Raw genomic sequence first — 72,089 nt, forward strand, 5'->3', positions numbered from 1 at the left:
TTAGGGTTTCCCCTGCCCCTAGGGCTATTCACACCCATCTACCCTTATACTCCCTTGCTTACAGTGGGTTTCTATGCCCATCTTCTAACACTCACTTGAGCTCTACTCTAGTTCGTGAGATAGCTAGGTAGAGACTATTGTAACAGGCACAAGATCAAAGAAGTGGGTGATAGGGAGAAGAACAAGGGGGGAAAGAGAGCGAGAGTGGTGCACAAATCGGATGTTGAATGCGTACTACATAACGAGCGCCAGAAGGTCCCCAAGAACAAAAGAACTCTATTTAAGCTCAAAAAGCAAGAGATAGACTTGTACGACATGAAGAAAAGAGACCAATTGGGTACAATCTCCCCCCATGCCTTGTGTGAGCGCTTGACAAGGAATGTATTTATAAATTTATTCATCTCAAAGCTCAAAAATAGCCCAAGTTTACTTTAGCTTGTATCCAAATAAAGAATAAAGCGGTTGGGCGGCCCAAAAGTCGAGCTATGTCCAAATACAATGTCCAATAATGAAATATTTAAACTGTGCGCTCATGCCCATACAAAATAATAAATATTTTTCAATTGCTTCAATAAATAAGCGTGCCTAAATAAATATTAGCACCATGCCTTTAATGATAAGATGCGCACCCATCAAAAATGATAATTTCTTTTAGATAATTTGAATATATGCTATCGCCCAGTGCTTCCCAATGCCACCACCACTTGCTCTACACATCAACTAAAGCATTCACAATTGTTAGAAAATAATAAAATTAAACCGACAAAAGTGAATACTTAATAGTCTTCAGCTACAAAATAAATAAGTTGGAACTCTGTCCTAACCTTAATTTAATACGAGTGTACTCTAAACTCATAAACGCCCATTAGTTTAAATATGTATTTTGTGGAATCACTCACATTGGAATCACCCACATGCACATTAATTAACATGACGCCCAAAAAGGACAAGCGTCCCCATCAACTTCTCGCACAAGGAATCCACCTTGTGTACAAGCCCCGACAAATAAATATAATTTTACGGAATCCACCGTGGTCTCACGGGATCCACCATGGAATATGCCTCCTTGCATCATACCTACGGGATGGGATAGCAATTGACCTCAATTGCTATTAGCTCAATGTGGAGTGAGCAGTGAGTGATAAGCACTTAGGTCACGGGAGTGCATCCATTGGGCCTCTTCAACATGATGATTTTTAAACTTAACCAAATATGTAAAGTATTTACGACTAGTTCTAGTGGTCAGAAAGTCAGTGTCTAGAATAGTTTCAGTTTGAAGGATTTCAGTTTCTTTTTCTAACAAAGGAGGGTTTTCATAGGCAGGGTGGACATATAATTGGCATCTAAAAGGTCGTAACAAACTGATATGAAAATTATTATGGATTTTCTAGTGTTGGGGTAGTTCTAATTTAAATGCATTGTCATTGATTTTGTGAATAATATTGAAAGGTCCATAAAATCTAGGGGCTAACTTAACGATAGGATGTTTTTCAACACTTTGTAATCTTCGCTTTTCAATGCGTAACCAAACATAATCATCAACTTTGAAACTCATAGCTTTTCTTTTCTTGTTAGCTTGTTTTGTGTATGATTGCTGGGCTTTTGCAATCATGTCTTTGACTTCAACAAAAGTAATAGCATGCATAGTGGCAATATCATCATCAGCTTTAACTTTGTTTGACAACGATGTAACAAGTGTAGGCAATCTATGTCCATAAATGATTTTGAAATGTACTTTTTGTGTAGCTGTGTGTGGTGTATTATTGTATGCAAATTGAAGTAAATGCAGGTGTGTATCCTAGATGTGGTTTTGAAATTGTGTATGCATGCAAAAGATCTAAAATTGTAATGTTAATAGCTTCTGTTTGCCCATTTGTTTCAGGATGAAATGTAGATGAAAAATCAATCTTTGTACCTAAATTAGCAAAGAAAGTAGTCCAAAATTTATTGCAAAATCTAGAATTATGATCTAAAATAATAACTTTTGGCAAACCATGGTTAGTGAAAATAATTCTAAAAAACAATTGTGCATCTTGAGATGGAGTTAATGTTTTTTTGCATGAAATGAAATATGCTTGTTTGCTAAATCGATCTACAATGGTCTAAATCATATCATGATTAGCTTGAGTATTAGGCAAACCACTTATAAAATCCATTGAAATATGTTCCCATGGTTATTCAGGAATTGGTAAAGGCGTTAACAAACCATATTTCTTACCATGGTGTCACTTAACTCTTTGACAAATTAAGCATTCAGATACAAAGTTAGAAACATCAAATTCCATCTATGGCCAATAAAACTTTTCAACCAATGTAGGCAAAGTAGAAATAATATCTCTATGGCTTTGATATGGGGGAGAATGTATTTCATGCAACACAAATGATCTAAATGGAATAGTTACACACAACCTTTTCTCATTAAACATAAATCCATCATAATAAGACAATGAATCATTGGAATCCAATTATTTGCAACTAATTTATTCCAATCAGCTTGAAAACTGGGGTCTTGGTCATAAGTATCTTTCATAGGGATAAGGGAATCAAAAGATATAGCGGAGATATTATGAATACTTGGTCTTCTACTTAAGGCATTGGCAACAACATTCTCTTTTCTAGGTTGATATTGGATGGATGAAAAGTTTGAATAAAAGTAGTCCATTTAATATGACAGTCAGAGATTTGTGACTGACTAAGTATATGTTTGATACTTTGTTGGCCAGTTTTGATCATGAATTCAAATCCCATTAAATAGTGTTTCCATTGACATAAAGCTTGTACTACAGCTAGCAATTCCTTATCATAAGTATAATACTTGAGTTCAAAGGGTTTAGGTTTGCAGCTAGAGTAGGCTATGGGATGTGAATCTTGCATAAAGACAGCTCCTATTCCAGATCCACTAGCATCAGTGTGACTACTAGGAAGAATGGTCTATTAAAGTCAGGTAATTGCAAAACAGAGGCATGGGTTAAAGCATGTTTCAATTAATCAAAAGACTTTTGCTGATTATCAGACCAATGATATACGATACCTTTAACAATTTTGTCAAAGGCAATACAAGTAATGAAAAATTTCTCACAAATTTTCTGTAAAAGCTAGCAAGACCTAAGAAAGAACATAATTCATGCACATTTTTAGGTATTGGCCAATTTAAAATTGCTTCTATCTTTTTAGGATCAACTTTAATTCTGTCAGATGAAATTTACTCTTTTCACAATTAGCATATAATCAATTCTCTTTCAACAATTTGAAAACCAAAGATACATGTTCATAATGCTCATTCTCATTCTTACTAAAAACCAATATGCCATCAAAGAAAACAATTACACAATGCTGATGCTTCAAAAATATATGATTCATCATACGACTGAATGTGGCTAGTACATTAGTTAAACCAAAAGGCATAACCATGAATTCATAATGACCAAATTGAGTTCTAATAAATGCAATATCAGGTGTATCCAGTCGTACTTGATGATATTCAGATTTGAGATCTATCTTGCTAAATATTATGGCCCCTTGTAGTTTATCCATGAGGTCGTCTACCCTAGGAATTGGATATCTATTCTTGACAGTAATCTTATTTAGGGCACAATAATCAATGCACATCCTATAGGTGTTATTTTTGTTCTTGACTAACAGGACAGGTGCACCAAAAGGAGAACTACTGGGCCTAGTAAGTTCTCGGGTTAACAATTCTTCAACTTGGGTTTGAATTTCTTTCTGTTCAATTTGGTTATGTCTATAAGGTGCTTTACATGGTGGTTGTGATCTAGGAATTAAGTCTATTTTATGATCTTCAGGACGTATAGGTGGTAAGGCAGCAGCAAAGCAATCTTTTAATTGTGAAAGAAATTGTGTGTGCCTAGGATGCATCTGATTTTCCTTAGCTTCAATTTCATTCACCCATACTAAGTATGATTTGCTACATTTTCTTAATGCACGTTTAGCATGTGTGTGACTAAGCAATGGTAAATTATCTAAAGTGTGCGTACCATGTAATGTGATTTGTTTCCCATTAGAATGAATATTCATTGAATGCGTAGAATAATCTATATCGAGATTATATTTATGACGCCAAGGCATTCCTAAAATAATGTCACTAGATTGCAAAGGCACAACTAAGAAATTTCTGTGCTCAACATAATCTCCAATTTTAATTTCTAAATTATGAACTTCTTATGTACCATTGTATCTAGTGCCTAAGAATGCAGCCTTGATGCGATAATGAGTTGAAACAATATGTAAATTCAATTCTTTGACCAATTTTGCAGAAATAAAATTGTATGTGCTCCCATCATCATATAAAACAATGTTTTCTTTACCATGCACAAGATATTTCATCGTTAATAAAGAATGAGGATTTGGCATACCTGGTAAAGTATCTGAAGTAGTATCAATATCGTCATTGTCTACTATGAAATTTGGCATTTCTTCATGGTCTTCATCTTCAATCGCTCCCAAGTAGTTGATGTGAATAGTTGGCTTTTTGGATTGACAATTCACCGCTAGATGTCTAGGTTGATGGCACTTGTAGCTGACTATGGGTTTGGCTTTGGAAACATTATTGGTAATGGCTGGGAGTTTAGGTATGTTGGGATTTGGCTGTAAAGATGGCTTAGGATTCGGATTTGTGTTCGATGGTAAAGTAGGGAGTCGTGTCCAGGATTTACAGAAAGAAGATGAAACAAAGTGATTTTGATTGAATCTTCAAAAGTTAGAATTGAATTGCTTTGTACCGAAGTTACCATTAGTTGGAAATTGTTGTAGTCGCTTCCCTCGTCCTTGAATTTTGTCTTCGGTATCATGGGCCAAAGAAATTGCATCCTCGAGAGTCATTGGCTTGAACATGTTCACCTCCGCATAGAAGTGACCAAGCAAACTAGATATAAACTTGCGCTTGTGGATCGCCTCAAGTACATCTTCAAGCATTCGAAGTTGTAATAAGGAGTTCTAGAAACGCTCAGTATATTGTAAAATAGGTTCATGATCTCTTTGTTACAGAAGATCCCACTGTTTGATTGCTTTTTCATGGAATTGAGGTGGAAGAAAATTCTGCAAAAATTTCTTTTGAAAAGCCTCCCAAGTAGTAGGATAATCAATACTTTTGTGGACAACAATCCATCATAACGATGCTCTATCCACTAAATGGTTAGTGACACACTTGAGTTTGTCTTTTTCGGCATACTGTTCTTCATGGAAATAATCATCAAACTAACTGATATAAGCGAGAATAGTTTTTCCGTCACATAGCCCATTAAAAATACAAAATTTGAAATTTCTTTTACTTATCTTGGTCTTTCCTAATAGATTGTGCTTCGAGTGTTGCATCGATCGTATGTCATATAACATCTTCGGGGTTGTGGTCCATCTTAATTGACAGTAGATCATTGAAGAGTAGCCAGTGATGTTTTGCAACAGTTGGTGCAAAATATGAATATGCTTATGCAAGTACAACAACAAAATAACAACAGGCGATGCAAGCTTTTGCTTAAACAAAAAGTGTTGTGATGAATGCTTTGAAAGCAGTTGAGCGTGAGATGAAGTTATTCAATGGCAGGAATGTATCTGCATATGTACATACCTATGCTCAGAAGATGGAATTCTTTGGGGTGGCTAAATCTGTATGGAGCCGATATTTTGTACGTGTTACTGTACATGAACTAAAAGCACGGATTACTGAATTATACTTGCAGGATGCTGACTAGGTAGCTTTCAAGAAGACACTCAATGAAGAATTTTATATTGAAGATACCAGTTTGATTACGCGCAAGACTTTTATATTCAAGAAGACACTCATGGAAGAATTTTATATGGAAGATACCAGTTTGTTTACGTGCAAAACTTTTCAGGAGTGGGTTTTATAACCCAATAAGGGTCTTGTGGCTACAGAATTGTTAAGAGAATTCGAAAGTCGATTTGAGCAGTTGGATCTTATAGAACAGCAAGCCCTTGCAAGTTAGAAAATTGAATTATTTCTACAGGTAGCTGATCCCGAGCTTTAAGAGAAGCTTGATGATTTGCTGGAGGATCTGACTATAGAGAGGTTTGAAAATAGAGTGGAGACATGTCAAGGAAGCTGTTACTACACTTGTGAAGAAGCATAGAATAATAGAAAGATTGCATGTCTCTAGCTTGCCCATTGTTATGGGCAAGACAGTTGATGTATCCAGTAAGCCACCTACTTCTGTGGCTAACCCCATGGTTGTACCTGCTATTGTTCCCTTTGTTAGGGAAGATGTCTTAGATGAATTGGTCAAAGGCATGCAGGATCTTCAATTAAAGGTTGCAAAATTGGATGAAAAAGGACAAGAGGAAAGGGGACAGGCAGCAGCCCCTAAGCCAGGAAAACAAATGTATGTGGTGTGATAGTTTGCAGCATGAGAGAAAGGATTGTGCTGCCTATCAAGAGGCCTTGGCACAACAGCTCATCTTTTAGAAAGATGGCAAGATCCATGCACAAGAAACGGGATTGCCTCTTGCTTTGAATTTCGGAAAGAGAGGTATGCAGAAGTTGTTGGAAGACTTGGCTGTTCAAAATGCTTATGCAGTACATGCTTCTACTTTTGGTCTTCAGTTGGATAGAATGCATGACCAAGTGATGGTTGGTCCAAAGGCTGAAATATGGATACATGCTTTACATGCAGCTGAAAAGAGAAAGGTCACTAATAGTGAAATGTCTCATACAGGGCAAGACATTCGTGGCATTACTGGTTGGGAATCACTAGTAGATGCATATTCAATGTATGCATATTTAGCAAAGGTACAGAACACGGATGTACTTGTGGAAGAAAAACGAAAAAGAGATGAAGATAATGCATAGACATCTAAAAGAATGACAAGAAGAAGTGTGGATCAGCCTAAAGCTGCAAATCAGCCACCTCCCGAGCATGTTATGGAAAAGGTCAGTCAGGAGCAAAAACAGGACAACAAACAAGAGGGCAAAAAGAAGGGCAAGCAGTCAAGATATAAGTTGCCATTTGACATTGAGACAGCTACAGATCTTAAGAAGGTTCTTGAAGAGCAGATCTTAAACAATCGAGTGGAATTCACGTTGGGAGAGGTGCTTGGTATCTCCAAGCAAGAATTTCATGATGAGATCATTGACATAATTAAGAGGAAGCGTCAGTTTCTTGGTGATACCACTAGTGCATTGCTGCAATTTGAAGAGGAAACCAGTTTGTTGGGTATTCGAGCTGAATATGAGCATGAAGTAAGTACTGGATTATCTATTCAGAATGCTACTAATCAGCGGACAACATGTGGAAAAGAGAAGAAAGTTGCTGAAAATGCATTATCTTGTAGCAATATACATGGTGGAGTAAGGCTGATGCAACAATATGGGGAAGAGACTCTAGGATTTATTCCTCAAAGTCACTACACAAGAAATCATTGGGCTAGGGCTACCACTGAAACGGTATGAAAATAGGGGAACATGAAACTCCTTGTGTTGCTTTACTTGACCATGGGTCTGAGATAAATGTCGGCCTGTGGACACTGATCATGGTTGGCGTATGAGGGCTACAAATAATTCTTTGGGAGAGCTTTAGGCTGCATGTCCTAATGTGAAAGTGACGATTGGTGATATACAAGAAGAGCAACACTTCTTTGTGTAAGATAATTCTCCATATGCAGTGATTTTGGGATAGCCCTATATTACAAGAGTACGTATGGAAACAAAGGTGCTTGATGATGGTTTTGCTTATGCAAGAGTCAGAAGCAAGGATGGGAAGAAAGCAATCCAATTTCTTACTGTTTGTGTTAATCATCCTAGAAATCGGGATACACTTCGAGAGTCTCCTTTGGCTCCAAATGCAAGGGAATTCAAAGACCTGGATTTTCATTAAGCATTGCTGTAATGCGGGGCTACAATAGTGTTGTTCAGAGGGTGTACTCGCCTCTTGATGAAATGAAGCATGTATTTACTATTGGTTATTCTCAGTTTATAGCAAATAGTTCATGTTGGTTTAAGCCTATGGAAGCTATGTGCAAGGCTGAACGCATATCTATGAAACAAGCTACTAAGGAACTGAGAGCATTGGGATTGTTAGCTGAAAATGAAGCCATTTCAAGCATCTTTTATGGGCTAAATATTAATGACACTATAGCTGAAATTTCAGCAACTATACATGCAGAAAATGAGATTGAAAACAGAGTGTTGTCAGTATGTTCTTTGGATATGTATGATGTTATAGCATTGTTTGCTCATCAGGAAGGATTACAATGGGCTAAAGCACTTGTGGAGACAAAGTATTAGACAGTTGACAAAAAGGTGAAACCAATTGCTTTGCCACTTCCACCAGAGAGTGAGGGTTTGTATGAAAAAGTGTCAAGGAAACCAAGCTTACGGGATCCTAAAGATATAGGTCATCAGTTTACATCTAAAACATTACAGGAATTGAAAGTTGGTGTAAAAGGGTTTCTTTTGCCTGATAAGAGAGACTATTTTATGCAAATGTTGGCTAGGCATGGAAAGGCATTTGCATTTCAGCCAAGTGAAGTAAGTTGTATGGATCCAAATGTTGTCTCTCCTATGGTAATATTTATTGTACCACATGTACCATGGAACTTGAGGCCTATTCCAATGTCTAAAGCTTACTTGCCAAACCTGATGGATTTGCTAAATGAAAAGATTCGCATGAAGATCTTGGAGCCCTCTTCAGCCCTGTACTCAAATCATTGCTTTACTATGCCCAAAAAGAATGGTGCTTTGAGATTTATTCAAGTCATGCAACCGATTAATAAAGTGACCATAAGAAATGTGAGTGCAGGTCATGTGGGTTGATGAATTTGTAGAGGCTTTTGCAGGTAGAGCAATCTATTATTTGGGTGATCTTTACTCGGGGTATAATCAGTTTCAGCTTGCAATTGAAAGCAGGGATATCACAACCATGAAGAATCCTTTGGGGTTAGTACAGATGTGTACTCTCCCACAGGGTGCAACAAACTTGGTGGCACATATGACAAATGCTATGAACAGGGTACTCAGGGATTTTATACCACAATTGACAATGCCCTTCTTAGATCATGTTCCAATCAAAGGGTGTGTAGTGGATGAAAAGAATGAAGAGATGGATGCTCATGGGTGTAGACAATTTGTTGCAGACCATATTGTGGATTGTGAGAGGATTTTGATGTGCCTAGAAGAGGTGCATTTAACCCTTTCTGGACAAAAGTATGTCTTTGGAGTTGAAGAGGTTTTGATTGTTGGCCATATGTGTGGGCCCTATGGGTGAAGACCATCACCAGCAAAAATAGATGGGATTGATAGAATACAAGATGTATGCACGAATGTATCAAAGGTGCCTAGATTCTTGGGATCATGTGTGTTCTATTTGATATGGATTCCTCACTTTGCACATGTAGCCGATGCTCTATATCAACTTCTGAGGAAAGGTAAGAGATTTCATTGGGAAAGGAAGCTTTAGAAAGCAATGAAGAAATTGAACCAACTCTTAAAATATGCTCCTACATTGAAGAAGGCTGACTATTCACATGGAAAGCCTATCATTATTATTGTTGATACAAGCCCAATCGGGATTGGATGGGCAATTGGGCAAGATGATGAGGAAGGGCAAAGATATGCAATATGCTTTGGTGCTAAAGTATTGGCTGAACAACAGAGAAGGTATCCATAGGTTAAAAGAGAATTATGGAGAATTGTGATAGCCCTTAAATGTGATAAGGAGTATTTTATGGGTGCTCATGTAGTCATTGAGACTGATTGTTTGCCGGTATTGGGTATGATTACTAGTTGTGCTAACCCGAACATTGCTATGCTCCAGTGGATTGCATACATTTAATCTTTGAACCCTAAATTTCAATATATTGTAGGAAGAGATAACTGAGTGGCAGACATGTTATCTCGAGCCTGCTATGAGAATGAAGATGGGATGATGGATGAGGAGGAAGAAGATGACTTTCTTGCGACTGAAAATGATGTTGTAAGAGTGAAATTAGCAATGCAAGGTGTTGCTACAACATTAATAAAAGCTTGGACAACAAAGAGAAGACACTTTAGATGTTTTGCATCTTGTGTAGAAATGTTTTTGGAAGACAAATATGTAGGAGAGTGGCTGAGAATTGGTCAATACCTCAGTACATTAACAAAGAGAGATGAATGGTCAGATGAGGAGTTTAAGAAGATCAAGAGAAAAGCCTATGGGTTTTTCTTAAAAGATGGATACTTATGGAAACATGCTAAAAAGAAATAGGATATGCCATTGCGAGTTTTGGATGATAGAGCTTCACAAGTAAATGTTATGCAAGAATTTCATGAAAGCTTGTGGGTTGGCCATAGAGGTGTTTGGGGTACTTTTGAAAAGATCAAAGAAAGATATTGGTGGCAAGGTATGTATAAGGATGTTGCTCACTTTGTGGAAACATGTACGACATGTCAAATGTATTCATTTGTGAGACATCGGGATGGATTGCAACCCACATATACATTGTCTCTTCATTTTAAGTGGGTGGTGGATTTGGTCACAATGCTTATAGGTCTTTAGCAAATGAGGTATCTTGTGCTTGCCCATGAAGACTTGACTAGTCAAGTGGAAGGGAGAGCTTTACGTACTAAGACAACAAATTTTGTGTGTACTTTTCTTTTAGAAGAGATCTTTTATAAGTATGGGTGTGTGGGCAAAATTACAACAGATAGGGGTGAGTTGGATGTTAATAAAGCTCATGATTTCTTTGCACAGTTGGAGATAAAGCTTGCTTTAACTTCAGCCTATAACCCTGAAGGAAATGGAAAAAGTGAAAGAGGTCATCCACCTATTGTGAAGGTATTGGCAAAAACATGTGGAGAGAAGGTAAAAGAGTGGCCACGATTGCTCCCTTATGCTTTGTGGGCTGATAGAACAACTCATACTGCCATTACAGGATATATGCCTGCAGAATTGATGTATGGTCAAAAACCTATCATGCCAATAGAAGAGATGACAGTCACATGGAGTGTGCTACCTTGGGAGGAGGAGTTGAATCGAGAGGAGTTATTGGCCTTACGCATTAGACAATTGGAAAGAAAGTCAGAAGACATGGAGGCAGCAATTGCAAAGTTAAGGGCAGCAAGGATATAGAACAAGAAATGGTTTGACAAAAGATATAGATTGAGACCAAGAACCATACAAGATGGGGATTGGGTATTGGTTTATGATAGTAGTTTAGATAACTAGCATAGTGCCATGCGTAAAGTTTCCAAAAGATGGTTTGGACCCTATGTGGTAAGACAAGTATTTGATAATGCTACTTATGCATTAAATGAGCTGGATGGGACAGCCATAAAACTTTCGGTATCAGGGAAAATAATCAAATTATTCAAGAGGCGGGAATCTACTGCCTATGAGTTGCCAAAATTGGAAGAAAATGGTGGCCATGATACAAGGGGGTAACCAGGAAGATATGGAAGACGAAGAAGCAAAGGATATGGTTACAAAGGATGAGAAGGACTCAGAATCTGGTGACAACTAGGATTTTGACACATACTGGAGGATGTGCGGGTTCAAAGGGGTGGATGCCGTGATGCTATGCGGACACAGTGTGAAAAAGCATGGAATTCATCATCATCCAACTTCTTTATTGATCTAGAGAGTCAATGTGATCTGAGTCATTAGTATTAGTGTGAGCTGTATGGATTATTCAAAAATACTAGATTTTTGAATAATTTTAGCCCATTTTTTATATTATTTATTGTAAAAATTTGAAAAAGTTAGAAAAGCTTCTAGATTAGGATGGCATGCAAAAAGCAAGTTACTTTTTCAGCTAGTTATGAGATTTTTCACAAAAAAAGACAGTCGAAAGGTCGAATCCACCGGGGATTTGAGGTAGAAGGAAGTAGAGATAGGAGATGGAAGAGAAGATAAAGAATACACAAGTGGTAAATACAATAATGACAAAGCACAATGAATTGAATCAATATATATTAAAAGAACCTGGAATCCTTGCACTACTCAGAAGCAATCTCCAGGCATTAGATCTCCTGGAGCTTCTTCGTAGAACAAAACGTGTATCAAAATTAGAGTTCCTTCTCTGCTGCTCGGAACCCAAATTTGATGGCTCCGTTGGCTTCGAAAGGGGGGTAAAACTATAGGACACCTGGTCACGGATCTCCTAGATCACTTCTTCTCCCTCTTCCAAAAATCCACTGTAAAACCTCACGAAATCCATAGTGGAATATGCCTCTTGACATCAGAGAGAGAGAGAGAGAGAGAGAGAGAGAGAGAGAGAGAGAGAGAGAGAGAGAGAGAGAGAGAGAGAGAGAGAGAGAGAGAGAGAGAGAGAGAGAGAGAGAGATTGTAGCTACATAGATTGGAGGCTCGAGCACAATAACTCCCTCTTTCAAGGAACTCATGGACTCAAGATCGACGAAGCCTAGTGATAACAACCATAGTGGGATTGATGGAGTGCGGGAAACTCATTGGCATTCTAGACTACAACAACTTGCGAGATTTCTCTTGTTCCATTTACTGTTTGATTGCCAACCATTCTCCTTTGAAACTTGCAAGCAAACTTGCCTATGAGATTCACAGTGAGTGAAAACCATGGAGGGAGGTTTTACAATGTGAGAGGCTATGAGAAACTTCACTAAAGAGAGCATGTGATCAAAATGTGATCAAAACCATGGAGGGAGGTTTTACAATGTGAGAGGCTATGAGAAACTTCACTAAAGAGAGCATGTGATCAAAATGTGCACGTACATGAAGTGACCTACACCATTTTGGTTTCATGTATATGAATTTTCTTCAACTCATGTATTCATTTCCATTTCCAATGTGTATGGACAACTACTTACAACAGTCAATGCTAGTACTAGAAAGGTCAAAGAGAATCTTGTTTCCTATATTTGTGAATAATCTTGTTGTGCTAATTTCTTACAATCCATGTGTGGAATATGTAGTGTACTAGAACATTATTTTGGCCCATTCACTTTAAATATTCCCCATTATTTGGTGGTGGCAAATTGCATGCTTGCATGTCAAAAATGAAAGATTGCAAGTTATCAATGCTTATTGTAGAATCTTGTAAATGTTGTGATTGTATAGATCTTTGTTCCCCATTATTTTGAATGATTGTATTTAATCTTTTGGGTTTTGAAAAATGCTTCGATGAAGTCTATCTATGTGTCAAGGTTATTCCTCATAAGTGGCATTGCAATGTGCTTAACAATCTTGTATTTCAGTCAAGGTCTTGATGTTATTGCTTGTTGATACTATCCAAATGCTTCCAACTTCAATCCGCAATGTGGACCTAATAGGAACATGATTAATTGAGTGTGTCTTTTGATCTTTATTTTGTAGAGGAAACATCTCCACTTAAATGGTGTCTACTTTGCCTGCTAGCCACGTGTAGAACTTCTTCTAGAAGCAGTTTATCGTATAAGGGATGTTTTTGGATAGTGGTGGTGTGGCAGAAAGTTGGACCTCATGGACCATTGCCAACACTCTTAATGAGGTCAAGGCAACGTACGTGGGATCACGTATTGATGTCCAAAGGACTTTCCTTTGCTCAGTTATGAGTGTCATTAGTTGATGGGCAATTTTGTCTGCCAAACTTTGGTTGGTGGAGTATCATTTTTGCACAAAGTTACATTTTCATTTTCCTTTTTGTTTGATTGCTTCGAGCTTTTCCTTGTTTGTCTCACATTGAGCAGTATAGAGTGAGGGTATCAAGTGCAACTCTCTAGATGTGGCTTTTGGGATGTCCTTTATGACTTCTTTAGTGATAGCTACATAGTGGGAGCAAACATGTTGTTGCTCATTCCAAGTTGGGGGTTTAACTATGAGCTTTGTGTGCTCTAGTATTGGCCTTCCTATGTCCACATGGGCGTACATAAGTGTAATGATTGTTAGCTTGTGAACAAGCTTTATCAGGCACTTCATCTCTGGTTCATTGGTCAAATTTGCTATCTCTCTGGCCAACTATTTGAGAGATTTCTCCTTAAGCCTAGGGTTTAGGTGCTTCAGAAGTACTAGAGGTGTCAAGGATGTTGGTTGTGACATCTCTTCTGCAAGTGAATTGCTAAGGACACGTTCTGCAAGGGGCTTCATCATAGCCAAAGGCTATGATCTCTTGATTGGAAGTAGAAGCGGTGACTAGTTTAGTGGACTCTGGCTATTGTTGGTAGATTGTAGTGTTAAGTCCTTAGGAATATTAGAAGTGATCATGTCTTTTGTTGACTTTTACGCATTCACTTGTGCATATCAAGCATCAGTTGAGCTAGTCACGATGGATTGCACACGCATATCCTTAGGCTAAGAATTAGGGGTGGTATCATGTCCCGCATCTTGGACATTTGGAAGCACGAATGGAGATATAGGTTGGGATTGAGGAGCTGCACTTGATGACTATTGTTGTGCTTCCTATGTCCATTTAGGGAAAGAGGGTGTAGGAGATTTGGGACTCCTAGGTGGACTTGGCACTGCTTGGAAGATTTGATCATGACTATTAGACAAGTCTACTATTTACTTTGCCCAACAATCAGCCTTATCATGAGGAATGTTGCGCATGTGGTGCTCATTTTCCTCTTGGGAAGCCAAAGGCTCCTTGGGCACTAGTGGTCTTTGTGCACACTTGATGATTAATCTGATATCCTCTTGTTAAGCACACTAGGTTGAGGATCTACCTTTAGAATAGTCATGTTTGGTTTCTTGATCTCAATCGTGAGGGGCTCAGTCATTCCAATGTTTTTGACTCAAGACTTGGAATTTTGTTTAGATTTTCTCTTGCACTTCTTCACTTTTGTACGATCTGGCCTTCAGCTAATAGAGGTGGTTTAGCAAGGGGTTTTGGCACCCAAATCGAGGTGGTTTAGCAAGGGGTTTTGGCACCCAAATCCATCGATTACTCGCGTAATACCCTTGAGCACGTAGCAACATTTTGGATATCCATCACGGCATTGTGCTGGCTCTCCATCGATACCTTCGTCATTTATAAGGCTTGGGCTTCTTTTGTGGTTTTTTATGATATTTGTAAGTCCAAAGCCTAATCTTGGCATTGTCTCCTAACCTTCTTGTTTTAAGCATGGCCTTGCTCACTGGTTCACTCTGTTCAACATGCGTTGGTATCAACTCTTTCAACAAGTCCTTGCTCTCATTACTAGACTCATTGCTACAATACTTGATGTGAACCAACTTAATTATACCGATTTGATTGCAAGGTTGAGTATTTGAATGCATTTCTTCTCAATTCTTTGTTCATTTTACTTGAAGTATGTGCATAAAACCCAATTACACATGAAATGCTAGTATATTCCTACATTACCATGCCATTCGAACGACTCATAGGCCTATGCATGGATTTCCAAACTAGTTACAATTGCACCATGGGATTGGCTTCGTGGGTTAATTGTGGTGTAGGCACCAATGATGTATCATGCCAACAACTGGTAGCCCACAAAAGTAATTGAAAGGGCACGATAAGTTTTCTCTTGTCTCCTTCTTCCTCTATGCTTTGCACAAGGTTGGAAGCACACAATTCTTGGATTTTTCTTACTACTGCAAGCAAGACAAACAAAGATTGCAACAGAGGGAAAAGAGTAGACTTCTCTCGAGTGAAGCATGGGGGATGAGTATCCTCAATGTCCATGAGAATGTCAATCTGGTATGGTGTTGTTGATGGTTTGTAGCTATAAGATTTCTAAAAACTTAGAATATAGGGCCTAGGCAATAGAATGAACTTGAAAGGGAGTGTGAAAATAGTGAGAGAGATATATGTATATATTGTAGGTTTTTTTAAATTCAAGAAGTAGTTTCAAGTAGAAGGGGAAGAGCTGAAAAGGAAGAACAAATCTGTTTGATATCAAGACAAGGCATCACATACTGAAGGATCTTTTTTTTGGGGGGTGGGGGCATGGTTGTGTGTAGGAAGAGCAATGTGCAAACTGAGATGAGCTGAGAGCATGTGTGCCAACGAGTTCATTGGCATCAGTGGGTGCATTGCAAAGTAGAAAAGCGTGTGACATGTCATCCTTAAGACCATAGGCTCATGTGACATGTCATCCTTAAGGCCATAGGCTCATGTGACATGTTTGCTAGCTTTCTTAGAAAACGAGAGTGAGAGAGAGCTTGAGAACTTGCCTACATTCTGGATGGAGTAACATCCTTAAGGCCATAGGCTCATGTGACATGTTTGCTAGCTTTCTTAGAAAACGAGAGTCAGAGAGAGCTTGAAAACTTGCCTACATTCTGGATGGAGTAACAGCGAGAGACGAGCGCAAGCGCCTGCGTGCGCAACCAAGTAAAGCGAAGGCATCATGGAGGAGGATATTCTCAAGCGCAAGCCCAAGCCTCACCGTTGCAACGACCGTCTCGAAGACTTTGTTCAGGTAATATATCCTCTGCACCCATAAACAGGGCATTGTATTCCTCACGTACATGATCACAGGGTTGGCCGATGCTAAACCCCCAGTAGGAGTGGTGGGTCTGCGCCAGACCACCAACTCGGACGGTACAGCTTTTGACCTATCTATCGGTTTTGGTCCTCTCACTGAAGATAATTATCTGCGAGCAGTAGATCCCTCGGCCGCCCTGTGATTCTGCTCTAGGGTTTTTTGCTCAAGATGCTCAGTGTCAGCCCAATTACATGGCGAAACCAGGACTTTAGCGATATAGACTTTCCATTTCCCACCTAGCGCTCATAATAATTTGAATAGCCTATCTCTGATCACACCATTGACATTCTTGCCTCATCACATAGTGGCTCAAGGTGCTCAGAGTGAGTTCAATTACATGATGAGACCAGGACCTTAACGATATTGACTCCCCATTTCACACCTAGTCCTCCTAATTATTTGAATAGCCCCTCTCTTATCACGCCATTGACATGTTGCCTAATGACATAGTTGTGGGGAGGTGGCCAGAGGCGTATGGACAAATGGTTTTGGGTCATCGTATCTTCACTAGAGCCTTTGCTTTCTGTTTGGCAACTTATGTATCTTGGCTTCTAGAATTCCTTCGATCAAGGGTTGAAAAACGGCCAACTTTAGCTGAGGTTTAGCAAGACATATTCTCAAATGAAGCCACTCTTGTAAGATAATGACACACAAGAAGATAATTGATGCTTAGAAGACTCGAGTCGTAAAAGCATTACCCTTAGCTGATTGACGTTGCTTTATGCTTTGATTACCTTTGCATTGGGATGACTGCAACATCTCAATGAACAATTGTAAGACTAGTAAGATATTTGAGAAGTAATATGCAAATATATAGCATATTATTTGAGGGACTTATTTAAGTTCTTTGGACTATCAACAAAGGTAGTTAGTGATGGGACTTGGTTCACAAGTGGCTTTTTAAATTTTAGTTCTTGCATTTGACAAGTTGAGAACAACATTGTGTTTGAGTTTTCTTCCAATGATAACTCGTCAATGGTTAGATTGAATAAACGAATTATACTTTGATGACATTAGAATGTAGTTTAGAGGCTTGGAAAACTTGGAGCTAGGCAAGTAGATTGACAAGTTGGGTTGGGGTTGTCAGGATTTGCAAGAGAAAACACAAAATGTACGAACGCGACTGAAACATAGTAACACAAATAGAAATGCAAAAAGGTGAGAATAGTAGAATCTGGTGAATAAATGAATGTTGGGTATGAATGAGAGAAGAGGATGATACAGATGTGAATGCTCAAAGAGCAGAGATGTCTAGTAATCACTAGCTATTGTGGGAGTGGATTTAGAGAGAGTGTTGGATAGTGATGGCTTGTATGTATGGATTCTGAATGTCGCAATACCACCAAATTTGAGCAAATGGAGCTGGCTGGAGCTGGGGATGATGTCACCAGGAGCAGAGGGCCAATCAGAGACGAGAATGATTGAGAATTCGATGATAAAGGTGTGACAGTACACAAGCAAGAACACAAATGTGGAGAGAGAAGGGAAGAAAGACTACAATGAAAGAAGGGAATGAAAGTAATAAATCTGCACTGAACTTGAAAAGAATGTTGAATATAATGTGGATTGATCAATTCTTGTATGTAGCCCAAAGCATCATTGAGGGCACTAGATTAGGTTGATGACAAATGGTAGCACCAAAAGATGGAGGAAAGTCTTAGGCCTGGAAGTTGGAGTGTGCTGAACTTGCATATATGAATGATGAGCAGCTAGTGGGAGATGGCTATGGATAGCCATGAAATGCCAAAACTGACCGATCCTTGATTAGAAATGCTTTACATCGGGTCGACCTGCCTAATAATGATAAGATAATGTAGTCACCACTAAAAGTTGCTAATATTTAGTAGTACTGCCAAATACCGATAAATAATGCACTTGCTACAAAAAAATGCTGATTGTCTCAAAGTTGGTGTGACTACATCCTCCAACCATTGGAATAGAAATGCAAAGACTAGAAACAAACCTCAGTGAGTGTGAACATGCTAAAGACTTGTTGAAACTGCAATGCATTGTAATGCACACTCTAGAATGGTAGCAACAATTAGAGCTACATTTTCTTTGTCCGTTCGAGGGTTTTGTCAGTATAGATGACATTTGTTCGGTGCCTATTAGTTGGGTTAGCACTTTGCTGCTAATGCTAGCCTGTTCATTGAGCTCTGTTTTGTAAGTTTTACATGTTCGAGACTTGGGCTTTCTCAGTTTGTGGCCTTACTAGACTTGGTACCTAGGTTGTTTTCATCGACTAGACTATCTCTATTGAGAATTCTACTTTCGGAGCTGTTTTAGTGACAAAGTGGAAGGAGAGTGAGCTTTATAGGCTCTGTTTCCCTTCTCTTATGTAGGGTTCTTCGAGTAAGTTGTCTATTATTGCACCCGCTCTCGTTTGTGCACCGTCTATTCCATAGGCTCCATTCCATCCCTCATCCTCTCCTCTGGTGGTTCTCTCGTACCCCCCATTCCTTTTAGAGGGGGTCGATATCAGTGATGAGGCAATGGATTCACTGGCCCCTAGTGTTGCAGAGGTGGATTCCCAAGATTGTGAGGAGCTTCTTCATCTCAGTGGTCTACATTGATAGACTTCATCAACATTGTCATTCTTCTTGTCACCCTCGAATCCGCATCTTTTTCGGCCTTCAATGACATCCAAGATTTTGGGCCAAGAATGCTTTGTTCTTTTGCCGTATGGGGTGTAGGAAGAGTAGCTGCACCTGTCTATAGGTGGTGGATCCCAAGGCTCTCTCTCTTTGTAGGTGAGTTTGGTCTCCTTGTACTCATCATCATATGAACTGTTTCGAGGTATCAATCTAGAGGTTGCTCTTTGCATGGGCTGTGTGTGTGGAAGGCTATACTTGCTGTTGTGTGTAGTGTGTCATTGAACTATTGGGTAAGAATCTAAGATCCTATAGTGGGGTGTTGGGGTTTGTATCATATAGTATTTCGATAATCTCCTCCATGTAAATATCGTCTGTCTCCTGAGAGTAGTATCTCAAATGCCAAGGGGCCCCATGGTGGGTTTGGCCATTTGTGAAGTAGAGATCTATCACAAAAGATAGATAAGCATGGTCCACTGCAACTCCAATAAGGCATGGTGAGACACTAAGATTGTGGATGTGGGGTATAATTAGCGGCGGGGCAAGGGTAATATGTGAAGACACCTGATAGGGGAAATATGGCTAAGCCATTAATATGACGAGTCTATGCATTGTACCCATCTCTATGAGGTACCTCCCATACTCTGTGTATTTCCTTGTAACTTGGGAGGTCCACTCTAGTTGTAGCTTTGTCACATGCTACCCCTATAGTATCTCCTTTGATGCATCAAAGAAAAATACGTGATGAAAGGCTGTTTTGGTGTTAAAAGTCTCCTAGTAGGATGACTTCTCCCTCCCTTGAAAGCTCCTATATGTCCTCATCCAAGGCAATGTATGGTGATTGCCCCTTGGGTGGGGTGTATTGGGATGCCATAGGGGGAAAGTAGCAAATGGCAATGTAGAGAGTTCACTTTTCACCTCGTACATGTGGGTGAGAGTACTTGGCCTACTCATTTCTGTGAATTACCTAGACCATTTGCTGAAACTTCTCTTGATATATCATTGCTACTCCATTTGAGTTGCGGCTATTGTGATTTGTACGAGTCTTCTTTCTATATGCCGACTCCCATCTATAGCCGGCCACTCATGGTAGTGTGGTATATGGTCCCTGATGTGTCTTCGAGTAGGAGACTATATCTCTCCCTCTAATGCTCCCACATCCAGTTGCAAGGCTTTGTTACAATTCCAAATTGCCATTGTGAGGCTGGTCCCATAGGTCTTGCATCGACATTTGGTGCATCTTTCCATGATCACAGCTCTCACTCCTCCGTAAGAGGCAAGCTTTTCCTCTTTCCTAGTTGCCTTAGTTTCGGGCATATACTTCCTCGTGGGCGAGTTGGGTCAGTGTGAGGCCATCACCCAAAAACAATCTTGTCCCTTTCAATGTTTTACATTGGGCTAGGAAATCTCTTCGAGCCTCTAAGGTGAGAAAGCATAGAATGAGAGCACAATCCTTTGAGCTCTCCCCCACACTATCCTAGGTAACCTTCTTATCCATTCCCCAAAGCAGATGTGTGCAAGTCTTTGCTATTAGAAGTGGAGCAACAATGGAAGCATAAATGAGTCTCTACGCATGTGATGGCAGATGAGTCACTGAGTGTGGAGGAGGAGCTTGAATATACAGGACAAAAATATGTCCTCAATATGATTAGGTAGGCCAGCAATAAATGCTAAAAATGACCAAAATGAAGACCATAAAAAATACCTAAAATATCCTAAATAATGTGCCCAGCCTTTGAATGCACAGACTCACACATGAGCTGATATATATGCTAACATTCTCTCTCAGATCATGGGTGATCTGATTCAATACAATGGTACAATGAGAATGAATCATAAACCATACAACAAAGAATCACCAAGTAGAACCATGGATACCCAAGTAGTGGGTGATCAAGCCACCACCAACGTGCCTCTGAGAGAACTTGAAGTTGAGGTCGATCATACTAGCTTCTGAAAATAGAGAAGATCATAGCATATCTTTGTGTTTGTCCCAATGTATCTCAGTAGCATACATGACCATCCTGTCAGAAATATCTTGGGAACATACGTGACCATGGATTCTCCGCCTTTGGCTAGATTGCCAAAGTGGCCCCACATGTGAGCTCAAGACTAGGAGCCAAGCTCGCTCTCTGTCAAATAAATAGATGTCAATCCTAGCTCAAGGATTTGAACCTATTAGACTTCAATTGATGCGTCAGGGAAGTTCCTCTCTTGATTTTGTGCATGTGTATAGATGTATAGATGAGGCGGGACTATCCCATCTCACCATCGTCTCACATTCCCTCTTTGGCATTGGAGAGTCGTGAAGGATGCCGTCATCACCACCACTAGAAAGTACTTGAGGAAGGGGCCATCAATCCCTTTTTGCGATCCGAAGAAGTCGATCGTTTCCATGCCTTGGACTTATCCTTGGTCGGAGGATTGGAGTTTGAGTAAGACAGATGATGACTCGTCGGAGGAGTCCACATCCCGCTTCATCTTCTTCTCCTTCTTCTTTTAGGAAGGCACTACATTAGATGGCTCTGAGTAAGTATATCGTTTGGTCAGATTTGTCTTCTGCTAATGATCAACTCTGTTACGGGCAAATAAGCTCGAGAGACCTCTCTCTTTCCTCCCGACCACGCTTAGGAAGTTTTCCCAGTGCCAACCCGTTGTGACCCATCTACCAGCTGTCATTACCTGGTGAGTTCTACTATTTTAGTATTACTCACTTACTTCCTAAGCTCCCCTTAACCTCGTACGGACATCCAAAGCCCCCAGACAGTCATCCCTCGCACTTGTCTCTCCATATATTTCCTTCCCCTTAAGAATGGGTTTTGTCCTCGAAAATGATGCTTGGAAGGTCCAACTGTAAATTGGGAAACCTTTTCCCTAAGGTACTTACTCGCTCCCATATTGAGCTTTCTTCTGAACAATCTTTCCATTTTACCAGATATTCTTGATAAATAGTATTCCTTGTTCGTCTACGAACACTTAAAATTCTTTCTGGTTCATGTGGAATAGATTGCTCACGTATTAGCTCCTCAATGTTATCATTTAAGATTAGATTATCCATATCACCTAGCTTCTTTCTTAGCTTGCTTACATGGAAAATTGGATGTGTTTTACTACCAACAAGTAGTTGGAGCTTGTAAGCCTGTTCTCCCACCCTTTTAAGTATTGTGAAAGGACCACAATACCTGGGTGACAGCTTTGGACATCGTTCCGTTTTCATGGTTTTAGTTTGTTCAGGCACCTTAAGAAAGACCAATTCCCCTTCTTCAAAGGAGATGTCTCTTCGGTGAGGATCTGCATAAGCTCTAGCTCGATTTTGAGCTTTCTTAATATTTTCGAGCAAATTTTAACATACTATTCATATCCTCCAAAAAATCCTTTGGCACAAAGTAGCTCCAAGACCCATAGTAGAAGGCAAAGAGAAGGCCCGATTGGACCTGCCCCCACCCATCATGGTTGCCACCACTACTTCTACACAAAAAACTACGGATACAACGGTGAACCAAAGAAACGTGATGGCTTGGGTACAGTACCTAGTTAGCATAGTGAGGATGTATGGAGCTGTCCAATGGCACATCGTAGATTATGAGACAAGTGTGCATCCATGTATCTTGGACGGGTAATAAAGACATTCAGAGATATGTGTAGAGGATGTTTTCGAAAAAAAGCTAGCTTTCCTCCTAGATAGAGTGGTTAATAACCTAATTAATTGATATTTACAAGAAGTAATTAATTCAAATAGACTGAAGTGCATTGTTACAACTCTATAGAAACAGAATTTGTATCATTTTTCATTAATTTGTCTATATAATGATTTATTAAATTTGTTTCCTTTGTACTAATTAGATATAAGGAAAAGTGCATTGGAGCTGGCCATTGATGAGTGGTCACAGGTTATGGTGGACCCACACGGTGGGTTAGAGAAAAGATAGTTCACACTTTCACCTATATGGCTGATTGGGCGCCTGTGACCAGAACTCACGCATATCACGGTTAGACTCGCACACAGAAAGGATTGATACCTTGAAGTGTGGGCTAGATCCGCCAGAACAGACAGTTACAATTAACAAGATGGCATGATCATGAAATGCTTATACAATGTGTATGTGGACTGAAAGCTTGAAATGCACATTTCTTTGCATAGGAAAGTCACATGAAGATTCTAATACCGTTTTTGTGATGTACACGGAAAAAGCTTTCATATGACACCCATATTGGAGGGTCCCTTAAATTTTAGGAGCCTCGAATTAGCCTAAAAATGCTAGTCCTAAAAAAATAGGGATGTCATTCTAAAATAGTAAATTTTGTACTTAGACTGTGCTTATTAAATTTGGTTGTTTCTATTCTTGACAGTATTCAGCCCAAAAAAGAAGGCCATAGAGAAGAGACAAGTGTCAAGACACTTGTCACACAAGTTTCCAAGTGTCCCACCACTTGTCACATCTCATGACATGTGGCTGGACACTTGTCTTGTGCTACTCCACTTTCCCCTTTTGTACTAGCTCTTCCCTCTCCTATAAATAAGAGCTCGTTTTTCTTCATTCAGCATCATTTTTCTTTGCTGTAAACTCATGTAGAGCACCCACAGATAGCCAAAAACTGGCCCCATCCATCCCCATCATCATCCCCCACTTCTCCATTATCAAATTCCTCCATATTCCCTCTTCTATCACTGCTGTTTTACAGGACAGCAAGCCTGTAAATTCATTACAGCATCTCCTTCTCGAGCTCTTTCTTCCATTTTAGCAACAATAAGCAAGCCCTATCCATGTACTGCTGATCAACGATGGAGGAAGGCTGATTTTCCCTCTTTCTTTTCTCATACTGTAAAGAAATCAGTCCTTATCATTGCATAATAGATAATGCATGTGTATTTGTACATCTTTGCATGATCTTGTGAGAGTGAGAATTACTTCTCCTCAGTCTCAGGTTGATTGTAACTGAGCTCTTCCCTAAGGGACTTGGGTTGAGTAGAAATACATTCCTTCGGAGGGGGAGGGGGGGGGTTTTGCCCATCTTCAACCCTCAATCTTGTCTCCATTACTTTTACATTTTCATGGTTGTAATTTTGTGAGTAATTTTCATTTTCAGCTTTAAGTGTTCATTCTCTTTTATATTAAATCTCGAAAACAAGCGAATATCATAATTGTTAAGCATACTACGTTGTTTGGGGCGTTTACAGTGGTATCAGAGCTTTGGCTCGGTCCTCACCCCAACACTAGTAGTGCTTACAATTATAAGTTTGTTTGTTTTCAGCCCTTACATTGAGTGCTTGAGCATATTTTTCTTAGAGTCTCAATGGATCAGTCGAGTGCTATCCTTCAAGCCATTCAAAGTCTTAGAGAGGAGAATCAATAAATTCGTGAGCAATTTCTCAAACTAGGAAAAGTTGAGAATCCCAAAGAATTCAAGGAAAGAAGCCCATTTGCTTCAAGGAGACAAAGCCATACCAATGAAAGGAGCCGATCAAGAAGTCCAACTACTCCTAAGAGGCAATCCCATTCTACTTCAAGACAAAAGAAAGAGATCGCGTCGAAGCTCATCCTCTTCTTCAAAGTCATCTGGCGCCTACTCTGATGGACCCTCTTCTAGTGACAAAGAGTTACACTCTTCTCGTGGAAGACCTCATCATCGTCAAAGGCATCGACATTTTTCACCCTCGTCTCCATCTTTATCCCCATCAAGCACTTCATCATCTTCAACCTCAAGATCCGGGCATGGACGAAGGCATAAGAAGAAGAAGAAGACTAAGTCACTATCTCAACTTGAAAAGAAGATCAAGTTCAGTATGTATGATGGTTCCCGAAATCCTGATCTTCTTCTAAACTTTATTTGCCAATTTCAAATTTTGTATGGTCGTGACAAGTATAAAGAAAAGGAAAAGATTAAGTTTGCAGCTTTACATTTGACCGACTTAGCCCATACTTGGTGGACGGGGTTGGAATATGATCATGTTGCCCCAAAATCATGGCGGTCCTTTGTTCGCATGATACAAAGCCAATTTCTTCTTGTTCATTTTAAAAGAGATGTAAAAATGGAATGGGATCGGCTTTGGCAAAGGAAAAATGAGTCACTTGGTGACTATACCAAGAGATTTTGGGAGCTACTTTTGAAGGTCCAACATTTCAAGAAGATCAGCAGTTCGGAAAAGCTTAGGAAGTTTCAAGGAGGTTTGCATTTTAAACTTCATACTGCTCTTAATCATTATCATTGTTCTAGTCTCAGGGAACTCATTGACCATGCTGAGACATGGGAAATGGAGCACAATGGCAACAAATCATTCTAAAAGAATGATAAGAAGAGAGTAGCTGATGATAAGGAGTATTCAGCCCCAAATGAAGGACAAAAATAGCGGCAAAAGCAGCCATCAAATCAAAAGAAGGTGAAGCCCTATGCATCTCCTAATGCTCCTCAATTTCGCTCCAATCTATACCCACAAGCAAAGCAACTTTCCGAAGAAGAAAAGCAGCGCTTCATGAAAGAAGGAAAGTGCTTTAAATGTGGACAAACAGGCCACATAGCGAAGCAATGTCCAAACAAATGACAAAGCAAGGTTTCTGACAACAAGCCTAAGTCGCCAGTGAAAATCAATGCTATCAGTGATATAGTTGCAAACACAACTCACACTCCAGAGATATGCAAATTATTAAAAGCTTGGGGATAGTTGCAAGGTAAGCAAGCACTATTCTTGATAGATCTTGGGGCGAATGAAAATGTCATTTCCTTGCAATTAGCTAAAGAGCTTGGATTAAAGAATGAAGAGATGGACACTTCGGCAGAAGTTCGCCAAGCTTTAAATGCCGATGAAGGTGACACAGTGAAGACTGTGACACCCTACATTGGCAAGCTCAAGTTTCAAATTCAAGGCTACAGTGACGAAGATACCTCCTGTATCGGAGACCTTGATGGTTGCGATGTGATTGTTGGCATGCCCTGGAATCATAGAGTAGATTCAACCATCTCCTCTCAGAAAAAGAAGGTAAAACTCACCAACAAAGGCAAGAAGTACGAGATCCAAGCTAGAGTTTCTGGAGACACCATACCTATGAGCAACTTCAACTCTTGGAAAAGTATAAAGATTGTTTTTCGGAAGATCTTTCTTATCAGCTTCCCCCAAAAATGCCAGAAGACCATCATATCGATATTATTCCGGGCAGTTCTCCTCCTAATATAGCACCATACCGTGTGAGCCGTCCTCAACAAGAAGAAATCAGAAAGCAAGTCGAAGACCTACTCAACCGTGGGCTAATTAGGCCAAGTAGCTCACCATTTTGTTCACCGGTTCTTCTTGTTCAAAAGAAAGATGGCACATTCAGGATGTGCATTGATTATTGAGCCCTCAACAAAATCACTGTGAAGAATCGTTTTCCTATTCTCAGAATTGATCACATTTTGGATCATCTAGGAGGCTCAAAGGTTTTCAGCCGCATTGATCTAAAGAGTGGTTATCATCAAATTAGGGTAATACCACAAGATGTATACAAAACTGCTTTCTGCACTTCATATGGTCTTTATGAATTCTTGGTGGTTCCTTTCGGATTAACCAATGCACTAGCCATCTTTAATTGAATGATGGATCGCATCTTTAGAGAGCATCGACAATATGTTGGTACTTTCTTTGATGATATTCTTGTCTTTAGCAAGAATGAAGAGGAGCATCATCAGTACTTGGAGATTGTTCTACAATTACTTCAACAAAATGAGCTCTTGGTAAATGGTAAAAAGAGTGAATTTTTCATGCATAAAATAAATTACCTTGGGTATGTCATCTCTTCTGAAGGGATTTAGATAGATCCTAAAAAGATCAAGATAATCCAAGAATGGCCTCATCTTCATGATGTATATGAGATGCGATCGTTTCTTGGCTTATGCTCTTATTACCGCCGCTTCATCAAGCATTTTGCACATATGGCTTCTCCACTTCATGACCTTACAAAGAAGAAGACCTCTTTCCAATGGAAGGAAAAAGAGAAGGCAGCCTTCACAAGGCTGAAAACAGCTCTTACTTTCTGGACCTGTTATTATTCGAGATTTGGTAAAACCATTTGTGGTGGAAGCAGATGCTTGCGGTGATTGTATTGGTGCAGTGCTAAATCAAGAAGGCCATGCCGTAGCCTTTGAAAGCCGCCATCTAAATGATGTGGAGAAAAGGTATGACATTTATGAAAAGGAGCTCTTAGTAGTGGTTCATGCTTTAAAGATATGGAAACATTATCTTTTAGGCAATGAATTCCTTATTAAAACTGATCATCAGAGCTTGAAGTATTTCAGGACTCAAAAGCACTGCAGAAGAAACATGCAAGATGGGAAAATTTCTTGTCTATGTTTCATTTTCAAATTATGTACACTTTAGGAAAACAAAATATAGTTGCTGATGCACTTTCTAGAGTGCCTCGCATTGCAACTATTACAGTGGCTCATCATGAAGATTTTCAAACGATGAAGAATACTTATGATGAAGATATTGACTTTGCAGCAATTTGGTCAAATTCACAGCAAGGAGGTTCTCATCCAGATTATTCCATCAAAGACGGTTACCTTCTCATGAACAATCGCCTTTGTGTCACTCTTCCTGTTCGACAAAAGGTGCTTAAAGAAAGTCATGAACCCCCTTATGCATGGCATAGAGGGAGGGCAGCCACTCTAAGTGCAATTGAGCGCTACTTTTATTGGCCAACATTACGAAGAGATACACATAACTTCATTGAGGCTTGTCTAGTATGCCAAAAATCCAAGTATGATAGGTAGAAGACTCCAGGATTGTTGCAACCTCTTCCAGTGCCCAAAGATCCATGGGAATCTATCACAATGGATTTCATCTCAGGTATTCCAAGAACACCTCAAGGTCATGATATGATTTGGGTCATAATTGATCGATTCAGCAAGCAATCACATTTTATTCCATGTCATAAAACATTGAAATCCGCACAAGCTGCAAGACTTTTCATTCAACATATCTTCAGATTACATGGTATGCCTTCTGAGATCATTTCAGATAGAGACTCCAAATTCATAAGTAACTTTTGGCGTGCTTTATTTGAGAATTTGGGAACCACTTTAAAGTTCTCCTCAGCTTTTCATTCTCAAACTGACGGCCAAACAGAGGTGATGAATCTCACTCTTTTGGGTATGTTGAAAGCTTATGTTAGTGAACATAAGTCACAATGGGAGAAATATCTTCCATTATTGGAGTTTGCTTACAACAATACAGTGCACTCATCCACAGGGAAAGCTCCAAATGAAATAGTACAGGGTAAAGTGATTCCTTCTCCAATTATTCGCATTAAAGATAAGATTTTTGCTCTGCTGATGAGTTTTCTTCAGATTTAAAAAAAACAATGGATCAAGTTCGAGCCACTATCAAAGTTGCCCAAGAGCGACAAAAGAAGCAAGCAGATAAACGAAGAAGACCTTTGGCTTTTGAAAAAGGTCAATATGTCTTGCTAAAGTTTGATAAAAGCAGGCTCAAACAAGGTTCCCGGTCAAAATTCATATTTTCCAAAGCTCTCCAGTAGATACTTTGGACCCTTCAAAGTGATTGAGAAAATAAATGAAGTTTCTTATCGACTTGAGCTTCCTGCTCATTGGAAAATACACAATGCTTTTTATGTAAGTTTGCTAAAACCTTACATAGGACTAGAACCAAAGGAACCCATTACTGAAGATCCCCCAGACGTTGAAGAAACAGAGCAACTCTTGGAACCTGAACAGATTTTGTTTCACAAGGATCGAACCACGAGGAGTGGCCTTGTGACACGAAAATTCTTACTAAAATTCAAGAATCTACCCACAACAGATGCACAGTGGATAGATGAAAAATTCATGAAGGATTACCCAGGCATTCTTGAGCCATATCAAGAAGCTTTTCAGCTGAGGACAGTTGAATAAAAGCCAGAGGGCTGTCACAACTCTGTAGAAACAGAATTTGTGTCATTTTTCATTAATTTGTCTATATAATGATTTATTAAATTTGTTTCCTTTGCACTAATTAGATATAAAGAAAAGTGCATTGGAGCTGGCCACTGATGAGTGGTCACAGGTTATGGTGGACCCACGTGGTGGGTTAGAGAAAAGATGGTTTACACTTCCACCTATATGGCCGATTGGGCGCCTGTGACTAGAACTTACGCATATTAGGGTTAGACTCGCACATAGAAAGGATTGATGCCTTGAAGTATGGGCTAGATCCGCCAGAACAGACAGTTACAATCAACAAGATGGCATGATCATGAAATGCTTGTACAATGTGTATGTGTGGACTAAAAGCTTGAAATGCACACTTCTTTGCATAGGAAAGTCACATGAAGATTCTGATACCATTTTTGCGATGTACACGGAAAAAGCTTTCATATGACATCCATATTGGGGGGGTCCCTAAATTTTAGGAGCTTCGAATTAGCCTAAAAATGCTAGTCCTAAAAAAAATAGGAATGCCATTCTAAAAATAGTAAATTTTGTACTTAGACTGTGCTTATTAAATTTGGTTGTTTCTATTCTTGATAGTATTCAACCCAAAAAGGAAGGCCATAGAGAAGAGACAAGTGTTAAGACACTTGTCACACAAGTTTCCAAGTGTCCCACCACTTGTCACATCTCATGACATGTGGCTGGACACTTGTCTTGTGCTACTCCACTTTCCCCTTTTGTACTAGCTCTTCCCTCTCCTATAAATAAGAGCTCGTTTTTTTTCATTCAACATCATTTTTCTTTGCTGTAAACTCATGTAGAGCACCCACAGATAGCTAGAAACTGGCCCTATCCATCCCCATCATCATCCCCCACTTGTCCATTATCAAATTCCTCCATATTCCCTCTTCTATCATTGCTGTTTTATAGGACAGCAAGCCTGTAAATTCATTACAACACCTCCTTCTCGAGCTCTTTCTTCCATTTTAGCAACAAGAAGCAAGCCCTATCCATGTACTGCTGATCAACGATGGAGAAAGGCTGATTTCCCCTCTTTCTTTTCTCATACTGTAAGAAATCAGTTCTTATCATTGCATAATAGATAATGCATGTGTGTTTGTACATCTTTGCATGATCTTGTGAGAGTGTGAATTACTTCTCCTCAGTCTCAGGTTGATTGTAACTGAGCTCTTCCCTAAGGGACTTGGGTTGAGTAGAAATACATTTCGGGGGGGGGGGGGGGGGGGGTTTTTGCCCATCTTCAATTCTCAATCTTGTCTCCATTACTTTTACATTTTCATGGTTGTAATTTTGTGAGTAATTTTCATTTTCAGCTTTAAGTGTTCATTCTCTTTTATATTAAATCTCGAAAACAAGCGAATATCATAATTGTTAAGCATACTATGTTGTTCGAGGCATTTACATGCATACTTTACCACTTTAATCTTGAAAAATGGATAGTTTGTTGGTCCCAAAACTGGTGCGGCTTCAGTATTTCTTTAGCTTTTATTGCAAATGGATGGAGTACAATTGAGATTCTTTGATCTCCTCTGCTAATCCAAGTGCCTCTTGCTATCAAAACTAACCAGCAAGCCTTCAAACCAATTTGCCCCTTGGTTTGCTTGGGGATTTGCCATTATTCTGCTCCTTGAAAGACTAATTAAGCCCCAAATATAATACGGACTGGCTGACCTCTTGAATCTCCATGAAATTCTTGATTTCGGTTGATGGAATTCTAGTCATAGGCCCTTAATTTTGAGCACACATCCCAAGGTGATTGTCAATCCCTAATTTTTGCGATGAATTAGGGTTCACACCAGAGATCTGCCAATATCTCCATGTCTGATGACTCAAATGGTTGGATTTTGCTAAGATAACTTAAGAAATGACAAGAGGATGAGAGAGAATACTATAGAGAGAGAAAATTCAAAGTTTCATCATGAGAAAGGTTGAAAAACTACTATTCCCTTGCTCAAAACAGTTATGAAAGTTGTTGCCTATAGCTTAGGACCACTAGAAAGGCTGTTGCTTCCTCTTGTATGCTATCACTTGGGCTAGAAGGACCTTGGGTTGTTGTCGGACTGTTGTGTGGTAGCTGCAAATCACATCAACAACATCTCCTTGCTCTCTCTGAGCCTCCTCCTTTCTCACAATGGTTCGAATAGACTTCCACTAGTCCCCAAAAACGTTTTTTCTACTTGCACGGGCAGGTTTTGCTAAGGGTAGCCTTGTAATTCCATTTTCTAGCATTATCCAGCTTATTAAATTGATTATCAGAATATTAATTTTAATGATTAATTTAATAATTATTCTAGTGTCCAAAGAAATAATTCCACTAGTCAATAATTAAATTGGGTAGGTCAATTGGTCTTCCAAGAATCCCTGAGTAATTATTAGCCCTTAGATCGGCATTAATTAATTAATTAATGCCTAGTCTCCAATATCACCACTGATATTAGTGGCTAATAAAGTAGTTTAGGGTGAAATCTGATACAAAGTACCACCTAATACTTGTCAAGCATAACTTATTATAACTTTTACCTTTGGCACTAACTGAAATCTCTAAGTCCTAGGTCCCACATTATGGAATAATTAACTTGCACCTCACATGTGTAAGTCACATTTGCATATTGGATTAACTTTTAATTAAATGCTAAGCAGAGTAATTGTTGGGAATAAAGGCTCACGGTGCCTTTTATTGTGTTCGGGTGTGAATGCACCCTTACACTTTGTACTTTATATATATTCAAAACCTAAAATGTGGTATACAAGTCTTTGTACCAAACATGAAGTGTCGTGCTTACTCTCTCACTCTTCTCATTGTGCTGTTCCCTTCACACTTAGCTTAGCTCACGCATAACCATCACAACAAACTAGTATCAAAGCACACAGGCTGTGCACGTTTCTTGAAGCCAGTGATGGTTGTCAGGCCATGTGACAGGTGAGCAAGAGCTTTAGGCACCAGTCGTCAGTGTTCGACAGGTGTAGGAGAGGTAGTCGACAGGTGATAGGTTGGATTGACCAGCCTCAACATGACCTGCACTAGATGTGTGCAAACATCACCAGGCGCACGTGCAGACATGTTTCAGATGGGACGGATGGGCTGTGACCGGATGAAATGGGTTGTAGGTGCCAGATGGGATGAACAGCGCCGACGTGACACGTTGCAGGCACATGCGGGCAGGTGAGCTGACGGGACATGCGGGCAAGCGTAATTGACGATACATGCGGACAGGTCAACGCGTTGAGTCCGAGATTCGATGGACGTCTTCTTTTTCGTCATTTTTTGTGAAATTCCTGAAATTTTTCCTTCTCTCCTTTGCTAGGCGTTCATATGCACAAGCACCATGTGCAATTTTGACCTAGAAAATTGGGGCTTTTCTCGGATTTGGGAACTTTAATGCAGAAGTGGGCAATCTGACTCAGAAATTGTGAAATTAGTGCACAATTGCCCGTGAAATTTTGGGGCTTTTCACATTTTAGTGAAATTTCTTCAATTTTAGTGAAATTTGTGCACATCGGACCCGAAAAATTTGGGGCTTTTGCAGAATTTCATCAATTTGTGCAAGAATTCCTTGGTATATGCACTTGGGCATTTGAATTTATGCAATTTGAATAGATGATCCTCTAAAAATTTCAGGCTTTTGACCCAAATTGTCAAATTTGTGCTTGGGAATGCTTTGCAGCAGAAATTGCAGTGAAATTTTGGGGAGTTCACATGTAACTATTGGCTTGGTCTCTAATTGTGTCAAAAATTGTTTGAGGAGTGCAGCAAACGACATTTTTTAATTCTGAAAATTCATTTGCAGATCTGAAATTTCTTCAATCTTGGGATTTTCATTGATGGTTGGTACTCTTGTGCACTATGGTCACTTGTGTCATATTTGGGCTTGCCTTTGGTGATTGGTTAGTCAATTCGGGACTGCAAATTATGGCTGGAAACAGTGACAGCAGTAATCTTTTGCACATTAAGAAGCTTGAGGGTGTCCATAATTTTGCAATCTGGCAGAAACAATGCTATAATGTCTTGGTGCATAAGAAACATGTAAAGCCCATCAAAACAAAGGGAATCAAACTAGTAGACATGGAACAAGACGAGTAGAATAACTTGGACAAGCTTGCTCGCCCTACCATTGAGTTGTCAGTGTCAGACAACTTGCTCTTCAACATTGAGAAGCTAAATTCAACATATGCAATATGGCAAAGGCTTGAAGAATTGTATGCTCAGAAAAGTGCAGCCAGCAAGGTTTATTGACTGCAAAAAAGTTTATGGACTTTCGTATGAAAGAGGGTACAGCTATGTCTGTACATTTGAATGAGTTTAACTCAATTTTCAGTCAGCTGATTGCTTTGGATTTTCATATTGGTGAAGAGTTCAAAGTTACTTTCTTGCTATGCACTCTACTTGAAAGTTGGGATACTTTCAGGGCAACTTTGAGTAATTCGAATGCTCAATTGTTATACTCTGATATGGAGTGTTCTTTGCTGATGGAAGAACTCAATAGGCTGAATAACTCAGCAAACACGTCTTCAAATGCATTACACATTAGAGGCAGATTTCAACATAAGAGCAATTCTGAAAACAGAGCACGTAGCAAATCTTGTGGAAAAAATGTGGAGTGCTATCATTGTGGCAAAAAGGGGCACTACAAAAGGGATCGCTTTCAACTAAAGAAAGAGAGGGCAAAAACAAAAACATTGAAGCCAACAAGGCTGAAAACAAGGACAGCCAGCCTATAAAAAAGAGCAATGTGAAAATAGAAGAGGTTAATGTAGTCATTCATGATAATGATAGTGATGGTGATGTACTTCTAGCTTTTTCTTTGGATGCACATTGCATTGATTGCAGATTTTGAGGATGATATTCATACTTGGATACTTGATTCAGGTGCGTCCTTTGATGTCACACCACATCATGAGTGGTTCTCTGACTACAATGGTGTTGTACGTGGTGTTGTCCACTTGGGGGATAACTATGCATGTAAAATTGCAAGCATTGGTAGTGTGAAATTGGAATTTCAGCATGGCTCCGTGTTTGTTTTGTATAATGTGAGACATGTACCTTAGCTCAAGAAGAGCTTGATAAGCATAGGGCAACAAGATGATAAAGGCTATCACACCACCTTTCGCGATAGCAAATAGAAAATATGTAAGGGTTACCACATTGTTGCGAAGGGGTTCAAAAGTGATACTCTATATTCTTTGCATGTATCTAGTGTGCGTAACCATGTTGTCGCTATAAGTGAGCAACCAAGTGTTTCTTTGTGGCATAGCTAGTTGGGACACATGAGTCAATTTGGAATGATAGTGCTCTCTCGTTTGGGTTATTTACCATCTTTGAGGTATGCTGATTTTGAACAGTGTGATCATTGCATTTATGGTAAACATGCTCAAACGTCACACAAAATATCTCTCTCTCTAAAGTCTTCACCCTTAGAGTTAGTACATTTAGATATATGTCAAATGCCAGGGTTATCTTTAGGGGGGGAAGAAGTATTTCATTACCTTTGTTGATGATGCCACACTCAAAGTTTGGGTTTATCCAATCCGTCGCAAAGGCGAGGCCTTGGATAAATTTAAAAAATTCATGGCACTTGTGAAAAACAAACCAGCAAGATGTTAAAATGCCTTCGTTTTGACAATGGTGGGAAATATGTGTCCAAAGCCCTTCAAGACTTTTGTGATAGCAAAGGGATTAAGAGGGAGCTTATTGCTCCTCATAATCCGACCCAAAACGGTGTAGCAGAGCATATGAATTGAACCATTCAAAACAAGGTCCGTACAATGCTGTTGCATGCTGGTTTACCCCATGGTTTTTGGGTAGAGGCTATTATGACAGCCGTACACTTGATTAATCGGTCATCAAACAAGTCTTTGGGAAGGGGAGTTCCCCAAGAAGTGTGGTCGGGCAAGCCACCTTCTCATGCACACTTGAAAGTGTTTGGCTGTGAGGCATTTGTGCACATATGCAAGGAAGAGCGCAGCAAACTTGAGCCAAAGTCCTGTAAATGTATTTTCCTAGGATACGGTGATGAAGGTGAAATGGGGTATAGATTATGGGATCCCGAGAAAAGAAAAGTAGTACGCAACAATGATGTCATCTTTTGGAAAGATCGCTTGCACAAACAGCCCGAAAGAAGAGAGGAGGTCTGAAGGATTATATTCCGGGAGGATGTAGCAATAGGACAGCAAAGAATGCCCGTGAGACAGTAGCAAATACTTGCTGAAAATGTCTCTGAAATTGCATGGAATGATGCTGTAAATGATCAGCAGGATCTTGCCACGATGTCCCACAAGTTCAGCAAGAACATGTGCACTTGGAACAACCTGAACCATTTATACAGCAAGCTGTACCTGCAGAACAGCAAGCTGTCAATGCAGATTTACAGGCTGAACAGCCAGCAAATATTGACCACTGGGTTCGTAGGTCGACCAGAGTGCGAGAATAGCCAAATAGGTTTGTTCCTGGGTAAACTATGTGGCTGATTATGTCATGTTAATAGATTGTGATGAACCGTCATGCTTCCAGGAAGCAATGGACAGACAGGATAGTAAGAAATGGCAAAAAGCAATGCTATCAAAGATGGAATCTCTCATGAAGAATGGCACTTGGGATTTGGTACTTTTGCCAAAAGGACAAAAAGTGCTACCCTGCAAATGGGTTTACAGAATGAAAGTCACTTTTGGTTCTTTGCCCAAGTACAAAGCACGCTTGCTTGCTAAAGGGTATAAGCAAGAAGATGGAATTGATTTTTGAAATCTTTTGTCCTATAGTCAAAAGGACTACTTTGCGAACCATCTTGGGCTTGGTTGCATTTGAGCACATGGAACTCATATAAATGGATGTAAAAACCATCTTCTTATATGATGAACTGCATGAGGAAATCTATATGCAGTAGCCCGACAGTTTTGTTGCAGAGGGATAAGAGCACATGGTATGTAAACTCAACAAAAGTCTATATGGGCTGAAGCAGGCACCATGCGAATGGTATCACAAATTTGATACATTCATGCAATCTCAGGGATTTCATCGTTCTCAAGTTGATCACTGCTTATATACCAAGAAGGCAACAGATAGCAGCCTTATTCTCTTGGTATTGTATGTGGATGACATGCTAACTGCAGGCAAGTGCTATTAGTGTACCATTGCCTCCATATGTGAAACTTAGTGCAGATGATAGCCCTACATGAGAGGATGGTAAGGCTGAAATGGCCAAGATACCTTATGCTTCAGCTCTTGATAGCTTGATGTATGCTATGGTTGCTACACGTCCTCTCATTGCATTTGTAGTGGGAGTGGTTAGCAGATACATGGCATATCTTGGCAACAAGCATTGGGAAGCAGTGAAGGGTATCATGAGATATCTTAAGGTCACAAAGGATTTCTGTATCCGCTTTGGTAAGCAGAAGTCATCTGTTGTTGGTTTCACAGATGCAGACTATGTTGGCCATTCTGATTGCGCAGGAAGTCTACTTCAGGATATGTGTTTATGTTCATAGGAGGAGCAATCTCTTGGATATCTAGGTTGCAAAAGTGTGTTGCACTATCTACTATAGAGGCAAAATATGTGGCTGCCACAGAGGCATGCAAAGAAGCTTTATGGCTTTCATGTCTGGTGAGAGAGCTTGGGATTACAGAGGTTCCTATCCTCCACTGTGACAGCCAGAGTGCTATCATGCACGGAATCTTGTCTTTCACGCAAAGACAAAGCACATATAGGTGAAGCATCACTTTATCAGGAATGTACTTGACAACAAAGGCATTGAGCTTGTCAAGGTACATACAGATGATAATCTTGCAGACCTTCTCACAAAAGGTCTTCTAGTCGAGCGGTTTGCTCATTGTTGCCAAATGATATGGGTTGGATAGTACATGTGTCTTTCAGCTTTGTACATATATATACATAGCTGATTCTTTCCTTTGCCTTCAGGCACATTGCCTTTAGGTGGGACGTTGTTGGGAATAAAGGCTCACCGTGCCTTTTATCGTGTTCGGGTGTGAACGCACCCTTACACTTTGCACTTTATATATATTCAAAACCAAAATGTCGTACATAAGTCTTTGTACCAAACATTAAGTGTCATGCTCACTCTCTCACTCTTCTCATTCTACTGCTCTCACAGCTCACGCACAACCATCACAACAGTAATAAAATTTCACGTTCTTGTGATAGGCCATCCCCTTGAAATCCTTGCAATCACTCTTGATTGCAGTGCAATTTGCCAAAAGCATTTGTTACTACTATTGGAAATACATTCCGGCATCATAGTCAGACATATGTACCTATTGCTTAACCATGCTTATGCCATTTGCATGTGAAATTCCAATCCCTTAAAGCAGTTATGATCCACACACATGAATCATAACCATTGTCCTAACCATAAGGGATATATCCACATGCCAAAACCCAACATTGTTTGACCACTCAGGCATTGTAATGCATAAGGTGAGCATAAACACAACCTCTTGTTGGTGCCTATATGTGACAATGATTCATCTGTCTCTATGTATTGCCCATTTGCTTGCTTGTGGACCTCCCATAATGAGTGGTATGCATTCTTGATGGTTGGTTGCTTGGGCTGGTATGAGACTATCTTCAAGATAGAATTTTTCTTCTTTAAGAGCCTTCCTTTTGGAGAGGAAGGCTCGTTGTGGTTCCAAATTAGCAAATTTGAGGATAAGGGGCCGGCCCTTTTCTAGGTCCTTTACTTACTTGCCATGCTTTTTCCATAGTGAAGGGGTCCTCTACTCCCATTTTTCCATATATGCTCTTGGCATCTTCTAAAGGCCTGTTTCCCTCTTTGTGTCCAACCACTGAGATGTATAGAGCTCTAATTTCCCTTCTCTTCTCCTCTTTAACTTCTGCGTTCATGAATAGTTCCTTCTTTGTTGGGATCTTCTATTCCACTTTGATCCATTTCGAATTTTCAGCCGCTTTAGCTTGTGCTTGTTTCACTATGGCTACCCATATATTGGTCTCCTTTATCATGTATATTTTGAGCTCATTAATTTCAGTTTGTACTTTGTCGGGCATTGTTTGGTGATTTCTCCTTTCTTCTTCTTAAGGAGGTTAGGCTGGTTCCGATAGTTGGTGATCTCATGTAGAAGTGCTTTGATCACTCTATTTCTTTCTTGAAGAGAGGACTCAATGTCTGCCTTCCAAGAGGTGAGGTGTACTTAATCTCCTTGTATATTTTACTCTTCTATGCTTGCATCCATAGTACCCCAAAACGGCGTTTCAGGGGCCCCAAAATGGAACGGGCATTTTGGAGTGAAACGTGAACAACAAAACACCCTTTTGGCACCCTGCAGCAAATGAGAAAACCGGTTTTTAGTTTCGCTCCGGTCTTCTCTGTAATCTTCTCCTCTTGCTCAAGCACATTACCTCCTACAGCTCTCGAATTCTCTTGCTCCTGCTCCTCCTTTTCCTTTTTCTTCAAATTTCTTTTACTTCTTAACTTCTTTGGAAATTCCTATTTTGCATTACCTTATCATGGTGCCACATTTGTTTTGGAGACACGTCAATCCAATCAAGGGATAGAAGGGTCCCCAGAGTCGGATAAGAAGATAGTGCATGGATCCTCAAAATCCGGACGAATCATGACTTATGGACTCTAGAGATTAGACTCACGATACCTCAAGAGTTAAGAGTTAGTTTAGCATTGCAATTGCTAGTTACTAATCACCAATGGCATTACATAAGTCATATGCACATGATGATATCATTGTGAAGAAAATACCCTAACACAGAAGCATAAATAACACCGTATGACGAAGCATACACTGATAGAAGAACACAGTTAGAGTCAAGATAACTTAGAGACAATGAACATAGAGAATGAATGAAGTTACAATGCTCATGTAGCAAACACACTATGTAGTGAATGAATATTGTACCTCAAACTCTTGTATCTCAAGGATTAGGACAAGGGTAATTGGTTGGAGAGTGTGTTGTACTTCGAATGGATCTTGAATTGCAGCAAGGTAGCCTCCGGATGTCAAACACCAACAAACACAGCCAAGGAAGGTTGGATCTGATGTAGACAACAGTGCAGGAGAGAGAGACTAAAAACATAGGTGAGGAGAGAGAAAATAGTGAACGCAGATGGGAGGAGAGAGAAACCAGCAAACGCAAGCTATAGGAGAGAGAAAACAACAGCGATAGGTTGAGGGGATGATGGCGACAGCTGGAGGAGATAGAAAATCTGTAGGGCGGCTGTTGGGGCTGGCGAACACAGCAGTATGTTGATGTGGCAGGCTCTACGACAGTTGGATGATGGGCAGTAACATTCGCTTGGCTAGAAATAGCAACAAACTGAGGACAAAGGGTTGGAAATAGGCACTAGATAAGTGAAGACTGCAATGGATTGCTTAGATTGCGATGTTCTTTGCAAACGGGGTGTGGGCAGCAAGTTGAAAACACTTGAAATCTGCAAAAACGAGAATAGGCCTGAATGGAGGTCAACATATCTATTTATAGGAAGTTTGGGCCCTCCTAAGTGGGTTTGTGCTTATGGGATATAGACACTCTCTAGGAACGCATTTCTTTTTAAATAAACAAGGTTTCTTCCTTAATTAAGAATGTTTTGGATCTATGAAACTAATGCTTTTGCATTTCTTTTTAAATAAACAAGGTTTCTTCCTCAATTAAGAATGTTTTGGATCTATGAAACTAATGCATTTTTAGCTCAACAATCATGATTGTTCATTGGTGTTGATAGTTATTACTCAATAGTTACTCGTATTTAGTGCTCGTTGATTATTCACATCACGCACTTACATGCATCTTGATTTTACTTATTATGCAACTTGGTTCCACCGTTCTTTATATCAATCTTTAGATGATTCACGAGTCATAAATTATAATATATTTTATTGTTTAAAGTTTTGAAAATTGTGTCTTAACTATGTTAAACTATCTTAATTATTTAGTCTTCACTCGTGGCACTTGTAATGAATCATGATTTCGATGATATGATATGGAGGCTCAAAAGTTTTGTATAAAATTTAAATAAATGTTGTTGTAGGATTGATATATTTACATATTCATGTAATAATATATTTATTTTAGTGTATAGTTCGAAATGCCGTTTCCTTGTTTTCAAAATTTGGCCGAAACTCCGAAACTTCAGTTTTTCCCGTTTCCGTTTTTCTCATTTCCAAAACTCCCCCACACTATACTTGCATCCTCTTAACCATCTCCTCCTTGATTTGCTAGATAGCCTCATCACACATTGGCATATTTCTTTAACATTTTCCACATTACCATCTTGGAGCATCTTCATGCCCTTCTACGTATGAAAATTCTTCACTTTGTCAATGGTACTCCAAACGATTGAATATTGCTCTCTCCTGCACTCTTGTGCAGCTTTTGGACAGGTGATTGCCTTTCTTGGGAGACCTTTATCTTTTAAATCTGGTTATTACTTGTTTTTTGATTGTTTCATAGGGGCAGTCACTTGGTTGCCATGTCAAGTAGGGATGGACAATGCATGTCTGTTACTTAGGGTTGTTCCATGGACAATAATAGGGCAATTGACACTTGGGGGGCGGAGGCAGGAGGTGCCTCAGGGTAGGGGTGGAAAGGCAGAGGGCGGAGATGTGTTAGGTGGGGGAGGGAGGGAGGGAGGAAGGATGATGATGGTGGTGGTAGGGCAGATGATGATGGTAGGGCAGTTGGGCTCCAGTAGGTGGAGGCATTGAGTGGACATGGTAGTCAAGATGAAGTGTGTAGTAATGTAAAAATTCTGCAAAACAATTACAGAATCTTCTTGTCGAGGTGGAATGTCATGTTTCTAAAAATGTTCCTTGATTGGTAAATGTTTAAAGCTTGGAATGTGGACGGAACGGAAGGTTTCGAGATCTAGGAATATATTTTGTGTAATTTGGTTTATTTTATGATGAAACAAGAATCTCGAATTCCAAGGACGTACTTTGCCCATTCCATGCTGCTATGTCATAAGCCTTGATTGAATCAAGTTAGATTGAATTATAGAAAGAAAATACTCTTTTAATTTTTCATGAATAGAAAATCTTTTCATGCGAATTGTTTTTGTACATGATAAAATTTTACCTCTTGTGTTTCCCGATATATTTAGCTAGAGAGTAGCCAATGGTTTCTTCTTAAAGTATTTGCATTCTACATCTGCGTCCTAATATTACTATCTTTGCAGGCTCTTTTCGAAGACAATTTCATGACAAATGTTCCAGCAACATGGAAGCTTTTTTGGCGTTGCTATAAGTCCAACCTTGGGTATCGGATACTTTTGTACTTTGGAAATCTAGTAGTGCACCGTTAAATGGCTAAGCTTATCTTGCATGTGTTTATCATAGATACTATTGTCCAACAAGATTATCAAGTATTGTTGCATTTAAATATAATTTGTTCATCATAGTGAGGGATTTGTTGATAATAGAATTGTTTTTTGGTCCTTAAAACATATTTAATAACAAAACGGAAAGCTTTTAGAGCCCACATTTATGTGCTTATTTTATTGTAGCACATATACCATATAATGAGTCAATTATTCCTTTCTTTTAGTGTGCCATCTAACCTTATCTTGGCTTATACTAGAGATTAAGGCTTTAGTTGCATGACTATGGCAGGATGACTCCTATTATCATTGTTCCTTAGGATTACAAATGAGGAAGAAGCAAAGACAAAGGAGGAGCCTTAATGAATATGTTTGCCACATTGCTCCTCATAGGGCAATAGACTAGCTCCAACTCTCGATTCAAGATCCTTTTTTGAACAAAAGGATATTGTGTCTCGATGTGCTTTGTGTGAGCATGAAGCACAATGTCACATTGAACAACTATAGAATCTCTTTGTAGAAAGCTTAATAGCCCATTGTAGCCAATATTTGTCTCAAACAAAGAACATCTTGGGCTGCGGAAGAAGTAGCACTATACTTGGCCTTTGTAGAAGAAAGAGTGGTAGTAGGCTATTGCTTGTTGCTCCCAGCAATAGGTCTTGAACCAAAAGCAAAGAACTTATAGTGGATCTCTTGATATTGCTAGAATTTGGTAATTCTGGGTAGTGCCCAATGTATTTCGTGTGGTGTGGACACCCATTCAAGTGTCAATCTAGTGTGTGTACCTAGTGTCTTTAGACATTAAAGTAGTGACTCTAGGAACTAGAGTAAGTTAGACTAACTCTAGTTAGTGGTGGAAGGCTGGTTACGTCAACTCATGACCTAAACTAGGTTGTACTTTCACTCTTTCACTTCAGTTCAGCAAGTACACATTACATTCTTGTTGTAGCTCACTTATTGTCGCTGTCTCGTTTCCCTCTCCTCCATTGCTGGTCCTGTTTTCTCACAATTGGAATTAGAGTAGCTTCTACATGTGGATTCCGAACCACCACCATCAGTTGGTGTTGCTCTACCAAGGTCTTGCTGCAACCAGCCCGAGAAAGAGGAGGAGGAGGAGTCGCCAACTGATTCTTCAGTCCATATAGCTGAGCCATGTGCTAGTTGAGGTGTTGCCGACGTCACCAGCTTAGGTTGCTGCCTACCAGCTCCGTCCCTATGCATTGCCACCAATTCCTGTGTGAGCAGCCACCAGTGACCACAATTGCGACAGCCGTTGCCTACATTACTAAGGCCGCCACTTTGCTCTAGCTCGTACCACCTTTGCTGTTGCAGGCGTCGCTAGCGCCAGCGCTAGCCTTTTGGTTGCCATCACTCATCAGTTTCAAGTTGTCATAATGTTCATCTCAAAGGTACTTGTCAACGGATTTGATGCAAACATTTGCTTGAATTGTACCCAAGTTGATGGTGCTCTATCTCATGTCAAAAGCGTGGACCACCATTGCAATGCATTTCCCTTTCGAAGTCAAATCTTTCAGTCTGTCTTGTGTATCGCTGTAGGACTTGAACTTCATTGCTTTTCCACCCTCATCATAGTCTTTTGCTGCCCCTTTGGGTATCAAGTTGTCACACTAGCTACTGCAAAAAGGGTGCATTTGTTGAATTTACATTAAAACCAACTCCAAAAAGAGCATTTGCATGCTCAATACTCATTCTTGAGTCCCATAAACATTCAGGGTGCAGATGCATTACCAAACATGCTACTTTGTGCCCCAAACATCAAGCCAATGTTGCCATTATAGGGTTTTGTACATTTTGAGGCATACTTAAATATATTGGGCCTTGTACACTACGCATTGGCTTTTGTATACCATAGGGATTTGTGCCATACATTTTCATATGCAGTCGTTGTCCAACCATTGCATGAAAAATTGTGCTACCACCAAAGTATCTTGGCTACCTCATCATAGCATGCATGCTTGGCTGTCCAAAATCCATTGGATTGGCACTTCCATGATGTTTTTTCATTTGCATTCCTTGCTCGGTAGCTACCAACTGCTTTGCTTCATTGTCCTCTTTGGGAGCTTCAAGTGAAGGAATTGGCATTATCTTTAGTGCACATTGTTGTCTCAAAGATGTCTTTTTCTTAATAATCTTGGAGAGTAGATGCCATGTTGGCCCCAAAATTGGTGCCTCTTTTTGGTATTTCTTTAACTTAATTGACTAATGGGGTGATTGGGTACAAGCTGAGATTTCATAATCTCTTTTGCTAATCCAAAAGCCCCTTGTTATAGGTGCAAGTAGCACACAAATTGGGTCAATTTTCCCTTGAATTTCACCTAGAACTTGCTCTAATTGGACCCCAACTAGCCTGATGATGCCCCAAATTCACAATGGATGGATTGGCATCTGAAATCCTTGACAATTCCACAAATTTTAGATGCTGAATTTAGTGTATGATGCCTTCTATTGATGGCATGGGTTTCGAGGTGGCTGCTAAACCATGATTTATGCAAAAATTAGGGTTCACAACTAAATTCCCTTTGTTGTCCACCTAATTTGGCTGAGATCTACTCCCAATGGTTGAAACAAGCCGAGATCTCTTGAGAATGGGCCAGAATAGAGAGAGAGAAAGAATTCAGAGATTCTTGGTGGGAAATGGCTGAATTCTACCTACAGCCTATCAAATTTTCCATAGGAATTGTTGTCTAGTGCCAGGGAAGCCAAAAATTGATGTCGCCAGCCCCAAATAATGATCCTCCTGCTGCCGCCTGCAGCAAATGGCTGAAAAGTGGTTTGAATTCTGATTTGCAGCACCTTATCCCCCGCGATAGGTTAGAAACTTGGGAGTGATTGAGACCAGGCCCCAAAAAACGTTTTCTCAGTTCTCATGAGTATTTTGGCCAAGTGGCAGCCTTTTAAACCCAATTTTGAGCATTATCCAACAATTTAATTAATTTTCAGAATTAAATAATTTTGAAAATTAATTTCAATTCTTTTGACCCGTGCAAAATCAAATGTGCCCATCTACAATTAACTTTGCAAGAATCATCGTGATAATCTCACTGCTTGTTAGAGGAACGATGAGAATGCTCATCCTTTGAATTATCAAGCCTGCAAAATAGTGGTAAGACATCTTCTATGACTTGCGAAGTACCTTGAAAACTCGTGTTTGCTGTAGACAACCCTTTGGATGGTGGACATCGGCTACAGGATTGCATGGAATCGGTGTAGATGGTCTGCTTGGGGAGAGGAAGCAGTGGCCTGTGCAGAAAATAGGCTACATTTGTAGCAAAATGCAAATATGGAAGGTTGTGTTTTCAGCTTGGAAGGTTGCCTCGACTCCTGTCACCTCTGTGTCCTCTCGTTTGGCAATGATACCATGTGAGAGTGTGCAATGGAAGAACATGAACATAGAGAGAAAGGAAGATAGAGACAACAAGAAAAGGAAGGAAGAAATCTGTGAAGGAAGAAATCTGCATTGATTGAGGATAACTGTTGAATACAACAGTGTGGACTGATCAGTCCCTACATGTAGCTCGAGGCGTCATTGAGGCATTGATCAGCTGAGGATCATGGTGGTAGAAGGACCGGATACGAAGGAGAATGATTGAGATGAAGTGTGCTTGTGAAGCCTATAGAAGAGAATGATTTGCCAAGTGTGTGGGGGGGGGGCAGCTATAAATAGCACAAAAGCTCGAATATGGGGCCAAAAATAGCCTGTCAATAAATGCCAAACGATAGTAGTAAATGTAGTATGATTGTAGAGAAATATTGCACAAATGTTGACATGGCCGTACAAATGTTGATGTGGTAGTATGGATGTTGATGTGGCAGTCTCGAGCAGCTGCCATGTGGCAAGGTGTAGCAAAAGGACTGGAAGATCAAAGAAAAGCATGGGAAAGGCACACATAACTGTCAGAGCTCCAATGTCTTCATCAGACTTTGGAAAGACCTCACAACCAGGAGGTGATATATTGACAGACCCTAAAATGGGCAAGCTTATAGTATATACTTGTCCTTTTCATTTTAGTGTTCATTTATTGTAGATTTTTGCATTCTATTGTCTCTTTCTCTCTTCCTCTTCTCTCTGTGCTCATTTTCTTTCAGTCTGATCATATGCTTTTCTTCTTCATCCCTAATGGCATTAGAGGGATGTGCTTCGCTCCCTTGACAACTCTCCTTTACCTTCCAATGATTACTACGATAGCCCATTGCTTAGAGGATTGCGTTTCGCTCTCTTCATTGTGTAGATGCCCCATATGTATTGCCGCCTAATTCAGGCAAGAGAATGTAGTCGTCTTTTGAGCTTCGACTCTATTATATCCGCTTTTCTTCACATAGCATGATTCATTTTTGCTTCATCATCTTGTTCTCTTGTGTTTTGTGAGTTTTTGCATGTTATTTTGACATAGTATTAGAGCATAGGAGCTGAGAGAGCTAAAAATTATGTTCATCAGAGAAGGCAAAGACCTGTTGCAGGCTTGACATCATCTATTGATTCCCCCCTTCATTTCTATTGCATCAACGTGAGACAGAGAGGCGCCCTTCTATTTCAGGCATTTTTGTTTGCAGCCTGCTCCACTTCCTAGCATTTGAGGACTGCGCTTCGCTCCCTCGACAATTGGTGATGATCTTTTTCATTCAGCATTTGAGGATTGCACTTCACTCCCTCGATAGTTGATGATCATCTTCTTTATCCCTGATGGCATCAAAGGACTACACTTCGCTCCCTTGACGTTTGTTGTTCACCTTCCAGTGATTACTTCAATAGCCCATTGCCTGGAGGGCTGTGTTTTGCTCTCTTCATTGTGGAGATTTCCCACAAGTGTTGCTGCCTAATTCAGCTAGGATAGCATAGTCATCTTCTAAGGTTCGGCTTCAGTGTATTAGCTTTTCTTCACGTAGCATGATTCGATGCTTCATCATCTTGTTCTCTTGTGTTTCCGAGTTTCTCTTTTCTCTCAGTATTTACCGTACACTGTCTATGTTTTTCCCACAAATCCTAGTGTCCCTTTGCATCATTGGATATTTTGCAATGGTATTAGAGCATACTTTTTATTTTTGACAATGGGGATGTGCTCATTGTCACTGATGCATTGTTTAATGAACTCTACTAGGTTGATTTATATGAGAGAGGAGCATCAAAGGGTGCATAACAGGTTGATGCCACCACTATGGATCATCGCATGCTTTAAAACCTTCTTGACCTTGGTTGAAAATGGCAATGGATGCAAGCTGATTTCATTGTACAAATCAAGTGGGGGAATACATGTCACGAGAGTTTAACTCATTTTTGGTTGAAAGGGGGCATTATACATCAATGTATTATGCCTTATACATCTCAACAAAACAGTGTGGCTGAAAGAAAGAATCACACTTTGATGGAAATTGCATGTTTTATGCTTTTACACAATAAACTTCCCCCAAATTTTTGGCTTGATGCTATTGTGTGCAATGTATGTGCTAAATCACAGTCCCACTAAAGCATTGGCTAAATGTATGCCTTACAAGGTTTGGAATGGTCAAAAACCATTGGTGTCACATATTCGTGTCTTTGGTTGTTTGGCATATGCTTTGGTGCCAGAGCCACAAAGACAAATTGCAAGACAAGGTTGTCAAATACATTTTCATTGGTTACAATGTAGAAAGTAAAGGGTACCGCTTGTATCAACCCTCCACAAACAAGACTTTTGTTAGTAGAGATATGGTATTCACTAAACATGCGGGTCAGCCCTTCATGGATTGCAAAAATTAGCCCAATGGTGGGCCTGTGGATACGTTTGACAGTTTGTTACCATTGTTTCAGCAAAGTGCACTTGATTTTGGTCAATTTCAGCAACCCATTGAACATTTACAGCAGCAAAATCTGTAGCAAACACATGTTGAACATCAGCCAGATTTTAAGCCAATGGATCAAGGCATTGTAACGACGAAGTGGCTGATTAGAGGGCTTCTATTCGGGAAGCTAAAACAGCCCCTAGATGGTTGTTAGATACACTAGGGGACAACAAATAGTCTATTCCAGTCCTTGAGAGAACTAGAGCAGCCATGTTACATAGGCATTTGTAGCTATTGTATGCAATGAGGAACTTGCTTCTTTACATGATGCTTTAGAGGATGAGCATTGGATGACAGCTATATAGTAAGAATGGGACTCTATTAATAAAAATGGTACATGGGAGTTATGTAACTTGCGTGATGGTAAGCGTGCTATAGGCACAAAGTGGTTTTACAAATTGAAGCATAGATTTGATGGTAGCATTGATCACTAAAAGACATGTCTTGTTGCCAAAGGGTATATCCAACAACATGCGATTGACTATGGTAAAACCTTTGCACCCACTTCACATATAACCACCATTCACAATGTTATGCCTTGGCTGTCCATTTAGATTGTGGCATGTGCATTAGTTGGATGTGAAGACTGTTTTTTTGAATGATGATCTTCATGAGGAGGTTTATGTCACACAACCTTCTGGCTTTGTTTAGAAAGGCTTTGAGAGTGAAGTGTGCCGGTTACATAAGGTCCTCTATGGTTTGAAGCAGGAACCTGGGGTATGGTACAAAAAGGTACATGCATATTTGATTGCTCTTGGCTTTAGTAATTCACACCTTGAAAGCACGCTTTATGTTTGCAAAGAAGGGGATAACCTCTTGATTCTCATTCTTTATGTAGATGATATATTGTTGACTAGTCCTTATGAGGCTGAATTACAGCATGCTTTTGATGTCATAGATCTTGGCCACTTGCACTACTATCTTGCATATAGTTTATTGCAATTGAGGGAGGCATTCTTTTGTGACTCTCTAAGTACATTGGACAGCTTTTTGAGCTTTTTCAGATACAAGAGTGCAAGTCTTTCTCTATTCTAGTTGAGACAAGTCATAGGTTTACACTTGAGGATGCTAGAGATCCATTTGATACTTCTCTTCATTAGTATGTTGTTGGCTGTCTATTATATTTGCGTAACACACGACTGGATATTTAGTTTGGGGTCTCTCAGTTGGCACACTTTATGCACAACCTTGGTACTATACATTAGCAAGTAGCCAAACCTGCCTTTCTCTATCTCAAAGGTAGTTAGACATCGGGCCTTTTCTATCTTAAATACACTTCTCTTTACTTGCATGCATTTAGAGATAGTGATTGGGTTGGTTGTTTTGACATGCAGGTGTCTACTAGTGATAATTGTTTCATGCTTGGTGATTCATGTATTTCTTGGTCGAGTAGGAAGCAGCCTATAGTGGCCATATCTAGTTCTGAGATTGAATACATGGCAACATTTTTAGCTACTGGGAATGTCTATGGCTTATATGCCTTTTGGTCGATCTTAGTGTGGGATAGGGTCATCCACTCCTATCTATATTGATAGTTAAGAGTACCATGGTAGTTGTGAGAAATCTAGTTTTTTATTCTTGTACTAAGCACATTGAGGTGCATTACCATTATCTTAGAGAGAGGTTTCATGCAGTGGAGATTGACTTGGTTTATGTCCCTACATAGAACAACTTGGTAGATGTGTTTACAAGAGCTCTCTCTAGAGAGAAGTTTGAATGCTTTTGCAAGGCTTTAGGCTTGATACCATTTGGGCATTTGATTTGCCTTTTCCTTGTATACATTTGTATCATTCACTCAAGGGGGCTTTGTTACTCTCATCATGTTTTTCCATACTTATAGTGTAACTTTTCTCTTATCCATATGCACTTTTTACCTTCTAGTTGATTTTTTCCCTGTGTGAACACCCATTAATGGGTGTGGTACTTATTATCTTAGGGATTGTACCTTCATCATCATTCTCACATGTGAAGTTTGCATTCTTTGATGGAGATTTGAAGAGGAGATATATATTAAGCAACCTTTTTACTTTTCCTTATCAAATGGCAAATTTTACAAGTTGAAGAAGACCCTTTATGGCCTCAAATAGGCTCTGCATGTGTGTATCAATGTTCTTCTATTGATCCCTGGTTGTATGTCCACATCTTAGTGTAGGGCACACATTGTTTGTGCTTTATGTGGATGATCTCATTTTGATATGTGACCATGCCCAGAAGGTCAAACAGACAAGGAAGGCACTATGGGAGATGTTTGAGGTGACGGATGTGGCCTTCTCCACCTTTCTAGGTCATGAGATTCGGTAAACTTTGAGGGGGATTTTCATTTTTTAACAGTGGTATGTGCAAGAGCTTTTGACTACTTTTGAGATGAAGGGATGTAAGGATATTTACCCCATGGATCCAAATTGGAAGGCCGTAGCCCATGTAGATTCACCGGTAGGAGATGCTACTCGCTATATAGATAGTTGATTGGGATCATTGATTTGGCTTCTAAATACTCGAATTGATTTGTGTTTTCATATAGGTTTGCTTGTCGGGGCCATGAGTGAACCCAAGTAAGTTCGTTGGAAGCCTGCCATGAGGGTTTTGCGGTTATTGATGGGGACCTGTCATGGGGACATGTATTTTTGAAACATCACTTAACATGTGGATTAATTTACGATGGGGACATGTCATGGGGAAGCATGGCAGTGATTGGATGCTCCAAGACTTGGATTCAACAGGGCTGAAGTTGTTTTTAGCCTATTCAAGTGGAGGGACCAACAAATAAGTAGTGACTTTGGGGCATTTTCCATTTCTGTCAAAGCGAGTGAAGGTCAATTGATTGCCCGAATCAAGGGGCAAATCAGATTAAAGACTTGCTAGTCATTTTGAATAGCAAGGGGAGTTGGAATGCCAATTCTTATCCTCTTAACTAGTACTTTTCTTTGACTGGTGTAGGTCAATATTCGAACTGACCTTTTGGGATGTCGTGAAGACGTAATGGCAGGGATTACTTTGATGGTAAAGGAGATGTGTTTGGACAGATTGCCTCATTGTAGCATTCTAATTACTGCTTTTCTTTGACTTATGTAGGTCAATTTTCAGTATTTGTTTACAATGGATGTGTTGGGAATAAAGGGTCATCGTGCCTTTTACAATGTTCAGGTGTGCACGCACCCTTATACTTATACTTTATATATATATTATCAAAGACCTACAATGGTACACTTTGTCATTGTACCCACATCAAGTGTTGTGCTCTCACTCTCTTCCACACTCTCTACTTCTCGCTGCCCCTCACTGTGCATATTTTAGTTGCATTCTGTCTTGATTCTCGCCATAGCAGCTAAGAAACACGTTTCTTTGAATTTGAAACTTATGAAACGTTTCTTAAAGTACGAAATGTTTTTGAGAGTAAAAAACGTGGGCTTTTTTTTTTTGGTGAGTTGGAATCCAAAACGTGGTTTTTTTGACAAAAACTATTGGGCAATGTTAAACATGATTATGATGATGTGCAATGACTCGTGAGGGCTCAATATTTTGGACGAGAGACTTATTAGATAGGCTATTTACATGTTAATTTCAATTTTCTTTGTATGATAAATATGAATCATAATATGTAAGTTCTAAACCATAGTATAGCTTGTCCAAAGGCTAACTTTGATATAAGTAATAAGTCAATAATGGATCATGGATACGTAACATATTATTCTCAATTGACTCTATTATCACTCAAGCTCAGTTGGCCATTCTTTGTTTAAGAGAGAGTTCCATAGAGGTTTAGATCCTCTTTCCCTAGTCAAAACTATTAAAAAGCCCTATATAAAAAAACTCGTGTTTCTTGTTTTACCCCCTCTTGAAAGAAACTTACGAAACACGTTTCGAACGTTTTGTTTCTAAACGTTTCTGACATTTTTGGCTGCTATGATCCTTGCGCACTCGTCAATAAACTAATATTTGAGTGCAAGGAGTGCACTCGTCTTGAGGCAAGCTAGGCATGAGCTGTGGACAACTAATGGGCTGGTTAGAGTGCACGTTTCTCAGGTGAAGTAGGCAGTCAGGAGTAGGTCGATGTGATCGATCAGGCAGTACATGAGGAGGCGATTGCTTGATGAAGGCAGTCGACATGTAGGAACAGCAGTCGTAGATCAGATGGGCGATGGGCTGGTCAGTCGACATGCCGGCTATGACCAAGTGGGCTTGGCGAGCAGGCCCGTTGATAGGCGAAGTGATTGGCGCAGGTCCAAGAGGCCACGAGGGCCATGATTGGCGCAAATAAAGGTGGCATGATGTGTGGTCAACGTTTCGACAATTCTGAATTTTTGTCAAATTTAAAATTTATTAAGTGTAATTTATTCCTTCCCATTGACAAGCGTTGCATGGCCACGCACAGTGTGCAATTTGGACCCAAAAAATTGGGGCTTTTCGCGGATTTGGGGATTTCAATGCAAGGCAAGACAATTTGACTTAGAAATTGCAAATTTAGAGCACATTTGCCGGGAAATTTGGGGCTTTTCACATTTTAGTGAAATTTTTTCAATTTCACTGAAATTTGTGCAGACTGGACTCGAGAAAATTGGGGCTTTTGCAGAATTTTATCAATTTGTGCAAGAATTGCGTGGTCATGCACTTGGGTACATGTATTGATGCAATCTGGGTGGATTTTCTTTCGAAAATTTGGGGCTTTGACAAAAAGTGTCAAATTTGTGCCCGAGAATGCTTTTGGAGCAGAAATTGCAGCAGAATTTTGGGGATTCCACATGTAATTGGTGCATTGGCTTGTAAATCTGGCTGTAATGGATTGTGAAGTGCAGTTATAGACATTCTCTAATTTTGGAAATCAGTTTGCAGATCCGAAATTTCTGCAATTTCTTGATTTTCACTGTTGGTTGTACTTGCAGTGTACCATGGTCATTTGTGTGACATTTGGGCTTACATTTGTTGACATTTGAGTCAATTTAGTGCTGCAAATCATGGATGGAAATAGTGACAACAATAACCTTTTGCACATCAAGAAGCTTGAGGGCGCACACAATTTTGCAATATGTCAAAAACAATGCTACAATGTCTTGGTGTAGAAGAAACAGGTGAAGCCCATCCAAGCAAAGGGAATAAGACTAGTAGGTATGGAATAAGAAGAGTGGGATGATTTGAATGAGCTTGCATGCTCTATCGTAGAGCTCTTGGTGTCAAACAACTTGCTCTTTAACATTGAGAAGATGAATTCTATATATGGAGTGTGGCAAAGACTTGAAAAATTGTATGCTCGGAAAAGTGTAGCCAGCAAGGTTTATTGGCTGAAAAAGTTGATGGACCTTTGCATGAAGGTATAACCATGTTTGTACATTTGAATGAGTTCAACTCAATTTTCAGTTAGCTGATTGCTTTGGATTTCCACATTGATGATGAGTTTAAGGCTACTTTCTTGCTATGTACTTTGCCTAAAAGTTGGGATACTTTGAGAATAGCTTTGAGTAACTCAAAAGCTCAGCTATTATTTATTGATGTGGAGAGTTCTTTGCTGATGAAATAACTCAACAGGCAAAGTAATTCAGCAAACAAGTCTTCTTGCTTCATCTTTGAGTGTACATGTATTGATTGCAGATTTTGATGATGGCATGTACACTTGGATACTTGATTTAGGTGCATCTTTTCATGTTACACCACGTCATGAGTCGTTTTTTGACTACAATGGTGGTGCATGTGGTGTTGTCCACTTGAGGGATAACTATGCATGTAAAATTGCAGGTATTGGCATTGTAAAATTGGAATTTCAGCATGGCTCTGTGTTTGTTTTGCATAATGTGAGGCATGTACCTCAGCCCAAGAAGAGCTTGATAAGCACAGGGCAGCTAGATGACGAAGGCTATTACACTACCTTTGGGGATAGCAAATGGAAAATTTGTTAGGGCTCTTGCATTGTTCCCAAGGGCTCCAAAAGTAATACTTTGTATCCTTTGCATATATCTAGCGTGCGTGACTATGTAGTTGCCATAACTGAGCAGCCAAGTATTTCTTTGTGGCATAGCCGATTGGGACACGTGAGTCAAATTGGAATGAAAGTGCTTTCTTACTTGGATTACTTGCTGTCTTTGAGGTATGTTGATTTTGAATAGTGTGATCATTGTTTTTATGGCAAGCATGCTCAAACGTCACATAAAAAATCTATTTCTCTAAAATCTTCACCCTTAAGAGTTAATACATTTAGATGTATGTCAAATGGCAGGGTTATCTATAGGGGAATAGAAGCATTTCATTACTTTTGTTGATGATGCCACACGCAAAGTATGGGTTTATTCAATCCGTCGTAAAGACGAGGCCTTGGATAAATTTAAATAATTTCTGGCACTTAATAAAAATTAGACCAGTAGGACAGTAAAGTATCTTTGCTCGTAACAATGGTGGAGAATATGTGTCCAAAGTCTTTTAGGACTTTTGTAACAACAAAGGGATTAAAAGGGAGCTCACTACCCCTCACAATCCACTACAAAATGATGTTATAGAGCGTATAAATAACCATTCAAGATAAGGTCAGTACAATGCTATCACATGGTGCTCTACCGCATGATTTTGGATAGAGGCTGTTATGACAGCTGTACACTTGATTAATTGGGGGATCCCTCAAGAAGTGTGGTTGGGCAAGTCACCTTCGTATGCTCACTTGAGAGTGTTTGGCTGTGAGGCATTTGTGCACATTTGCAAGGAAGAATGCAACAAACTTGAGCCAAAGTCCTGTAAACATATTTTCCTAGGATACGGTGATGAGAGTGAAATGGGGTATAGGTTATGGAATCCCAAAAAAAGAAAAATTGTACGTAGCAATGATGTTATCTTTTAGGAAGATCGCATGCAGAAACAACCTGAAAAGACTGAGAAAGTCAGAAGGGTTGTATTCCGGGAAGATGTACGGATAGGACATCAAAGGATGCTCGCTAGATATCAGCGAAAACCTGCTGTTAATGTCCTAGAAAATGTAGGGAATAATGCTGAAAATGATCAGCAAGATGTACCACAAATTGAGCAAGAATAGATGCCTTTGGAACAACCAGAACCTGTTGTACAACATGCTCAACCGGCAGAAAAGCAAGCAGTTAATGCAGGTTTGTGGGTTGAACAACCAACAAATCTTGATCATTGGGTCCGTAGGTTGACTAGAATGCAAAGATAGCTAGATAGGTTTGTTTTTGGTGTCAATTATGTGGTTGATTATGTCATGTTGAGAGATTGTGGTTAGCCGTCATGCTTCAAGGAAGCAATGGACATACAAGATAATAAGAAATGGCATAAGGCTATGTTGTCATCGATGGAATCTCTCATGAAAAATGGCACTTCGGATTTGGTGCTTTTGCCTAAAGGGCAGAAAGTGCTACCATGCAAATGGGTTTACAAAATGAAAGTCACTTTTGGTTCTTTGCCAAGGTACAAGGCATGACTGGTTGCTAAAGGATACAAGCAAGAATATGTAATTGATTTTGATGAAAATTTTTCTTCTACAGTCAAAATGACTACTTTGCAAACAATTTTGGGATGGGTTGCGTATGAAGATATGGATGTAAAAACAGCTTCCTTACATGGTGATCTACATGAGGAGATCTATATGCAGCAGCCTGAGGGTTTTGTTACACAGGGGAAAGAGCACATGGTATGTAAACTCAACAAGATTTTGTATGGGCTGAATTAGGCATCATGGAAATGGTATCATAAATTTAACACATTAATGCGATCTTAGGGATTCTATAAATCTCAAGTTGATAATTGCTTATATAGGAAGAAGGCACCTGATGTCAGTTTTATTCTCTTGGTTTTGTATGTGGATGACATGTTGATTGTAGGTAGGGATGTTCATGCTTTGGACTCTTTGAAACAAAGCTTACATAGTTACGTTGATATGAAGGATCTTGGTGAGGTCAATCAAATTCTTGGCATACGTATATTCAGGGGCAGATTGAAGGGTCTTCTTTATTTGTCACAGCAAGGGTATGCTACTAAAGTTTTGCAGCGTTTCAATATGGAGGGAGGAAAAGCCATTGGTGTATTGTTGCCTCCATATGTGAAAATTAGTGTAGATGATAGCTCTACATTTGATGATAGAAAGGCTGAGATGGCCAAGATTCCTTATGCTTCAGTTGTTGGTAGCTTGATGTATGCTATGGTTGCTACATGTCCAGACATTGCATTTGTGGTGGGAGTGGTTAGCAAGTACATGTCATGTCTTGGCAAAAAGCATTGGGAAGAAGTGAAGGGTATCATGAGATGCGTTAAGGGCACAAAGGACTTGTGTATTTTCTTTGAGAAGTAGAAGTCATCTATTGTTGGCTTCACGGATACAGATTAAGTTGGTTATCCTGATTGCAGGAAGTCTACTTCAGGATATGTGTTCACGTTCAGAGGGGGAGCAGTCTCTTGGATATCTAGGCTACAAAAGTGTGTTGCATTGTTTAATATGGAGGCAGAGTATGTGGTTGCCAATGAGACATGCAAGGAGACTTTATGGCTTTCACGTCTGGTGAGAGAGCTTGGCATTATAGAGGTTCCTATCCTTTATTGTGATAGTCAAAGTGCTATCGTGTTAGCATGGAATCTTGTCTTTCTTGCAAAGACAAAGCACATACAAGTGAAGTATCATTTTATCAGGGATGTACTTGCAAGAGCATTGAGCTTGTCAAGGTATATACAGATGATAACCCTGCAGACCTCCTCACAAAGGGTCTTCCAGTCTAGTAGTTTGCTCATTGCCGCTAGTTGATGGGGTTTGGAAAGTATATGTGTATTTCAGCTTTGTACATACATAGACTTAGCTGATTATTTCCTCTACCTTCGGGCACGTTGCCTTTAGGTGGGAGGTTGTTGGGAATAAAGGGGTCACTATGCCTTTTACATCGTTTGGGTGTACACGCACCTTTGTACTTTATATACATCATCAAAAACCTAAAGTGGTACACTTCGTCATTGTACCCACATCAAGTGTTGTGCTCTCACTCTCTTCCACAGTATCTACTCCTCACTTCATCTCTCATTGTGCATATCTCAGCTGCACTCTGTCTTGATCCTTGCGCTCTTGTTAACTTGATGTTGGGATACTAGAACCAAGTTGGCTTGGAAGATGGTGTTTCTGCTGACACAAATACGGATTTAAGTGTATTGTGGGTCCAGAGATGCAAAGCAATCTCAAAATATTGCTGTCTATTTCTTTTTGACACCGGAGTTGGAATGCTGCTGATATTCTGTATTTATATGTTTGTATTGTTCTCCTTTTGGTGATGCTGAAATTGGGCTGGATGAACTTCTGTGAAAGCTGTACTTGCTTGTAGCTCTGCCCTTTTTGACACAGGTGAACTGCTGCTGATATTCTGAACTTGCGTGTTTGTATTCTTGTTCTCCTGTTGGTGATGGTAAAATTGGACTAAATTGATAATCTTTGGTGAAAGTTGTACTTAGGTCTGCATGATCCTTGCTGGCTTTTAGGTGCTAACCTCCATCAAGGGTGGGATGGATTGGCTATAAACTTATATTTACTCAGCAAATGAATGTGCTGGAAATGGCTTGAAAATGCAAAGTCTGAACATGTTTGTACAACCTGTTGCAGGGAAGAACCAACAGAGCCCTTTTATTTTCTGAAAATCAAACCTCCTGAGAGAAAAGAGCCTACTTTTAGCTTTGATGAAGAAAAGATAGAATAGCCTTTGGGGCTCATAAAACCATTGGAGTGTGAAACGTTTTGAGGGTGCCAACAGTTCAGTGAGAGAACCTTTTGGCCCTTTGGGTTAGAGGTGCATAGAGTTTTTGTTGATTGTGGGTGATTTTCTCTCTTTACATGGTTCATGTTTTAATTCTCATTGGTTGATTTCATGTCTAGAGTTATTTAATGAACATTTTCGTTGAAGGGGACATTGAAAAAGCTCAATAACTCAGCCCGTGGTTGGGTTTTATGTTCAAACTTGGTGGAAGTACACCTAGAGACGGAAGTATCAGGGTACAGTTTTCCAGTTGCACAGATAATTTTGGAAGGATATCCTTTTGTATGGTCATGGTGTATGGCTCCTAAGGAATGGCATAATTTAAATGAACTGAATTGACTATTATACCAAATTGTCATTTATAGCGGGAAAGTTATATAGGACACAAAAGTGCCAATTTTATTTTTTTGCAACTACGTTTTTTTGCTTATTATTCTATTCATATAAAACTTGTCAAATATGCCAATCCTTGTATGACTTGGTGTAATGAAATCCAGATACTTTTGATAAGGAAGTTAAGTACTTCTCCCAAAAGTGATGCTTAACACTTGGTCTCATAATAGCGAGGTTGAAGGTTCAAGTCTAGATGTGTGCATTGCTTGGTTGGATATCGTCTTTACATCGTATGTTAGTATAAGTGGGGCCTATTGCCCAGTCAAACACTTGGTCCTCTTGATAGGGTCCCAATGTGATTATCATTGCTTGTAGGAAAAATGCTAATGTGGATCGAGCTATGCTATTTGATCATAGGAAAAATGCCAGGCACTTGTCAACTCCCTCAGCTAGTATTGGAAGAGGAGGCATCTCCCTTTGTGGCCGTTCGTGTGTACATTACCTTAGAGGCATAAAAGACAGTTGAGCACTTATTCATTGGGCAGAAATTCTTTCAATTATTGTTCGGTGTAAAGGTCCTTATGTTACTTTTGTGTGTATATTACCTTACATATGTGAACTCACCCTTGCGAGTGTAAGTGTAATGTATCCTAAGTACAAATACATTATTTTATTCTGTGTATCATACTGGTACACACCTATTTTGCTTTCGCTCGCACTCTTCAAATTAATATGAGACCTTTGGCAAGAGAGTGTGCTTCTCCAAGATAAAGACAGGTAGGTAGTCATGGTCAATTGATGGTTAGTTTGACTAGTAGACGTGAGACGACACGCAGACGTGATAGTTCGGAGATTAATTTTTGACCAGGCTATTACTTTCAATTTTCAAAGCTAGGTGCAATTGTGAAAGATCGTAAACAGGGTATATTCTTTGTAAATGATTGTGGTGATGTCTTGGTAGAATATATGGTTGTTGCTTTGTTATATGTGGATTGAGCTATAATAAATAAAAAAGCTATTACTCACATTAAAATGAAAGTTAAAACTGGTATCTTGGTTGATATTAAGGGACTTTCTACTATCTATGCAACTTGGGAGAAACTCAAGGCTACGTATGAGAATACAACTCTTGTCAATTAGGTACATCTCATGCGAAAGTTGATAAACTTGAAGTTTGATGAGTCTAAGTTTGTCTCAAAGTATTTAAATGTTTCGATTGGTATGTTGAGTCAGTTACAGGATGCAGGCATGCGGGCTTTTGATCCCAAATTGAGGGCTATCTTCTTGCTTACGACTTTACTTGATTCGTGGGAAGTATTGATTTTGTCATTGAGTAACAATCCCAATTTGATATTTGCTGGTGTGCGTGGTTTTATTCTTAATGAAGAGATTAGATACAAGTGGAGAAAATAGTGGATTAGTTTTTAATGTAAGAGGAAGAACTGAGAAAAGGTCACATGTGCAAATAAGATAAAAAATCCTAGTTGTGGTTTAAATTATTATCTAATTTTTATGGAAGTTTTTGAGTAGATTGGGGTTGATCAAAGAGAGAAATTCATCTTCCTCACGTTTCATTGCAAACGTCAAAGAATATTTCATTTTAAAGCTAGTCCATTTACTCTATTCACTAGTACCACATAAAATCCAACAAAATACCTTCCTCCCCCAATTTTAATGGCAAATTGCATGCTTATTCTTGTTGTCATGTATAATGATCTAAAAGTGCCATTTGGTTGGTGTTACGATGCCACGTTACCTCAAGAAATGCTAATGAGGCATGGCAAACACGACAAAATTAGGTTCATGCAATTTGTCTTAGTCTCATTTAACCATGTTACCCATGGAATATACATTGTGAATTAATTTCACTATCTAACCGTGTTTCTCATTATTTTGAAAGAACATTGCAACATTATTATAGTTGCAACAAGATTGTACTATTTGCCCCTCAAAAAACGACATTATTTACCAATAATGTAATCTATTGTGTTTCTAAAATATCATGTTATGTCTACTACTTTTATCCTCATCAGTAGGCTTGATCATCTTTTGCTCCTACTTGATGGATGGTGGGAGAGTCTCGTGGCTCACATAGCTCGCTCTTCTTAGCAAATGGATGGACTTGAGACCACATACATTAGAATGTAAGAAATAACCAAGCACAGACAATGTGTGTAAGAAAGAACAAACTTGTTTAGAGTAATATTAATGTTGTGAAGAAAAAAATGGAAGGTGTTGCAGAGTTTGATTTTGGCATTGATAAGAGTATTTGCAAATTGGTGGAGTACCCAACCTTAAGATGAGAGAAACTTATAGCTTGATGCCACACAATAGATTGTATTGGAGATCCTGTACGAGGTTGTATGCCACTACTAGTAATAATAATATCTTGGAGCCTTAGAAGGCTTGCATCAATATTGTTTGTTTCAATTATGGGATTGTTTTGTTTTTCTTCACTAGCTAGCCATCAAGTTAAGTAGATGTGGCAAATTGATTGATGGTTAATGATTTTGGTAGTTTGTTGTCTAATCTATTCTAGAAGTTGTGACTTGTTTGAGGTTGTCTTTTCAAGAAAAGGGATCATATACTAGAATCTTCTTTTTGAGGGTGTTTATCTTATGCCTTCGAGGGTAAATATTCCTTTTGGAAGGAATGCTTTTTGTTAGTGGAGGCGTTGAATCTTTTATGCCATGTTTGGAGTATGATTTTTGACATTGACAATGGTCTTGGCAAGATCTTATATGTAGCATTTGTGGCTAACGCAATCAAGAATAGAATAGGCTTACTTTGGGGCCATGAATGAATAGATCCCCAATTGTGTATCCTTATGTGGGTGAAACTTGGAATAGACTTGTATGGAGTAAGTTTAATGGCACTTGTTTTGATTGGACGAGTGGGGGATGACTTCAAGGAGTGCCCAAGTTTGATGGCACCTAATGAGAAAGGATACATGGAATCTAAATTATGGAAAGGAGGCATGAAAATACAATTGGGTTGCAATGGTCAATGACTAAAATATGAAAGAAAATGTAAAAACCATGCAAAGGCATGTGATGATAAGAGGGCTAATGAAGATGAATGGTAGCTTATTAAGATAGTAAAGACAATCAATTAAGACAAGTTGGGCCTCCCTCTTAGCATCAAGAATCAAAGTTCTTCCTTTAAAAAGCTGCATTGAAAAAATAATAGGAATAGGGCTAATACTTTCATGACACTTAGCAAAGCATAATTCAAGCAACTTGATTTGGTTGTCCTTGAAATGGAAGCTAAACTAGAGAATGATCCTAGCGAATTGTGTTAAATGGACTATTTTTTTGGTGCCCCAAGGATTTAAAAAGCACCCAACTAAAAAGGAGGCATGCAAATCTAATTGGTAAATGAAGATATGTAAATCTAATTGGGTTGATGTGGTCAATAATGTTGATTCTAAGGAAAATACATTTAAAGGTGCAAAGAAATGTGATGGTGATAAGGCACATGATAATGGCTGGTAGCTAGTCGCAAAAAAGATGCAAAGGGATGTGATGGTGACAAGGGTTATGAAGATGCTTGGTAGCTTTTGAACATAGGAAATATAGAAATTGAAAACATGTAAGAATCAAAGTCATTCTACAAAAAAAATTCTCAAATGGGATTGCATAATAGAGATATGTAAAAAATAGGGCTAATGCTTTCATAACCCTCATTAGCATCGATCAACCAATTTGATCTGCTCCTCTTGGAATGAAAGCTAAATTGGGGTGTTCCTAGTAGGTTTTATGAATTAAAATGTTGCAATGTATCAAATCTAGGCCATGGATATCTAATTAGGATAAGCAACACTATCGATGAAAGATTCAGATGATGAGCTACGTCTTAAGGACGAAGTTGTAAGGGGATTTGATAAACTGGATGTGGTCAATATATCCACTAATTCATGATATGATAGATCATTCAAGGACAGAAATATTAGAAGTACCCATTGTAATCAAAACAAGAGTTCTCTTTGTTAACTACCCAAAATTGGACCTAGTTTTAGTACATATGTAAACTTCATGACAGGAACAAATAGGTTTTTCTTTCACAAATCACGAGATTCACATTTCTTTTGTGGTTGGTTAGAAAAATGGACAGTCACCTTGTCTTTCATTCGAACTTCTAAAAGCCCATTTGCACTACAATTGTTTAGATGGTTGGTTCCTTTGTATAATTTCTAGTTTGAAATGGTGGGAGAATTGCAACATGAAATATCTATGGTTATAAGTGATATGGTCAACTAATCCAATATTTTGGGGCTCTTAAGGAATTTGTAGGATTGATTATGGGAGATTGAAGCACTGGCCGATTACAATGTGATGTCTCTTTGCTAGCAATAACCATATAGAGTTAGGTGGTTTATATTTGGATGAGAAGTACACATAAGGGAGCTAAGAGGGTCACGAAATGGGCTCCCTCTTGGAGAGAAGAAATACAATCCTCCCTCCTCTTTGCCAAATGAGACGTGTTTGATTTGACCTTTATAGACATTATATGCCACTGATGGGCTATGATTATTTTAGGTGTCCCAAGATGAAAAGTATGTGTTCTTGTTACCCCATTTCAAAATGAGTTGGTTTTGGGAGCCAATGATGAAAAAAAGTTGAATAATCTAAAGTATTAAGGGCTGAAGGTCTAGGCATTAATGAGGATGTGAATATATAACATGATTGTGAGGGATTATCCCTTGGTCTTTCATGCTATTAATGCTTTTAATGGCCAAATTTGCGGAAAAAAGTACATGTCTTCATAGCCATCACAAGATAGAATTGCAAGAAGGATTATTATAGACATGATAAAGGATCAAGCGTTTATTGAAAAAAAAAAGCATTTATTTGTCACGAAACAATGTGTGATTTTAAGGTTTCCGTAAAATGGGCCAAACTCCATTTGGAAAGTTGATTGAACAATTCTTTGGAGTTAGAGTGAAGGGTGTGAATAACATTGCAAGATAAGATGTGAAACTTGGTGAATCAACTTCACTATGTAAGCTGTTCCAATCATGACTTTGCTGATAAAGCAATCACATTCAAGTAATCAACTTTATAGGATGTTCCAATTCAACTAGCAACGCATTCTACATATACGGGCCGCGGTCTAGAAAATTTGAAAAAGAAAAGTTTTGTAAGGCTTCCTTACAATGGCGGGTGTAAGTGTAATGTACCCCAAGTATAAATACATAATTTTATTCTGTGTATCATACTAGTACACCACCTATTTTGCTTTCGCTCGCACTCTTCAAATTAATATGAGACCTTTGGCAAGAGAGTGGTGGGTAGTGATGGTCAATTGTTGGTTAGTTTGACTAGTAGGCGTGAGGCGACACGCAGGCGTGATAGTTCGGACTCCGGAGATCAATTTTTGACCAGGCTATAACTTGGAATTTTCAAAGCTAGGCGCAATCGTGATAGACATGTATGGCAGGCGGTAGCCAATCATAGTCACAAACGACGACGTAGCTATCGAGAGCATCCCACAAGTATGAACTGCAACAGGTGGCATGTCAGACAGACTCTTGACCTGTGGCGTAGTCCCAGCAGGTGACGGTTGGCAGGTGCCACATCACTGGTCAACGGTTTGGCTCTTTGACACATTTTCCATCTTTTTTGATATTTGTTTAAAATTCCTTTAAGCAAGCAACCCCCTTGTTTACTAACAAGGGGTTCATTCGTGCAAGCATAGGGCTTAGATTTGTGCTAATTTACATCTAAAAATTAGGGCCTTTTTCGTGATTTGGTGGTGAACATGCATAACAATGATTTTTGATCCATAAATTGCAGACATTGGGTGCACACGCCTCGAAAATTTTGGGGTTTTTCATATGTAAGTGATATTTTGCTTGGTAAAGCCAGTTTCATTGAAATTTGTGCACTCTTGGACATCGAAATTTGAGGATTTTGAAGAATTCGTTAAAAATTTTCAACATTTGTCCATATTTGATGCTTTGGAAGATGTATTTTTGCAATTGGGGTAGATTCATTGTAAAAATTGTAGGGCTTTTCGTATTGGTTATGTACTTCAAGTTGATTTAAACTTTGACAATGAAATTTGTAGCAAATTCATTACTGAGTGGGAGAAATTTGAACTTGGAATGTTTCAAATGTTGTAAAAGGGCAACTTCTCTTGGTACATGTATTGTGAATGCTCATTATGTAGTGAAGCAGTGGTATACACAACACTTGGGTTATCGCATTTGGGCATTATGGTGATATATTACTGAAGTGGGAGGAGTTATTAATGTAAATGTATGAGATTTATTCGTATACATATAATCAGTACTAGAGACTAAAATTGCAACAAAACATCTATTTCTTGAACATCTTGAAAGTACAAATGTGTGTACTTGTTACATTCAGCAACCTTGCTATTGGTTGAAAGTATTTATGATTTTATTGCAGTTTTTATTGTTGAAGATGGTTGGTAGTGCATCTACATCTGACACAAAGAATCTCTTTGAAATTCGTAAATTCGATGGCGATGGCTTTGATCTTTGGAAAGATCGCATGTAGGGTATATCCTTTATAAAGGACTGTGGTAATGCCTTGGCAGAACATATGGTTGTTGCTTTGTTAGATGGGGATTGAGCTAAAAAAAGCTATTATTTACATTAAAGTGAAAGTCACAAATGGTATCTTGGTTGATATTAAGGGACTTCTTACTGCTTATGCAGCTTGGGAGAAACTCAAGGCTACGTATGAGAATACAACTCCTGCCAATTAGGTATATCTCATTGCGAAAGTTGGTAAACTTGAAGTTTGATGAGTCTCAGCTTGCCTCAAAGTATTTAAATGCTTTGATTGGTATTTTGAGTCAGGTTACAGGATGCATGCATGCGGGCTTTTGATCCCAAATTGAGGGCTATCTTCTTGCTTACGACTTTACTTGATTCGTGGGAAGCATTGGTTCTGTCACTGAGTAACAATTCCAATTTAACATTTGATGGTGTGCGTGGTTTTATTCTCAATGAAGAGATTAGATGTAAGGCAAGTTGAGAAAATGGTGGATTAGTCTTTAATGTAAGAGGAAGAACTGAGAAAATGTCACATGTTGCAAATAAGATAAAAAAGCACAACAAAAGCAAGGCAAAACAATTAGATCTCACTTATTAGCAATGTGGTTACAAAGGGCATAAAAAGCTCAATTGCAGGTACTTTAAAAATGACCAAGAATGTAAGAGGTAGGCTAATGTAGAAGACAAAATGAATGAAAAGGATGGCAGCTCTACCCCTAAAGAAACAGAAAAAGTAAATGTGGTATCTAGTATTGTTATTGAGGAGATAAAATAAGATAACGATGTTGATTTGTTGGTTGTATCTTCAAATCCATATGCTATGACAGTGAAGGACATATATATCACTAAAAGGAACGTGATAGATACTTTGTTCTTAGCTCATGATGGTTTGTCACAATCATGGATTGTTGACAACAATGCTTCATTTCATGTAACTCCATCTTTGGAGTGCTTTTCTTTTTATGTAGAAGGTAATATTGGAAAAGTCTATTTAGGCAACAACAATACATGTGATATTGAAGGAATGAGCACTATACACTTGGCTCTTGAAAATGGTCAGGAATTGATCTTTCATGATGCTAGATATGTACTTGGCATTAAGAAGAGTTTACTTTTTGTTGGATAGCTAGGTAACAAGGGTTATTTCATTAACTTTGGTGGTGGAATGTGGAAGATACAGAAATGGTCTATGTTAGTCACTAGATGGGATAAAAAATGAAATCTATATTATCTCTATTGCAAGGTGCTTTTTTGAAAGTTTCTTGTAGATACTGAAGTGCAATCACACATGGAGTTATGGTGGCACGAGTATCTTAGATACATGAGCCAAAAGGATTTGCAAGCACTTTTTTCACTTTGAAGAGTTGATGTGAAAAATTCAAAGCTTAAGTTTTGTAATGATTGTATTTTGGAAAAATATGTAGAGTTCATATTCTCATGGAGCCTCTAGGAAGGCGTGTATCTTGGATTTAATCCATTCTGATGTATGCACCATGCTAATAAAAACTCATAGTGACTTTTGTTATTTTGTGCCTTTTGTTGTTGACCATTCTAGAAAGCTATGGGTTTACTTGCTTAAGCAGAAAAGTGAGGCATTGGATGCCTTTAAATTTTTTTAATACATTTGTTAGTACTCAAAAGGGTTTAAAATTAAAATGGATATGGACATACAATGGGGGATAGTATGCATCTAAAGAATTTCATAAGTTTTGTGACATCAATGGGATTAAACAAGAGCTTACCGCTCCTTATAATCCATCATCTAATGGTGTGGTTGAGTGGATGAATCGCACGATGTGTGAGAAGATTCAATGCATTTTGTCCACAACTGCTCTCTTGCAATTGTTTTCAGGAGAGACTTAAAATTGCGGTGCATATTTGCAACTGATCTCCATATCGTGCACTTGAAAGTGGCATCCCTAAAGAGATTTGGTCTGGAAAACCTGTTTCATATGATCACTTAAGGGTCTTTGACTAGTGAATGCTATGTACATATATACATGTTGATAGCAGGACCAAACTTAACATGAAATCTCATAGAGGCATCTTCATGGGTTATAAAGGTGAAGGTGAAATGGGTTGTAGAGTTTGGGTTTCAAGCATGAAAAATGTGCTCCTTAATCAACATATAGTATTTAATGAGTCAAAGCTGCTGAAAAATGTCATATTTAATAACTCAAACAAAAAGAAAGCGAAATTTCAGCATGTTGAGCCACTTGAATAGCCATTAGTCTCCTTTGAAAATTCAACCTCATTTGATGCTGGTTATGATAATCAGTGTATCATCATTAAGCTAGATGAAAATGGGCAGCAAAGGGATGTTGAAGACCAACTTGAACAATAAAATCTGCATGCTCAAAATGCATTGCAATAGCTTGAAAATGTATTACAACAACCTGAACATGCAGTTCAACAGTCAAATAATGAGGTCATTGACATTCCTTTGGATGTGGATCCATTGCTTGATAACACAGATCATTGGGTGAGGTCTACACATGTCATAAGTCCTATGCAAAGGTTTGATTCCTCTTTGGACTGCATTTTGCTCATAGACGAAGGTGTGTCTCTTACGTATAAAAATGCATTATCATATGAGTTAAAGAAAAAGTGGAAGTTAGCTATGCAGGAAGAAATGAAGTCATTGTATCAGAATGATACTTGGAATTTGGTTCAATTACCGAAAGATAGGAAAGCTGTTCCTAACAAATGGGTCTATAAAATCAAGTGTGTGGATGGCAAACCAAAATATAAAGCCCAACATGTGGCTAAGGGCTATACACACAAAGAGGGGATTGACTTTTAGGAAGTCTTGCCACGTGTTGTCAAAATGACCACTCTTCGGGTATTGTTTGCCATTGTAGCATCTATGGATATTGAACTTGATCAGATGGATGTTAGAACTACATTTTTGCATGGTGATTTGGAAGAAGAGGTGTATATGAAGCAGCTAGAAGGCTTTGTTGTACAAGGAAAGGAGCATTTGGTGTGTAAGCTTAAGAGAAGCTTGTATGGTTTGAAACAAGCGCTTGGACAATGGTATAAAAAGTTTGATGCTTTCATACTCTCACATGGGTTTAAAAGGAGTAATGTAGATCACTGCTTATATATCAAGAAGGTTGATGATGGAATCCTTATTATACTTGTGCTTTATGTGGATGATATGCTTATTGTTGATAAGCATAAAAGGCAGGTTAATTCATTGAAAAAATAGCTGAATTCAGCATTTTCCATGAAGGAATTGGGTCCAATTGAACACATTTTGGGTATGCGTTTGATGAGAAATAGAGAGCAAGAGCTCTTGTTTCTCCCATAAGAAAAGTACATTAGCAAAGTACTTGATCGTTTTTCTATGGTTGATGCTAAGCCAGTTGGTGTTCCTTTACCACAATATCTTAAGCTTAGCAAAGAAAATTGCCCAAAAGATGATAAGCAGCCTGCTCTATGAAGGGTGTTCCTTATGCTTCAGCTTATGGTTCACTCATGTATGCTATGGTTGCCACTAGACCTGACATTGCTCATGCAGTGGGAGTTGTGAGCAGATTTATGTCAAATCCTAGTAAAGCACATTGGGCGGCAGTGAAATGCATCTTATGGTACCTTAAGGGCACACAAAGAAAATGTATTTGCTATGGAAAGGGTATGTTAGATCTACAGGGATATTGTGATGTAGACATGTTATGTGACTTGGATGCTCACAAGTCTACTAGCGCGTACATATTTACCTTAATTGATGGGGCTGTTTCTTAGTGCTCTAGATTGCAAAAGATAAATAACACTTTCTACCACTAAGGCTGAATATATTTCAGCCTACTGAAGCTTCAAAAGAAGCTGTTCGACTTGGTTGTTTGGCCAAGGATTTTGGGATGCCCACAAAAATACATGTACTTAGATGTGATAGCCAGAGTGCCACAAGCTTGGCTAAGAATGCCATGTTTCATGCATGTAGCAAACATATTGATATTAGGTATCATTTCATTAGATAGGTTCTTGATGATGGTCTAGGTACACTGACTAAGATCAAAACACATGATAACCCTGCAGATGTTTTCACTAAAAGTCTTGCAAAGGCTCACAATGAGCATTGCATTTGATTAGTGGGAGTTGGTAAAAGGTTCGCTTAGGACCTTTAAGTGGGAGGTTGTTGGGTGTAAAGGGCTTTATGCTACTCGTGTGTATATTACTTTACACATGTGAACTCACCCTTGTGGTTGTAAGTGTAATGTACGCTAAGTATAAATACATTCTTTTATTCTTTGTGTGTACCACACTGGTACACATCTATCTGTCGGCTCTCACTCTCACAGTCACTATTCACTCAACTACTCCTGCACCTCGATCGACACATATACTTTGTTTGCTTCTACTCACACTCTTGAATTATTATTGTAGTTACTTCGATATTGTTTGATTTACTTCTAGTTGTGGTTTGAATTTTTATCTAATTTTTATGGAAATTTTTGAGTAGATTGGGGTTGATCAAAGTGAGAAATTCATCTTCCTCACGTCTCATTGCAAACGTTAAAGAATATTTCCTTTAAAGCTAGTCCGCTTACTCTATTCACTAGTACCACATAAAATCGAACAAAATACCTTATTCCCCCAATTTTAATGCCAAATAGCATGCTTATTCTTGCTATCATGTATGATGATCTAAAAGTGCCATTTGGTTGGTGTTACGATGCCACGTTACCCCTAGAAATGCTGCAATCAATATTATGCAACAACTTACATGCGCCCGCTGTAGTATAATAGCCATAGCATTTGTTGTAGGGTAAAACAAACGCATAAGCTTCCATGATGCTACATTCGATTTCAATCCAGGAGGGAATGAAAATGAAGGAGAGGGTAAACTTTTAAGTTTAGGTAATGTTATCCATCTAAGTCTCCTTTACACCACATCTTCATGAATAGTACTTTTGATCCTATCCATAAGAAGATGATTTAATTCCCATTTTTTTTGTTAAGATAATAATCATCCTTTTTTTTGGGGGGGGGGGACCAAGGCAAAGCAATTCCATCAAGAGATGTACCGTTTTTTTTCTCTTGATAAAAGGATTTGTATATTAAGTTAACAATTTTGAAAATTTCTAATTTAAAGTTAACTAAATATTAATAAATATGGGATATTTTGGGGGTATATGTGGCTTTTTTATTTTAACTTTCTCAAAAAACCAAAAACCATGTTACCCATGGAATATACATTGTGAATTAATTTCACTATCTAACCATGTTACTCATTATTCTGGAACAACATTGCAACATTATTATAGTTGCAACAAGATTGCACTATTTGCCCCTCCTTAAAAAATGACATTATTTACCAATAATGTAATCTATTGTGTTTCTAAAAATATCACGTTATGTGTTGAGATATCGAGCTCCACTCGTGATACGCCAGGGTGACCGTTGTGTATTTATGTCACCGACTTGTCAGTTGCAGACGCGGTTGGTACACCGCCCATGAATAATAGCTACATGATAGGTATCCTTATCTACTCTAGTTCGTGGCTCAGTTAGTATGCCACCTTAGTTAGTTGAGTTTGGTTTGAGACCCATATATAGGGTTCTTTTATTTCTTTGTACTAGAGTTCTTTTGGCTTACACAACTAAGAAGAGGAAAACTGTTTTCAGCCTCTACCCTTGTGTGTCTTCCCCCATTGTGCAAGCAAGAAAGCTTCAAGCGAGACTCCTTCCTTCTCTCCCACAATCTTGACATGGTATCAGAGCATTGTTCGTGGTAAGGAGCTCAAGAAAGCAAGCCAAGATCGCGGTGTTCTGGTAAGAGGAGCAGTGTTGCTTTCATCTTCTGTTTTGGGAGCAGATCTCTACAGGTAGCACAGCCAGAAAGTGCAGGAGTGCATTGTCTTCGGCTGTATCTCTTGGAGGCTGTCATTATTTTGTTACGTTTATTGATGACTATAGCAGAAAAGTTTGGGTGTATTTTATGAAGAAGAAAAGTGAAGTGTTTGGGCATTTCAAAACTCTTAAAGCTATGGTTGAAAAAGAAACAGGTCTGCAAATAAAATGCCTAAGGTCAGATGGAGGGGGAGAGTACCTCTCAAATGAGTTTGCAAGGTTCTTGCAGGAGCATGGCATAAAGCAGCAATATTCATGCAGTCATACCCCACAGCAAAATGGAATTGCAGAAAGAAAAAATAGACATATTGGAGAGGTGTCTCGTGCCATGCTCAATGAAAAAGACCTGCCAGATTTTTATTGGGCTGAAGCAGTTGCTACAACAGTCTACATAATGAACATGACTCCCACTGCAGCAATACATGGAATGACTCCAGAGGAGAGGTATACTGGTAGGAAACCAGATATTTCTCATTTGAAAATTTTTGGTTGCATTGCCTATGTACATGTGCCAGATGAGTTGAGATCCAAGTTGGATCCAAAAGCTGAGAAGTGCATCTTTATTGGTTACTCTCTGCAGCAAAAAGGGTATAGATGCTATAACCCTTCTACTCGTAAGTTTACAGTGAGCAGAGATGTTGTTTTTGATGAGATGAGTAGCTGGTATAAACCAGTAAATGTGATTGATGATGTAGATGCACAAAATGGTAATGCTGCACAGAATTCACAGCAGCAGTCACAAAATATTAGTGGACATGGAGCGTCCTCTAGCAGTGGTTCACATTCTTCGCCATGGACATGCAGATTGAGATCACGAGAATCTTCTCAAAGTAATGCAGATAGTGGTATGCATGTATCACAAAAAGGAAAATAGAAGGTTGATCAGCCCATGTTTGATGTGAATGTAGGTCACTCTTATGTGGATGGTGAATCCAGTGGCTCAGAACAGAGCATTGATGATGAGTTGGGTATTCCTTCTATTGTTACACCTGGAGTAAGGAAGACCAGGGATGTTTTAAGAGCACCTGGGAGTGAACCTACTTTGCGCAGGTCTACGAGAGCTAGGTATCCTGTGGATAGGCTGAAATATGATGGATTTACAGCCATTCACTATGCATATATGGTTAAAGTGATACAGGAACCAGAACCCACTTCTTTTGAGGAAGCCATGGGAAAAGAAAAATGGGAGAAAGCCATGGATGAAGAAATGGATGCCTTGGAAGCTAATGCTACATGGGAATTGGTACCTTTGCCTAAAGGTAAAAATGCAATTGGCTGTAAGTGGGTTTATAAGGTGAAGCACAATGCAGATGGTTCTGTGAACAGATACAAGGCAAGATTAGTAGTCAAGGGGTATGCACAAACATATGGTATTGACTATGAAGAAACATTCAGTCCGGTTGCAAGGATGGCAACCGTAAGAGCGGTCATTGCTATGGCTGCATCAAAGGGATGGTCTTTACATCAGATGGATGTAAAGAATGCCTTCTTGCATGGTGATTTGCAAGAAGAGGTCTATATGGAGCAGCCACCAGGTTATGTGCATGCTGTTCATCCTGAGTTTGTTTGCAGGTTGAAGAAAGCCTTGTATGGCTTGAAGTAAGCACCTAGAGCATGGTCTGACAAGATAGGGCAGTATCTTGTCACTATTGGCTTTCAAATTTCCAAGGCAGATTTCTCACTTTATGTGAGAAAAACAGAGAAAGGTATTATGCTACTTGTCATTTATGTTGATGATTTGATTATGACAGGTGACAGTGATGAAGATATCCTTCATGTGAAAATGCTATTGAAGCAGAAGTTTGAGATGAAGGATTTGGGAGAGCTGTGTTATTTCTTGGGCATTGAGGTGATTAGATCACCAAGTGGGATACAGCTCTTGCAGAGGCAGTATGGATTGGACATGCTGTCCAAATATGGGATGACAGGCTGTAAGCCTATTTCAGTTCCTTCGGAGCAGAATGTGAAGCTGAGCACAGATGCAGGTGAGCTTCTGGAAGACCCTACTATGTACAGACGCATAGTAGGAAGTTTGATTTATATGACTATTACCAGGCCAGATTTGAGCTATGCTGTTGGATTGGTAAGTCAGTTTATGCAGGCTCCAAGAAAACCGCATTTGGATGCAGCTAGACACATACTCAGGTATGTGAAGTCCACATTGCAGTATGGACTATTTTATGAGACTGGGATTCAGATACAGTTGCATGGATACACTGATGCTGATTGGACTGGTAGCATTTCTGATAGACGATCTACCAGTGGATATGTGTTCTCTTTTGGGAGTGCTGCAGTCACTTGGAGCAGCAAGAAACAGCCTACAGTTGCCTTGTCGAGCACATAGGCCGAGTACAGGGGTGCAGCAATGGCTGCATGTGAGGTAGCTTGGTTGCATAAGCTACTTTATGATATGCATCAGTCTACAGATGGACCAGTTGTCATTTATTGTGACAACATGAGTAGTATACACTTGGAAAATAACCCAGTCTATCATGCTAGAACAAAGCACATTGAGGTGCATTATCACTATGTGCGAGAGAGGGTTTTACTAGGTCTTATTGATCTAGTTTATGTCAGCACAGAGGATCAGGTAGCTGACATATTCACGAAGGCATTGGGCGCAG

General features: G+C 39.2%; 1 protein-coding gene across 4 annotated transcripts; it reads left to right on the forward strand.

Annotated features, from left to right (window-relative positions):
- Positions 1 to 16,034: 16,034 nt before the first annotated feature.
- LOC148034305 (hexokinase-1 protein) lies at positions 16,035 to 58,635 on the forward strand. Of its 4 annotated transcripts, none has more exons than XM_087679255.1 (4): positions 16,039 to 16,321; positions 41,056 to 41,135; positions 58,152 to 58,223; positions 58,323 to 58,635. In XM_087679255.1, the coding sequence occupies exons 1-4, from the start codon at positions 16,250 to 16,252 to the stop codon at positions 58,354 to 58,356; spliced, it is 258 nt and encodes an 85-aa protein (XP_087535381.1). In that variant the 5' UTR covers positions 16,039 to 16,249; the 3' UTR covers positions 58,357 to 58,635. The 4 variants fall into 4 exon arrangements, with proteins under 4 accessions (XP_087535379.1, XP_087535381.1, XP_087535380.1 ...); XM_087679254.1 differs by having other exon boundaries at positions 16,040 to 16,321; positions 58,317 to 58,631; XM_087679253.1 differs by lacking the exons at positions 58,152 to 58,223; positions 58,323 to 58,635 and adding an exon at positions 57,459 to 57,993 and having other exon boundaries at positions 16,035 to 16,321.
- The last annotated feature ends 13,454 nt before the right edge of the window (positions 58,636 to 72,089 follow it).

The sequence above is a fragment of the Lygodium microphyllum genome, chromosome 6 (genome assembly GCF_053477565.2).
Source record: "Lygodium microphyllum isolate KBCC chromosome 6, Lygodium_microphyllum_v1.1.10, whole genome shotgun sequence".
NCBI lineage: Eukaryota > Viridiplantae > Streptophyta > Polypodiopsida > Schizaeales > Lygodiaceae > Lygodium > Lygodium microphyllum.

Coding starts and splice junctions, on each gene's coding strand:
- LOC148034305 (XM_087679253.1), top strand. CDS start 16,250: ATGGAGGAGGATATTCTCAAGCGCAAGCCCAAGCCTCACCGTTGCAAC. Junction 16,322..41,055: donor GTCTCGAAGACTTTGTTCAG/GTAATATATCCT, acceptor CTATCTTTGCAG/GCTCTTTTCGAAGACAATTT. Junction 41,136..57,458: donor TGCTATAAGTCCAACCTTGG/GTATCGGATACT, acceptor CATTGCTTGTAG/GAAAAATGCTAATGTGGATC.